Source organism: Myodes glareolus, chromosome 9 (genome assembly GCF_982192425.1).
Source record: "Myodes glareolus chromosome 9, mMyoGla1.1, whole genome shotgun sequence".
NCBI lineage: Eukaryota > Metazoa > Chordata > Mammalia > Rodentia > Cricetidae > Myodes > Myodes glareolus.
Window position 1 is genome coordinate 68,487,783 of NC_142034.1, and position 72,089 is coordinate 68,559,871.

At 44.3% G+C, this 72,089-nt stretch overlaps 1 protein-coding gene and 1 non-coding gene across 2 annotated transcripts; one reads left to right on the top strand and one right to left on the bottom strand.

The window, feature by feature from the left end:
* Window positions 1-15,640: 15,640 nt before the first annotated feature.
* On the top strand, window positions 15,641-32,762 carry Nmur2 (neuromedin U receptor 2). Its single transcript, XM_048437576.3, has 4 exons — window positions 15,641-16,471; window positions 23,731-23,815; window positions 27,745-27,870; window positions 30,013-32,762. The coding sequence occupies exons 1-4, from the start codon at window positions 15,770-15,772 to the stop codon at window positions 30,279-30,281; spliced, it is 1,182 nt and encodes a 393-aa protein (XP_048293533.2). The 5' UTR covers window positions 15,641-15,769; the 3' UTR covers window positions 30,282-32,762.
* Window positions 32,763-33,424: 662 nt separating this feature from the next.
* Trnat-ugu (transfer RNA threonine (anticodon UGU)) lies at window positions 33,425-33,497 on the bottom strand. Its single transcript has one exon. It is a non-coding gene; the product is annotated as a tRNA-Thr (tRNA).
* Window positions 33,498-72,089: the final 38,592 nt, after the last annotated feature.

A 72,089-nucleotide genomic window follows, 5' to 3' on the forward strand; every position in this document is an offset into this window, starting at 1 on the left:
TCATTGTTTCCCCTTCTCACGGCACAAGCTCCATCCTTGGGAAGCATATGCTGCCAGCCTCAGCCACCTGTTATCCTCTTCTGCATCTATCCAAAACCTAAGTAAGTCTCAAGTTCGTGGTCTCATCACCTTCCCTGGTTTTCACCCCCCCCCCCCCCCCCCGCTACTCTGTTTCCTTTGCTTTCTAGCGTGTCAATACACTCGCCTCCATTTGGCTTCGCGGCTTGCCCAACTTAACTAGCTCAACCCTATCACCTGCATTTGCCTTCGATCAGGGCCGTTGGTTGAACCTTGATCTCACCAATAGCTCAACTGTTCTTTCAAATTCCTGGAGTGGTTTTCTGGATATGTTGTTCCTGTTGTTTTGTGATAAGGTCTTGTGTAGACCAAGTTGGCCTTGAACCTGCTGTATATCCAAGGAAGACCTGGGATCATAAGCCAAATAAACCCTTCCTCCTCTAAGTTTCTCTAGGCCAGGTGCCTTATCATAACAACAGAAATGAGACTAGAGCAATACCTTATTCATTTTTTAACCATCCCTGGGTTCATCTTCCTCATCACCACCATACCCAAACCACTGCTTCCAGGGTCATGAGCAAATCTCAGCTTCAAAACAGAGTGTGGGCCCTCTAATGCTGTCTGAATTTTCCCCCTTTCTTCATTCCTGAGTCTCTAAAACCCCAGGAGTCTTCCTGAGTCTTGTCTTCACTGACTTACAACCATTCTTAATGATCCTGAATAAAGTATTTATGTCTATCATTTAGTATGTTCCTTATCCGAGGGAAATGCAAACTTATTAACAGACTCATTAAAAACTACAAAAGCAAGCAATCCAAAGAAAATGAGACTCCCCGGAATGGTATTCTGTATGTCATTACAAAGTGCCTTGTCATTATTAACTGTGAGGATACAGAAAGAATCATAGCCGCTCCCAGCCCCTCTTTGTCTCCAGGAGCAAAAAGAGAAGCCTGGAGCTGAAAAACAAAGACTTCTCACTACTGATCTGAGAGAAACCGCGGAATCCTTGAGAGTGGGGTGTGTTATCAGTCAGTGGTTGAGACCAGAACAGAAATGTGAGGCAAAGAACAGGCTGTACCATGGTTTGGAAAAAGATATTATAATCCTCTGGTCTCCCAAATATGAAGGATACTGGTGGTCATCAATATGGCACATGACTGGAGTCTGGAAACAGATATGTCACGTTATCTTATGTGATGATATGTGATATCTTATATGTGATATTCCATGACCAGTACTCAGCTGTTCTCACACAGCCTAAAGCAGGTGCCTGTGCCTGCCCCACCATGCCCTATTCATCTTGGCCTTTCAGAGGGACAGAATTTTTAAAAAGACAGAACAAACTTCTACTTTGTAGACAAAGGCATGGAAGCTGGCTATGCTGGGTAGAATTAATATAGATTGCGTTGGAAGTCTAGAATTTTCACTCGAGTTACGCAATAGGGAGAAAATCAAGCATCCTTCCTGGTGACCATGAGGGTCTGGAAAGCTCTGCCTGCCTGACTCACTTCTAAGATGTGCTTTGTTTGTCCACATTTCTGGAGCTTGAACCTAGGACCTCAATAATGCTAGACAAAGCAATCCACTCTTTTTTATTTTTTCTTTCTTTAAAAAATTACCAATCCAGCTGGACTGGGAATGAACAAGCATAGGATCAAACTAGTTCCTCTGAATGTGGCTGACAGTTGGGGCAGACTGAGGGGTCACTGACAATGGCACTAGGATTTGTCTCTGCTGCATGTACTGGCTTTTTAGGATCCTATTTTCTTTGGATGTATACCTTGCTCAGCCTAGAAGTAATGGGGAGAGCCTTGGACTTTCCACAAAACAATCTACTCTTGAGCTGTCCCCAAACCCACTGTTAGTTTTTTTTACTAATACTATGCTGGTCTTTTAACAAAGAAAATTATCTGAGAATATTCCTATCATTATCCAAATCACATCTTATTTAAATCCTGGCTGATGAGGCTGGGAAGACGGCGGGGACAGTACATTTCCTGGCACAACCATGAAGACCTGAGTCCCAGCGACCACCAAAAAAAGGCTCACTGGCCAGCAGTCTTAGCTGAATGGATGATCTTCAGGGTCTGTGGGAGACTCTGCTTCAAAAATAATAAGGTGGAGATGGGGATGGAGAGATGGCTCTGTGATTAAGAACACTTGCTGCTCTTGCAGAGCATCTGCATTCAGTTTGCAGTGACTACTTTTTGGTTCACAACAATCCATACTTCCAGTTACAGAGGATCTGATACCCTCTTCTGACCTCCACAGAAATGCATGGTGCACATACTAGACAAAGGTAAAACAATCACACACATAAAATAAATCTTTAAAGAAATGGAGAGTGATTGAGGAAGACACCCAAAGTCAACCCTTTGTTTTCTCCCTTCCTCTCTCCCTCTCTTCCTCCCTTCCTCTCTCCCTCCCCTACACCTCTATCAATCTGTCTGTCTGTCTGTCTATCTATTATCTATCCATCTACACATGTACACATACATACAAACACTCAAACATTTCCACTGTCTCTAAAGATAGCTGTGAATGCAGACCTTCCTGCCAAGGCTCAGCTATATGTCATCTGGAAAAAAAGGAGAAATTTGGAGAAGCCATGCTGGGAAAGTTCTGGCAGGCCCGGGAAGGCTGGCAGATGGCAAACACCATGAAAACATTATACTCTTCCTTTTTGCTTTCCCAGGTATCCGTGGCTCCCAGGCCACTGCAGAATCACACAGCACACAGCAATGGTCTGAGATATTTGTTCACTAGCCAGACACGCAGAAGCTTGCTTCCCCTCAGAGCATGTCAGTTGTCTAACACGAATATAAATTAATGGATAAATACAACCATGAACCCAATGCCATTGCCAAGTGCCAGCAGCTGCCCAGGTTGATGGATAGAGGGCAAACAAACTCTATAGGTTAGAAAATATTCAAAGTGGAAAAGGCTATCCAGTCCAATCTCTTCATTATAAAAATAGAGAAAACGGAGTCAAAAATGGGAATTAAAGGAATGCAGATGCACACTGTGAGCTAGACACACATCTAAGACAAGAACTCAGACCTTCTGATGCCCAACCTATTGTTAACCTTGTATAAGTTTTGACTAATGGGTTCCACATACAAAATTGAATGTGAGGATCAAGAAAATAGAGAAAAACACAATAAAGGGTGGAGAGGGAAGGAAGGAAAGATGGACATCTGGAAGTGATAACTGAGAGGAAAGGTGCTATCCCAGAGGAAGGGTGCACTCCATTTACAGTATCAAGAGTCAGAGGGGCAGACAGTGATGTAGAGCATCTTCATGTCCAAAGAAAGAATAACTCAGAGCCTCATTTGCTTCTTCATTTAGCATATTTTATTGAGTGCTTAGATGCCAGTCATGGTAAAGAGTTCCCAAGGTAGAGCCATACATAAAATAGTTCCAGTGTTAATGAAATTTGCAATCCTAAGAAAAGAGGAATGAAATACACCAGGTGACTAAGAGAATGAGTTACATAAGAGTTGCTGATAAGTGCATGGGTGACCTAGGAGTGACTACCGCTGAACAAAGTGACCTACCCAGCATTGATAAGGGCCTATAGACCCTGAGGGGAGGGTCTTGGGGTCTATCCTCTCCCATCTTGTGCAGGTGTCCTGAAGGTAATCACAGCTGCCAACTGCTCAAGAGAGCAATGTCCACATTATGTCTAGAGGAAAGCATCCAACCCCATTTGCTGTCTGGGGACCAGTTCCATCATTCTATTACCCCTTTGGAGAGCTTTCCTAGGAGGGAAGGAGACAACAAAGGGGGCCCTGGCTCCGGCTACTGACTCTTCCTGTTCAACCACGGACCCTCACCTGGGATGAAAGAGAAACATGAAGATGAGACACAGGGTTGTCTCAGGTGGACCTTGATCATTATTGCCTCTCTGATCCCTTCCTGCCTTCTCCTTGCAGGAAATAGGCCCTCTGCCAGTCACAGATGAAACATGAAATCAAAGCTAAACCAATCTCATTATTTCTGGGGAAAATTTAACTCATAAGCAGAAATCCAAAGAGAGAGAATCTAGTTAGTGTTGAGCTCAGAGGACGGAGACCAAGGTCACTGAGTGTTGTCCCTGGCAGGGTGTCAGCGCCATCCTGGCTCCTCTTCTCTAAAGCTTTCCACCCAATGACCCCCCCGCTCCATGCTCCGGCATGCTATAACTAAATAAGTCATGTTTGCTCACATGCTGGCTTCAGCAGCAGTATGGATGTCTTCCATCATAGAAAATTAACTAATGTAATCTACACAATGAAATTAACAGGCATAGATCAGATTTTTCTAACCAAAATATATCTTCTTCCCAAGTTTTCGTACATTAACAATTATAGTTGAGAGGTCACAAGGGGGATTTGAATAATTTTAAATGATTATAATTATACAATCAATGTCTTGAGACAATAAAAAACTAAAATTGGTGATGTAAAAATGCCTCATCTGTCAAAGCTCTTGCTGTTCCAGGATAGAACACAAACTCAGTTCCCAGCATCCACATCTGGCTGTTCATAATTGCCAATAGGTCTAGTTCCAGAGGACCTGATGTCCTCTTCTGGCCTCTGGGGGCACCTGCACATGTGTGCATGTATATACACGCATATATGCTAACACACACACACACATACACACACCAAATAAATAAATGAATAAAAATAAAGTAAGTCTTAAGAATTGTGGTAGTTAGAATAGGAATGGCCGCCAAGGGTCCATTTATTTGAATGTTTGGTCATTAGGGAGTGGTGATACTTGACAGGGATTAGGAGGTGTGGCCTTGTTGGAGTAGGTGTGGCCTTGTTGGAGTAGGTGTGGCATGTTAAAGGAAGTCTATCACTAGGAGTGGGATTTCGGATTTCAAATGATCAAGCTAGACCCAGTAGCTCTTTTCTTCCTGCTGCCTGGGGATTCTGATGCAGAACTCTCAGCTCCTCCAGTACCATGTCGCCTTGTGTGCCAGCAAGCTCCCTGCCATGATGATATGGACTACATCTCTGAAACTGTAAGCAAGCCCCAACTGAGTACTTTTCTTTCTAATAACTGCTGTGGTCGTGGGGTCTCCTCACAGCAATAGATCACTGGCTGAGACAGAAGTTGGTACCAGGAGTGGGGTATTGCTATGACAGGCCTAACCATGCTTCTTACTGGTGGAATGTGGACTTTGGATTAGAAAAGCAGCTGAACACTTTAGGTGGTACTTTCTGGGCCATACAAGTAGGGACGGGGACGACAGTGGTGCTGAGAGCAATGTAGATTGTGACAGACCAGCTCAAGAGGTTTCAGGGGAGAAAAATATTAGTAAGTGGCCAGAAATCATTCCTATGACATTTTGGTGAAGAGTGTGAATGTTTTTTTAACATTGTTCAAAAGTCTGTCTGAGGCTAGATTAAAGAGCTTTGGCTAATTGCCTTGGGAAAGGCAATTTCAAAATGGCCTAATATTGACTGTGCTGTCTGATTATTAGTGGCCAGTCTTATGCAGTCTGTTATGAAAAGGAGCAAGCTGATGTACACAAAGTGTACAGTCTTAGGAGAAAGGGGAGCACCGTAGAGTATAGTGGAACTAAGTCCAGTGCTCAAGGAAACAAACAGATTAAAGAAAACTCTGATCTTGAATATCATAAAAGGAGTGGTAATCTCTTGGCAAGACCCCACCCAGCTAGGCTTCCAACCTGTGAAAAGCAATTAAAGAAAGGCTTAACCAGTGGAGGAAACCATTGAAAACAGAAAGCTGTACAGATATAATTGAATGAGGGGGGCCATATTCTAGCCCTAGCAAGCAGCAGAACTTGGCTGCTTGGCCACATGATTCTGGCTTTAGAGTCAAAGATACAAGAAAGGGATTATGGAATTTGCCCCCACACACAACTAAGGAAAGTCACTTTTTAAATGTCACATTTATTTGCTTGCTTTTTCGGGGGGAGGGCAATATCCCTGAATGGGGCCCAGAGAGGCTGTTGTATAAAGCTGTGACTATAAAGCCTGGATTGTCTTGAAGATCCCAAGATGCTGGAGATGTTAGAATCTGGGATACCCTCCACGGACAGCTGCAGAATGGGTGTGAAACCAGCCCAAGAAAAGAAGTATGTTTCAGTCAACAAAGCTGAACAGAGTTGAAGATCTGAAGAGCATTTTGACATCAAGCATAGGGATACAGAGTTTAGAATTTGCCCTGATGCTTTTCGGTCTTGCTTTGGTCCAGTATTTCCTTGCTATGATCCCTTTCCTGCCTTTTGGAATGATAATGTATATCCCATTCCGGTATATGTTGGAAGTTTAGGATCCACTAAATCTTATTTTGATTTTACAGGGGGCTACAGTTAAGAGATTACCTTGAGTATCAGAAGAGACTTTGAACTTTAGACTTTTAAACAGTGTTGAGACTATTAAAAACTATGAGGATTTCTGAAGTTGTACTACATGCATTTTTGCATTATGATATGTCTACAAGCCTATGGGGGTCAGGGAGTAGAACATGGCGGTTTGAATAAGAATGGCCCCATAGGGGCATACGTTTGAATGCTTAGGCAATAGGGAATGATGCTATTTGACAAGTATTAGGAAGTGTGGTCTTGTTTGAGTAGGTATGGCCTTGTTGGAAGAAGTATGTCACTGGGGATGGGATTTGAGAGTTTTAGATGCTCAAGCCATGCCCAGTGGTTCTCTTCTTCCTGCTTCCTGGGGATCCTTCTCCAGCACCTGTCTGTCTGTGTGCTGCCATGCTTCTACCATGCTGATGATAATGGATTCAACCTCTGAAACTATAAGCCAGTCCCAATTTAATGTTGTCATTTAAAAGAGCTTGCTGGGGTCATGGGGTCTCTTCATAGCAATAGACTATTGGCTAAAACATCAAATAGTTAGACACATAAATACTATAAATAACTTTCAATTAAAATATTATAAACACAAAAGGCAATATTACATTTATCAGCTACAACAAATTCTTCATTGAATTTCCAGCAGGTACCAGTGAACTGGCCTCAATCAAGCCCTTCCACTAGTGGATAAGCTTCTTTCCACTTTCGGTATGAAAATCCAGGACTTATTAGATTCTTACTGTAGAACAAATGTCACATCAAACGATTCTCTATCTGTCACCATCTGTCCACAACGATCTCAATGAGTTTGGAACTGTTAATCCTGATTATCTTACTGACAAAAAAAAATCTATCAGGATCTCATCAATCTATTGACTTCTGTCTCGATATGGAAGCAGCACATTGCCCCAGGAAGTCCTGAGCACATGGGACATGAGTCTAGACGCCTGGTATGGACAATGAGAGACAACGAAAAAGGCTGGGACTCTGCAGGGGGCAGCCTGTGACTGCCTTTGAAGTGTACAGGTCTATGGGACAGGAGGACAGCTGCGTGGATCTGCTAAGAGAGATACTGCTCTTTTCTGCTAGAGAGACTGTTATGACAGTTAGCTTGGCGCCGTGACTGGCTAGAAATCGCAAGCTGTCTCTAGCAATGCAAAGCAAGGCATTCTGCCGGAAAGGAAGACAGTGAACCAAATAGCGCATGCCCAAGGAAGAAGGATGCATAGTTGTCTGTTTTACAAGAATTTTGGTTTGAGACATGGCTCTTCTGACCCTTGTTAAAGTTACAAATGACTTCTAACTTGACCTGGCCTGGGAAGTGTGAATGAAATCACCATCTGTCATTTCCGAGCACAAAGTATCAGAGTCAGGGTTTCCTCTGAGCGTTTTGCTAAGGAATCGCTGACTGAAACCTACACCCTAGTGTGAAAACAGAGCAGAAAATACCAGTTAATCCTTGGCGGATGTGTAGAGTGAACAAGCGGTATCTCTGTTTATCTTAATTTTCTAACGTTTGGACACTGTTGTTAGTCAGGATTTTCTAGAGGAACAAAACTGATGGAATGAATCTACATACGTACACACACACACACACACACACACACACACACACACGAATGATTTTCAGGCTCTGGTCCAGCTAGTCCAACAATAACTGTCTACCAATAGAAGGTCCAAAAATTCAGTCGTTGTTCAGTCCATGATGCTGGATGTCTCAACTGGTCCTCCAGTATATATAATGGAATCCTGAAGAAGTAGGCTCTAATGCCAGTGAAGGAATGGATGGGTTTTCCAGGAGCAAACAGGCAAAGAGAGCTTCCTTCTTCCATGTCCTCTGTATGGGCTGCCAACAGAAGGCGTGGCCCAAATTAAAGTTAGATATTCCCAAATCAAAAAAAAAAAATCCAGATTAAAAGTGGGCCTTCCTACTTCAAAAGACTTAAGAAAAAATTCCCCAAAGTTGTACCCAGGCAGTTGGGTTTTAGTTAGTTACAGATGTAGTCAGGTTGACAACCAAGAACAAGCATCACAGAGCATAACGTAGCCCGAATGACCGATACACTATGCAAAAAGGGACAGGCCCACCAGGTCTCATTGGTTCTTGTGCTTCTTGTTCCTCCCTTGTACTGACAGGGATAAGAAAAGATAGCCTCCCAGACCCTGTTGCCAAGGGCACAAAGCTGGTACACATGAGACGCTTACAGTGATATAATACACATCATATAAGCTGAGAACAGGTGCCCAACCAATATAGTTGCTGCTATTTCTCTGAGTTTGGTAGATACCACTAAGGCCCTGCATCACCCTGGTGTTCCCCCTGCCTTCAGCGCTAACTGCTGTTGCTCAGGCTGCACCACCAGTCCCCACTTCTCTCCTATTGTTCTGCTACCTAATCTTCTCTGAGCCATCTAGGAAGAATTCGCACATGTTGCAGAATTCCTGCTCCAACAGCATTCCTCCCACCACAGGGGATTAAAACTGTGGAGATGTGGGAAGAGCCCCCAACTTCTCTCAGATGAACACGAATGATCCTTAAGGCTTCCCTGTGTGGTACTAGAAAGTTCTCATAAAACCCACTCTCTGATGTTGTCCTGAGACTCTCCACACATGAGTTTCTCCTCCAGGCCTGGATACCGGCCATGCATATGGTCAGGTCCTCGGAGGTGACTTCAGGATCCACTCTGCTGAGTCTCCTTCAAGCAAGCCATCTCTATATAAAATGAATGGTTCTGTCTCAGTTCCTTTTCCTGTGATAAGGTATACAGACAAAAGCAACTTCAGGTAGAAATGGTTTGTCTTGCTATTCAGTTCCATCGCGGCAGGGAAGTCACAGCGGTATGAGCTTGAGATAGTTGTTGGATTATATCAGCGTTCAGTAAAGAGCACTTACTCTTTAAGTAAGAGGGCAATGGATCCAAAGCCCTCTTCTGGATTCATGGGACTACTGCATGTACATGGTGCACAGAAAAGCACACAGGCACACACACATAAAAATAGTAAATAAACCTTCAAAAAGAAAAATAAAGCAGAGCAATGAATACAGGTTACTCAGTTCAGGTTCTCCTTTTCATTTTTCTAGTCAATCTCACCTCACTCCTGCTCGCTCTTAAAACTATTTTCTCCTTTCTATATCATACAAGATCCTATCCTAGGGAATGATGCCACACAAAGTGGACAGGACTTCCCACCTTTACTAATGTGGTCAAGGTAAATCCCCTTAGGCATACCACAGACACATCTCCCCAGTGATTCGAGAGCTCATCAAGCTGACAGTTGAGATTAGCCACCACAGGTCCTCCCAGGACCTTGAGTCCCTCATTCTTGTCATCATTGTTTAGCTGACTGTAGGTCTAGACTCTGGGCGGGGGCAGGGGGGGCACGTGTTCATATACTTTCCCAGCACTTCTAGCAAAAAGTCCACTGAAATTCAGAAGTCTGCAGGACAAGGCAACTTGCTTGTAACTCCAGGAGTCTTATGTGGAGATGGAGAATAAAGCACCAGAATCTCTGTCCATCCAGCGTCCCTGGGGCACAGAGCAGCAAACAGCAAGCGACCCTGTCTCAGACAAGATGGAAGTCGAGGACTGACGCACATGGTTATTCCATGGCTTCCACATATGCTTTGTGGCATATGCACACTCACAATCACTCAGGTGAACATGCATGAACATCCACATGCATATCATAAACACACACACTCATTTCATCTTCACATCAGTCACTCCAAACACATTCCCCGTGTGAAAAGGTTGTAACTGTCTTGCTAGCTTTTTGAGAAAAAAGTTCACTGTGAAGCTCAGACCTAGAACTCACTGTGTAACCCAGGGTGGCCTCAAATGTAATAGCCCCTTTTGACCTCAGTACAAGTAAACATGCTCAGATTTTTTTATTTCTCATGATTATTATCCTATTACATACCTTATTATTAAATTTTGCTTTAAAACTGCATAACTTTAAATAACTCATGCTGAATATTTTTGTAGTGCTAGCGATCAGACCCAGGACTTTGTCCTTACCAGAAAAGGTCTCTAATGTGGGGTCACGTCTTAGGTTGATATTGAACACTTTTCCCAAGAACTACTCAGCCTCCACGAAAATCCTGCAAGGCATTGCAGCTAGTTTATTTCGCAAATGGCAAAACTGAGACTCATGGAAACTAAATACAGCTCTGTCTTTTGCTATTTGAAAATTTAATAATTTTATGCAGTGCATTTTGAACATATCATCACCCACTCCTCTCTCCCAACTTTATAGTTGCCCTTTTAATCTACTTTTTAAAATCCAGTTAGTTACTCTGAAACACAGGCTACCTCTACACAGACAGGACCAAGAGGTGATTGATTACATACACAGTGGGACACCCCACTCTATAGGCCCTCCACAGTGGGACAAAACCCTGGGCCCCTCCCCCACCTGCCTCAGTTTCTCTAGCCAGTCAGCAGGCGTGCTTCTTGCAGGTAGGCTGCACCAACACCCCATTCCATCAATCGGACCCTGTAAGTTATAAGTCCCACTTTACCCCCAAACCCTCTTATCCCCTGTGACCTCAGAGGAACTCTGAAACACAGGCTGCAGCTACATAGAGAGGTTCAAGAGGTGAGTGACCACCCACCCAGTAGGGCACTCCACTCTGTAGGCCCTCCACAGTGAGGCAAAACCCTGGGCCCCTCCCCCACCTGCCTCAGCTTTTCTAACCAGACAGCAGGCAAGCTTCCTGCAGGTAGTCACATTCAGCACCCAAACCCTCCTATTCCCCATGACCTCAGAGGAACTCTGAAACACAGAGAGACCCAAGAGGTAAGCTGCTCAATACCACCCACATCGATCAGACCCTATAAGCTACAAGTCCCACTCCACCTCCAAACCCTCCTACCTGCCCCTCACCCCCTGCCTCCTTGTGACCCCAAAGGAACTCCAAAGCACAGGCTGCAACTACACAGAGAGGACCAAGAGAGGAACTCTGAAGCACTGTACACAGTGAACCAAGAGAGTGATCACACCAAGAGAGTAGACCAAGAGAATGGACCAAGAGAGCCAGTCAAGAGAGACCTCAGTGGCTCCCTGAGACACAGACAGAGACAATACAGAGCAGACGAAGAACAGTTTCCAAAGACATAGACAGCCACTGCAAGGATTGGGCCAAGGGTTAAAGACACTGCTGGCACCAACTGAAGGAAGAGATGGGCAGGTGTCAATGCAAGAATTCATTCAACAACCTAAAAAGCAACATGGTAGCACTAGAACCCAGTGGTCATACAACAGGAAGACTTGATCATTCTAACCCAGAAGAAAACGATTTTAACATAACTTTATGAGGATGATGGAGACCTTTAAAGAGGAAATGAAAAATTCCCTTAAAGAAATGGAGGAAAAGACAAACAAAAATTGGAAGAAATCAACAAATCTCTTAAAAAAAAAAACAAGAAAACCAAGAAAAAATAATCAAACAGATGAAGCAAAGAGTTCAAAGAGTTCAAGACTTGAAGACTGAAATGGAAGCAATAAAGAAAACACAAACCAAGGGAATTCTGGAAATGGAAAATCTGGGTAAATGAACGGGAATGACAAAGGCAAACATAACCAACAGAATACAAGAGATGGAAAAGAGAATCTAAGGCATTGAAGATACTATAGAGAAAATAAATTCATTGGTCAAAGAAAACATTAAATCCAACAAATCCTTTTCACAAAACATTCAGTAAATCTGGGACACCATGAAAAGACCAAACCTAAGAATAATAGGAATAGAAGAAAGAGAAGAACTCCAGCTCAAAGCCATGGAAATATATTCAGCAAAATCATAGAAGAAAAATTTCCCAACCTAAAAAGGATGCAAAAAGCTTAAAGAACACCAAGTAGACTGTACCAAAAAAAAGTCCCCTTGCCATATAATAATCAAAACACACGACATACAGAATAAAGAAAGAAATTTCCAGCTGGGCTGCCTGGCCAGTGAGCCCCCAGGGATCTGCCTGCCTCTGCCTCCCTAGCTCTAGGAGTATATGCATGGGCCACTATACCCAGATTCTCTAAAAATCATGATGTGTATTTATGTGTGCCTGTGTACCCAGTAAGCACAAGTCATGGTACCCATAGGGAGGTCACAGGACAAGCTTAGATGTTAGTTCTTGCCTTCCACATTGTAGCAGGGTCTCTTTGCTGTAAGCCAGACTCATGCCAGGCTCTCTGGTCCAATAGCTTCAGGGGAGTCTGTTGTTTCCACCTTTTTTAGGAACACTGAAGTCACAAATTCAGGCTATGGTGTAAAGTTTTACATTCATTCAGGAAAGCTTTGTGAGGCATATGCCTTATGCACTGGGCCATCTCCCTAGGCCGTGTTCAGCTTTTGAGTCCTAGTGACTGAACACCCTCACACTTGCAAGGCGAACACCTAACCAGCTCAACTGTTCTCCAGCTCTCAAAGCATGCTCCAGCTCTTGCTCCCCAGTGCTGGGGATGGCTAGGAGCTGTCCTTCCCTCTCCCACACTAATCAGCAAGATTTCAGATGGTGACAACCATTTTACTCTGGGCCGAAGAGTAATCACAGCACAGGGGAGGCCCTCTTCACCAATGCTTGCCAACAGACAGTGTGGGAATAAATCTTTATCATTTTAAACTATGTTGGTGACGGACACTGGACTTTGGTCCTCTGGGAGGGCAGCTAGGACTCTTAGCCATTGGCTCATCTCCTAGCACTTATCTCCTTCAATCTTACAAGCTGAGCCAGGTGTCACTATTGCAAAATCATCTCTAAATCTCAACATAACTCTTACCTCACTGCTGTTGTCATGGCAACCGCTCTAGTCCCTTCCTAGCCTCACTCTCCTGGATTCTGCTGCTCAAAACCCTCCTAAGTATTCTTTCAGCAAGTATGAAATCAGACCCAAAGTCTATTGGGTGTCAGTAAGAGCCAAATTATCACAGCCTCCATGCTCACATGTCCCAATAATCAGATAATTAGAGTCTATTTACAATGTGGTACAGTTCCTAAGGAGACATGAACAAAATTCCGCTTGTACCAGATAGGGAACCAACCACAGAGCAAAGTATGGACACCACCAGAGTTCAACTTGGTGGACCAATAAATTTCATTGGGGTTACTTACAGGAGCAAAAATGACTCAAAGACAGCTGCATCTCCAAAGTCCACCCCAGCATTAGTGATATTCACAAAAACTGAAAATCTGGAGCACACTGTAGACAGCCCAAAGGGTTGGAGTGTGTCCCTTCCAGGTGACTCAAGAGCTGGTCTGAGCCTGTTCCAGGCAGCTCAGCTCATCTAAGAGTGTCTCTCAACAGCCATAACTGCTTATGTACTCTTGGAGTGCATAAATCTGGTCGGTTTTAGGGACTTCCTGAAACTTTCCTGTTGTTTATTTCCTGAGTTTAATGAGCTCCCTTGGAATGCTTTACTTCCCCTTAGAATATCCTGCACCCTGCCAGGTGGTGGTGCATGCCTTTAATCTCAGCACTCGGGAGGCAGAGGCAGGCAGATTTCTGTGGAGTTTGAGGCCAGCCTGGTCTACAAGAGCTAGTTCCAGGACAGGCTCCAAAGCTACAGAGAAACCCTGTCTCAAAAAAAACAATAGAAAAAAGAAAAAGAATATCCTGCATCCTAAGGAGCTTCCATCCATGGGAGGTTTAGTCTTGGAGACAGGAGGCTTCATCTCAGGGAGCTGCTGCAAAGCTCTACTCTAGGGACCCACCCTCTTTTCATCGCTTGCCAGTTGCACATTCTGAAGCTTGTTTCTGCCTCGGGACCTTTGTTTGTCCTTGATATGCCTTTTCCTGGGGATAGCCTTTCTTTAGCCTTTCAGATCTTGGTCACAAAGACATGTGCTAAAATAAGTCTTCTTTGACTTCCTTGGCAAAGTATTTATCAACGTTCATCTGGAAACATGTATTTACTAATTTACGGTTACATTTTCAGAAGCCCTAATAGTAAGAAAAGCTCTAGGGAGCAGAGATACTCACTGACTGTGGGGGTTCATCTTCACTATCAACTTGGTTGAGTTCAGAATTAGCCAGGAGACCCATCTCTGGCCATGTCTGTAAGGGACCCTTTCTGACTGTGGCTACATGTGGTTTCGATGGACTAGCTGCTTCACGTACCTATGGCCATGCCTTCCCCACCATAGCAGACTGTTGTAGACTTTATTAAACTGTGAGTGAAGCTAAGTCCTTCCTTTTTTACTTTTTAAAGGTTACATTTATTTATTTGCTTCTTTGGAGTGTGTGTGTGTGTGTGTGTGTTGGAGGATAACTTGTGAGAATTGGTTCTTTACCTGCCCTGTGAGTCCCAAGGATTGAGCTCTGGTCATCAGACTTGGTGAAAAGCATCTTTAGTCTGGAGCCATCTCCCCATCCCTACAAGTCCTTCCTTTAAGTTGCTTCAGCTGGGCATTCTGTGAAAAACAGTGGAAGAGCACCTAACACACTTGTGTTTCCACAAAACCTGGGAGAGCACAGGGCATGCAGCAAACCAGGAAAGGGTTTGCTAAACAGAACAAAATGAATAGCATAGGAGAGAGAGAGAGGGAGAGAGGGAGGGAGGGAGGGAAGGAGGGAAAGAAGGAGGGAGGGAGAGAGGGAGGGAGGGAGGAAAGGAAAGGAAAGAGAAAGAGAAAGAGAAAGAGAAAGAGGAGAGAGAGAAGAGAGAGGAGAGAGAGAAAGACAGTGAGATGGGGACAGGCAGACGGAGGGAGAGAGAGAAGGAAGGACAGACAGGAAAGAGGAAAGAGGCAGGGTGGCGGGGGAGAGGAGTCTGAAAGTTCAGTTTTCCTAATTTCTGATGACCTGGTCCTGAAACCCACTTGTTTTCTGAACTGTTCGGAGAGATTTTTAGGAAAGGACAAACCCTGAAAGCTGATTTTCAATCATTGTGATCCTCCAAACCACATCTCAGGCTTTTCCCAGATGGTTGTCCGAAGGAGTAATATCTGAGAAATCGATTGAGAGAGAGATGGAGACCCTGGCTTAGCTGTTAGGTTCCCCAGGCCTTCCTGGGTTTCTTCCCTGAGTCCCTCAACTCTGAGACTGGCCCTGCTGGGAGCCTTTGCTCCTCCGGTGGCCCCTGCTCATTCTGTGTGAGCATATTCTCTGGCTGCTTACAAGCCACAGGGAGGTCCCTCCTCTCAGACTCCCCACACACAAAGCCTCACGCCAACCTGCTTGGCTCTCCCACGGTGCAGCTTAACACACTCATTGGCCTGCAGCCTGCCGGGGGCGGGGCTTGGGTGGTCCTCAGAAGGAATTAGCAGTGTGAGAGGAGCGCTCTGGAGGCTGATGCTCTCTCCTCTCACTCTCACCGGGTCTTCTTCAAGAGCCTCTGCTTTCAGGAGTGTCCTCTTTCTGGCTCAGCTTGGGACGGAGCCTCAGATCAGGGGACACCTGTGGCCTTGAGTTTTAACCTCAGCGATGGGAAAACTTGAAAATGCTTCCTGGATCCACGATCCTCTCCTGAAGTACCTGGACAGCACAGAGGAGTACCTGGCTCATGTCTGTGGACCCCGGCGCAGCCACCTCTCCCTCCCGGTGTCTGTGGTCTATGCGCTGATCTTCGTGGTGGGGGTGATGGGCAATCTTCTGGTGTGCCTGGTGATCCTCCGACATCAGACCTTGAAGACACCCACCAACTACTACCTCTTCAGCCTTGCTATCTCAGACCTGCTAGTCCTGCTATTTGGGATGCCTCTGGAGGTCTATGAGATGTGGCACAATTACCCCTTCCTGTTCGGGCCGGTGGGCTGCTACTTCAAGACCGCCCTCTTCGAGACTGTGTGCTTTGCCTCCATTCTTAGCGTCACCACAGTTAGCATAGAACGCTATGTGGCCATCGTCCACCCGTTCCGAGCCAAGCTGGAGTGCACGCGGCGGCGGGCCCTCAGGATCCTCAGCCTCGTCTGGGGCTTCTCGGTGGTCTTTTCTTTGCCCAACACCAGCATCCATGGCATCGAGTTCCAGTACTTTCCCAATGGGTCCTCCGTGCCCGGCTCTGCCACCTGCACAGTCACCAAGCCCATGTGGGTGTACAACTCCATCATCCAAGCCACCTCATTCCTCTTCTACGTCCTCCCGATGACCCTCATCAGCATCCTCTACTACCTCATGGGGCTCAGAGTGAGTATCCAAGGTGACTGGTATGGGGCAGCATCCCTCCTGTTTTCACCCATTTTGAGTTCAAAGAAATACTTAGCATGGAGGAAAGGCATAAAATCAGAAGGGGGCACGGAGGATGACTTTAAGTGGGGAATTAGAATGCAAAAGTTTGTAAGCATGTAAAATAGCTTCATGTGTAACCTGCACACGTGTACTCAGGATGTATCTCACAAGTAAAATCAGTTTGGCCTCCCTTTGGGCAGGGGGAAACTGCCACGAATGAAACAGCAAAACCACAACTCTTTTACTTTCTTTACCTGGTACATCATTCTCTCTAGGCTTGCTCACCCGTGTTTCTAAGAAAGTGCTAAAACTTCCTAGGGATATCAATAGAGTTATCACTCATGGGAGAATCTGCCTCCACGGGGTCTTGAGGAGAAGCCACACTTTGTGCACAGGAAGTGACCTAGGGTCAGAGGGTCACATTGTAGGGGGACCCTTCCGCATCTGCTACCTCATTGCTGCCCCTTTACTTTATTTTGAAGTTTTTCGCTGTACCAGCTTGTGCTGAGGGTACTGTGAGTGCTCCCTGCTTAGCAGTCTGAGACAGACAGACAGCTGTGAAGGTCAGTATTTCCTTGTGGCGCACTGCCCTTTGACTGAAATATGAAGCTAAATATAAATATGACTTATATTTCATATACATTGTACATACACACACATATACACCTTGAAACCAATTTTAAATCAGGTAGGGACTGAAGGATGGAAAAGTAAACAGAACTCATAAGTTAGAGCAGTATAAGGCGTGATTAAGACACATGTGGGTTTCTGGGGAAATCACTTGGTTTTCCCTATATCTTACATTTAGAGGTTCATTTTCCCAGCTTGTGGACATCAACATTTTTTCCCTTTTCTCTGGCTTCAAATTAGATGAGAGAATTTGTTTTTGAAACATGAAGGAGTGAACCTATATTCTTCCTACTGTATTCTGTACCCATATTCCTAGATGTGAATCTTCAGAATGATAGTTTTCTACTCATTAAAGAAAGTGGCTCACGCAGTAAACAGTTATGACACTATTTAGATTCTCAGGTACTAGGCTGATGTGTGCCTTTAGGCAGGCTGCACATAATTCTCCCGGGATTGCTTTCTCATTTGGAGAATGAAAAGGTCACATCACATCATTTTCTAAGACTTCTTCTGCCTCCAACAGTCTGTGGTTCTTTTTTTAAAAAGGCAAAGAGATTATGGGATAGACATGAGCTATAAATGAAAGAATTAAACACAAACCAACATCCTATCCCATCCTCTGGCACCGTGGCTCAGATGCAGGGTCCTACCCCTGCCCATCTCTGGGAAAAATGTTTATCAGCAAAGAAAGGATCTTCTTTTAACACCGACTGTCCCAAAATTAATGGCCATGCTTGAGTAGGAAGAGCTCAATTTCAGTATCATAGACATGTAGGCACAGGAATGAATCTATCCAGAGGGTAGTGGTATATTCCCTCAAGATCTATGTCACGCTAGACCAGCTCAGGCCACAGTTCCAGAATTCTCTGTGTATCTAACACGGGGGAAAAGACTTTCATACATTTCTAAATATTATGCATCCCCTAAGGCCTTCTCGCCTTTTGTAACAATAGCATCTTGTTCAATGCTAAACAATCATTCGTCTCATGTGAGTGTGGGGGACATACCTAAGTTTAACAGCAAACATAGATTTTTGCCCGAGTTTCATTGTGTTCCAGTCTCGTGAATCCACAGTGTCTGTGTCCGAAACTGGGGCAGCTCAGAGAATAGCCACTCTGCTTTGTGTGAGTAATGCAATTGATGACATCCTGTGCCAGAAAAGATGAAGTAATAGTGAGTAGACCAGAGGGTACCAAGAAAGGACAATGTCTGATTTGTCGTTCTGAGAATTTAAACAGCCCTATGTCAGCAGCCAGCAGAAGCAAGCTTGGTTCTGCTGTTGGGACAGTGGTCTGTACCCTGTCAAAAATCTCGGTTAACATTGTTCAGGTGTCACAACTTCTGGAACCCTTTTGTTGGAAGGTTCCTGTCTCCCACCATCACACTTCCTTGGTTTTTTGACTCTTGTCCAACCTTTCAGCCATGATTCAAGTGCCATGCTACAGCTCTCCTAGACCCCTGAACTGTCCTACCTCTGTTGTAGATGTCATTACTTCCCGTAACTTCATTACGATTTACAATCCCACGTGGACCCTTTATGTTTACTCATTTCTCCCAACCCAGACTAAGTTCACTCAGGAGACGAGGCTGAATTTGTTCCCTCATAACTGAACTTTATCTTCTCTACATTTAAGACAAAAGACTTGAAAACGTTGCCTCAAAGATCCTTTGAATTTTCAAAATTTAAAGACATCCAAGTTGTAATGCTATTTGAGTTACTGAGTCTATTGAGAAGTCTAAAGGTGTGACTGAGTCTGGTTACCACTACCTTCAGAAGACAGCCAAGACAATGCCGATGAAAGCACAGGGCAAAAGAAGCCCTGTGTGTGTTCAAGGCTAAGGCTGAACATTCTCTGACGCTACCTCATTCCAGTACATGAACTTCCACAGAGATGCTCTTCAGGCTCAGAACATCATGGAGACGGAAAGTACGTGATCCAAGAGTAGCTTCCCAGTCATCTAAGAGGAAGTACGTCTAGCCTAATCCTTGTCTCTCTCACACATGACTTTTGTGTTGATGAGGGGATATGTGTGAATTTCATAAAAGTCAACTATGCCTGATAGACTGCAAAGAAGCAAGATAGTGATGGATGGGTGGATGGATGGATGGATGGATGGATGGGCAGACAAATGAGCTGATAGAGAAGTTGAAAGACAGACAACTATATATAGATCAGGCCAATGTGTATCGACATCTATACTCACATATACACACATATATACTCAAGTGTACAAGCACATACACTACACACACATCACCCCCCCCACACACACACACACCACAATCACCACGAACAGCTAATCAAGACAATAACCTGAAAGACAATCAGCCCCATGAATCTCACCTTGGCATTCATAGCTGGAGATGTCAGATGGGCAAGTTTCTAAGCTTCTGAGCCTTGGATCATCCCATAGAGTAACGACAGTGTCTCATCCCTCTTTGTCACTCCCTGAATCTGACGGCAGACTTCACAGCATTGATGACTGAGTATCATGCCAAGCACCTGGAGTGAAATGGAAGTATTTAGTATGAAAACATCATTTAACATTAACTAGACAAATATCTTAGACTCTGCATGTCAGACATTGTGAACCCTGATGGACACCTCACTATGCATAAATTCAGCCCATCGCTTCCTTAAGTTGGCTGGTTGTGACATTATAACCTGAAGATACTTCAAGGTGAGAGGTAATTGATAAGTGGTTTTCTTTGGGTACAAACTACAACGACCAGGAGGCTAGTCATAAAAAGAATTCTCTGGAATGATTGCTTGTGTTTGATTTAAAGAAATGTCTTGCGGGAATACAGACTTCCTCTGAGAGCTATGGAATTCAGTCATGAAGTGACCAATCTTTCAATATACTATTTGTTGAAAACAATTATGGAACAACCAACAACTCTCTCTTACAATGGCCACAATTTTAGAACCAGAATTAAAAATCATTTATTATTATTATTATTTTCCCTTTATTGAAAAATAGACTCTTTTCTCATACAATGTATCTTGATAATAATTTCCCCTCCCTTTACTCCCAGCTCCTCTCCACCTCCTCTCCCATCCCAATCCACTCCCTTTCTGTCTCTCATTAGAAAAGAACAGTCTTATAAGAGATAATAACAAAACAAGAAAAAACATAATAAGATAAGCAAAAGCCATCACACTGAAGTTGGACAAGGCAAACCAACAGAAGGAAAAGAGCCCAAGAGAAGGCACAAAATTCAGAGACCATTTGTTCACATACTTGGGAGTCCCATACAAACTAAAAAGAAGCTACACACACACACACACAGAGAGAGAGAGAGAGAGAGAGAGAGAGAGAGAGAGAGAGAGAGAGAGAGAGAGAGAGAGCCAGGTACAACCCCAGGTAGGCGCTATGCTTGTTGCTTCAGGCTCTGAGTTCACATGAGCTTTGCTCAGTCGATCCAGAGGGCCTTTTTCTCCTGGTGTCTTCCACCCCCTCATTTTTGCCTCCTCCTCCACAGTGTTTGCTGAGCTCTGAGGGGAGGGGTTTGATGGGGGCATCCCATTTAGAGCTGCGTGTTCCAAGGTCTCTCTCTTTCTCTCTGAATAATGTCTGGTTGTAGGTCTCTGTATTTATTCCCTCTTCCCATGTGACTCCAGGTTTTTGCCAGGTTGACGGCTGAAGTGAAGGCTAACATCTGTCAAACACAACACAACTGAGTTAGAAGATGGCCATTTTTCCCGGAAGAGACTCAGTAATCCCCGTAAGGAGATTCATAAAGACAAATAGCTGCCCTTGGGTATTTCAGTCCATATCAGGTCTTTTGAGATGTGGAACAATAATGAGACCCAGCAGAAGAGCAATAGTGTACCACTCACTGAGTACTTCATGCCTTGCTCTGGCATTCTTACCATATTAGGGACAATTTAGCATCTTCATGCCACCCCCATTGATTTCTACACCAGTGCAGGATTCCCTCAGTTCTCAGGTTCCAGGTGACCCTAAAAGATCAAATCTCAAACGACTTTTAACACCTCCCTTTCTAAAACCATAAATTTTATGTAGAGAGCACCGTTAAGTCCAAATGACAGGCCACACAGGTAGGTGCCTGGGGCCCGCATGTTCCTGCTGGCTGCTTGATTTTAAGGAGCGTGTATTATTGTAGAGACATAGGATATGGATCTGTGGAGCTATCAAGGTGAACTTAATGGGCCACTCTTCCAAGCTGTCCATCCTTGAGAAGACTTTCTCATGATAACTTGCATCCCAGGAAGCTCACAGTTCATCGTCACACACAATTCCACTCATTTTTCGTTTACCTTGCACTGAAAACGTCTTCATGTAGTTCAGTGGGTTAGTTCTAACGGAGCCTGAGACTGTGTAGAACAGTTCAATTTTTCTTCCACTGGATGATCTCAGTTGATCCATCAGGACCCATGTTACCACCAGTGAAGGAATCTCAGCTTGGCTGTTGGCACGTGAAGGGAGGCTTAGACCTGAAATCCACAAAACAGACATAGCTCTCAGTGAAAGTTTGTTCAGGAAAACACACATGGCTGTCACACACCCAGCCTCTTTTCTGGTTTCTGGGGACCTTAAAGTCTGCACACATCTGCGCTCTGAGTACTTTTCTCACGGTGCCACTCAAGCACCATGACAGAAGCAGTGAAGAAGAGGTTCATTCCGTTCCCAGGAGGACAGAAGCAAATATGTGAAACCCCATTGGCTCCAGTTACCCAACTACTCGGACTAGGGAATGGGACAGTCTGATCTGCTAGGTTGTTTGGTGACAAGACCAGGAACTGGAGTTGGGACTAACTCAGCTTAATCTTCCCTGTCATCTTGATTGGATTTGGAATCACCTAGGAGACACACCTTTGGGCATTTTTCTGAGGACATTTCCAGAGGTGTAACTAAGGGGGTCCCAGACTAAGTGCAAAGGGGATGGATGTAAGAGAAAGGGAATCCAGTACAGTATTGGTCTCCCTCTGTTTCCTGACTGGAATGCAGTGTGACCATCTGCTTCATGCCCCTGCCTCTGTAACCTCTTCTCCCTCTCCCTAATGGACTCCCCTCAAACTGTGTGTCAAACTAACCCTTCCTCCCATAAGCTGTTTATTTTGTTAAGTATTTTGTTATAGCAACGGGGAAAGTGACTAAAACGCCAACCAAACTACTAAGTGAGCGTGGAGAAAGAATAAACAGCCTACGAGAGACGTGGGGTGCTGCTGGTGTGAGAATAAGACGGGAATGCCAGAGAATTAACAGACTCTGGACTTCTAGGTGTCGATTGGTCTCAGGTCATCAGAGTTTCTGTCTTCTGGTACAACATCCCCACAGACAGAACGCAGATCTAATAGAGAAAGGTTCCGCCACCAGATGGATAGCACAGCTCTCTGGTGCTTGTGGACCTTAGAGGAATAAGAGAACAGTAGGCTAGAACGGCTGCATCTTCAGGAGAAGGTGGGCCTGAAATCGGCTAGTAGAGATGGCCTGTCAGGTCATGCTGACATTCCAAACTTACATTACTACAAGGATCACACTATAATCCAATTAGGATAAATATATGTCAGTGTTTAAAATTCTGAAGGATATGCAGTTTTCTCAGTAGAATAGGACAATCAGCATGTCCTAAATTATGCTTGTCAGGACAGTGTCAGGGAATCTGCTGAAAGGGACTGGGAATGTATTATTCAAAGAAATGTGGCTCCCTTTCAACTGAGGGGCGCTTGTGAGATCCCAATGTGGACAGTGGGGAAAGGGATGCATCAACCCCTGGAAGATCCACATTGCTGCTCGTGAGCACATTCAAGATGCTGAGAGTCGCACAACGTAGTGGTTTGAATGAGAATGTCCCCCATATGCCTATATAGTTGTGTGCCTAGTCCCCAGTTAATGAACTGTTTGGAAGATTGGGAGGTGTGTCCTCTGAGGTTTCAAACGCCCACCCCAGGCCCAGTGTCTCTCTTTCTCTTTGCCTTTGGATCAGGACGCAAAGCTCTCAGCTACTACTCCAGCGCTCTGCCTTCCTGCTTGCCGCTATATTTCCTACCATGATGATCATGGACTGGACTTGTAAGCAAGCCCCCAATTGAATGCTTGCTCTTATATAAGTCCTTAATTCTAAGCATTGCCTTAGTCATGGTGTTTCTTTACAGCAATAGAACAGTGACTATGACACACAACAGATAGCAAACCAGTCATGAGATCCTAGTATTTTGGTTTCTGGAATTTCCTATCACGTGGAACAGAGTCTTGACTCTAATGATGTGTCTAACAAAAATGAAAGAAACTAAGTGACAGGAGGGGCCTAGCTAGTGTTTTATTGCTATTGTTCACTTCAGGGATAACCCATCTTGGCCGTGTGTGTGTGTGTGTGTGTGTGTGTGTGTGTGTGTGTGTAATATCTATTAACACACTACAGAACTAGGGCTGCATATAATTACTTATTAAAAACTTGGTTTTTCTGTATCTTGCCCAAAGCCCTGCCCAGTTGAGTCAGAGGACCTAGACTGAATTCTGCCCCCAGTGAAGTATTTAAAAGTTTAAAAGCATTTCTTTAAGTGCTTTTGGTATACCTCCAAAGCTTTCTCTTCCTAACCACCTCTCCATTTCTCTTTCAGCTGAAGAGAGATGAATCCCTTGAGGCAGACAAACTGGCTGTGAGCATTCACAGACCCTCCAGAAAGTCAGTCACCAAGATGCTGTGTAAGCGGCTCGCTTTCTTTCAGTGTTTGTTTATAAGAGCGAAGGACTTGTGTTTGGCGCTGATGTGACGGTGCTGGCCAAGATGTTCTTCTTGGTTCCTATGACTTGCCTGCTTTGTTTCATCTTTGGCTTTGAGCATTCCAAACCTTGTGCTGGGTTACAGTTGCCGAGATGCCTTCCAAGTGCTATGAAATAAATCACGCTGGCACGCTGAGCCTGAGCACGGCTCTCCCTGTAAGATGAGTGGGGGTGGGTTCTGAACCTGGTTGTGTTCCAGCATTCTTCAGACATGTGGTACAGGTCATGGTGGATCCTGCATGCACTCGCTAATGCTAACACACACAATGTTTTACAACTCGCTTCAGGGGATTGTGACCTCCCAATGGCCATGTAGACTCTGTGAATCTTTTTAATTCCAGATAAAGAACAACTAGCCATGAATTCTTCCGAGTAAATCATTCCACCTAGGACATTGTGTAGCCTTGCATCTAAATATCATCCTGTTTAAAAACAAAACAGTAAAAATAGTCTTTTTATTGGAAAATGCACATTCTTGTAAGAGACAAACTATTTTTAAAAATTTAGGCACTGACCAGCCTCTCCCAAAAGGATGCTAGACAAGTCAGTGAACCCATGGGCTGCGGAAATGGGTCAGAAGTTAAACCCTTGCCATTTAAGCATGAACACCGGGGGTCCGATCCCCAGAGCCCACATAAGTGCTGCTGGGAGTGACTACCCCCTTATAATTCCGCTCTTAAGACAGCAGAGACAGGGGTCTGTAGCAAGTTGGCTATGGAGACTGACCGTATCAGTGCGCTCTGGGTTTGACAGTGAGATCCTGTCTCAGTGAATAAGGTAGGTGAGTGACTGAGGAAGATTCCTCACTCAACCTTGGGTCTACACACACACACAGGCATTCAAACACGCATGCACACACAGGCACATACCTATGCATGCACGTATATATACACACACACACACACACACGTGGAAAAATGAAAAATAAAAAAACTAAGCGAAGCAACCCCAGTCTTCCAGGAGAGACACTGATGAGGCTTGTGAAACATAAACTTTCCAAATCACCATCTAAATTCAGAAAGAAAAGAATCAAAGAATCCCTGGGTTAATGTGCACACAGAGCATGGAGGCTGTGCCCTCTGTGAACAAAACCCAGAAGTTGCTGCCCATTGGTCTTTTGACTCTAACAATCAATGTCTTTGAGGTGTTTCAGCCCCAAGTGGGAGTTGGCCCTTGGTGTCAGGAAATAGGGAATCTCCACTTCTCCTTTGATCATGGTCTTATCAATGTTTGCTCAAGTTAGTATCTCAGCAACATGCCTGGGGTCCAAGCTCCCTGCTAGAGCCCATGCCCTGCATGTGCAAGGCCCTGAGTGTTATTATTCATAGTGCTGGTGACCCAGGAGGGGCAGTGGCGGGTGAGAGGAGGCCTTGGCCTCTGTGAGTCCCCTGGTGAGTGGCCTGAGGCCATGCTGGAGACAGACAGATATGCCATGCAGAGAGAGATGGAGTATAGGCTTTATTTAGTGGGTTATGGAGGGGAAGGGAAAGGGGAAAGGGATGGGGGGGAGAGGCAGAAGGAGCCTCTCCAGAAGAAGGGGGAGGGTGAGTTGGGAGTGGGCAGAGCTTGTCTCTTAAAGGGACAGGGTATCCAGGTGACAGACTAGGCCAGCAGCTAACAACAGTCCCATCTTTTTCTTATAATAAAAAGGTGGGGAGATGGCGGATTTTCAAGACTGCTTCCTGTTTATTTGCGGAAGTCAAAGTCTTTCTGGGGGGCGCTGAGAAAGCTGGGTGCTGTGCCTGCCTCTCAGCCTCAGGTGCTCTCAGCTCATGGCTGTTCTCTCCCTCCATCCTCGCCCTCCTCTCTCCTCCTCCAGCCCCTGTTAGATCACTCAGAGACAAACCTCAGGCAGTTCTCACAGGAAAGGAGTTGGCAAGGGAGAAAATGCTTATTGACCTTTGTGGGGATTCGGGATCCTGAGTGGAAACTGTTGTCAGACTCATCCCTGCCCCGGGGCTGGAAATGAGCAGCGGAGGGAATTTTGTCTGCTTCCTCCCAGAGTCAACACTACGTTCACACTTCTGTTTCTATGTCGTGTCTTCCCTGACCCATCACAGAATCAAAAGGATCAAAGGAACTCCTAATTGTTTCTAGAGTACTATATTAGCAAACTGGAGGAGAGAAGGCTGGGGAGATGGCTTGCTTGGTAGGATGGTTGCTACATAAGTTTGAGGACTTGAGTTTGCGCCCCAATCACCTGTGTGATAAAACGCTGGGCATGGTGGCATGTGCTTATAATCCCAGAGCATCCCAGAGCTGTGCAGGTGGACACAGGTGGACCTCTGGGGTTTGGTGGCCAGAGGTCTAGCTGAATCGCTGTGTTCAAGGTAAAAGTGAGAAACTGTCTCAAAACAAAGTGGGCGGGTCTCCTGAGGATTTGACACTTAAAGTTGATGCCCCCCCCCGCACACACACACACACACACACACACACACACACACACACAAAGACAGATGAGGCATACACAGTAAAGGAAAGATTTATCTTGGACCAAGTAGCTTTGGGCCTATTGTGAGGCAGAATATTACTGCAAAATAGAAGAGGAAGGAAGAGAGGGAGGGAGGGAAGGAGGGAGGGAGGGAGAGAGGGAGGGAGGGAGGGAGGGAGCTAACTCATGGGTGGATAGCTGCTATCCTGTCCTTTTGGAATTTTCAGTCACTTGACCCTTCAGCTTTGGTCCTGTGATGAGGCAGAACATCAGAATATGGCCTGTGGTGGATCAAAGCTGTCCACCTCACAGTGTGCAAGCAGAAAGGAAAGGAGTAGTCCCCAGCCTCCCTTCAAGGCACAGCGAATGCCAGCCTCATCCATCCAGAGTCCTCAGGTTTCCACCCCCCCGCCCACAGACAGCATCATCCACTGGGGATCATGCCTTTGAGGCATGAGGTTCTGGGCAGCTGTTGGAATACAAACCCTAAGAGCTTGCTGAAAACCTGTTAATTTAACTGTTGAGTTGTTCCTGAGACAACCTGATCTAATCATGTTTCAGTCTCTAAACGTCTGCTGAGAGTGTGCTTTGCTTTTCATAGTCAAGTGGTTTTGGAACTTTGAAATATACTCAGTTCTATTTGAAATATTCTAAGGAGAAACATACAAGAAATCTTAAGGATTTATCTCAGGGATTAAGAGCCTTTGATATGCTTGCAGAGGACCCATGGTTGGTTCTCAGCACCTACACTGGGCCCTCTTCTGTCCTCCATAAGCACTACAAACATGTGGTACACAAAGAGATAAGCAAGACAACACACTTATGCATGAGTAAAAATAAATATTTTTTAAGAAAAAAAATCAGTCAATCAATCAGTCAATCCTGGGGCCAGTGAGATGGCTCAGAAAACAAAGGTACTTGCTGCCAAACCTGAGATTGATCTCAGGACCCAGCAGAAGGAAAGAACTGATTTCAAGAAGTTGCCCTGTAACTTGCACATGTGTGTTGTGACATGTGTATGCAATAGCTGTACTTAATGGGTTCTCAACAAACCCATCAAGTTGAAATGAGGACATATTGAAAGTCATGGAATGGAAGGAGTTGGAGTGAAAAATAAGGGGTGAAGATGTGATATCTTATTATGTGAATATCTGGAAACTTCAAAAACAAAAAAAAATTCGAGTAAAAAGTATAAACTTTAAAAGAAAATGTAGGCAATTGTATAAAAAACTGATCCCAAAGTCATATGATTAATTCTTGTGTTTGACTGTTCTTTATCTCTGGGAGGTCATCTGCCTGTAGCAGGCAGCACCCAGCCAAGGTGGCAGGGAACCCTGGTTAACGAAGGAAGCAACTAGGAAGAAGAATCCCATCCCTCCCTCACCTACTCCGTCATCTTGTCTCCTACTTCCTTTTCCAGTTGTCTTGGTCCTCGTGTTTGCTATCTGCTGGACCCCCTTCCATGTGGACCGGCTCTTCTTCAGCTTTGTGGAGGAGTGGACTGAGTCCCTGGCTGCTGTGTTCAATCTCATCCATGTGATATCAGGTAAAGGCTTGGTGGGCTCAGGGACATAGGGTTCCATAGCTTTTCCTTCGCTCTGTCACCATACAGGCAGTTCACAGAGACTTCTGTTATGGGAACAGCGGGAGCTGATTGTATTCAGGGATTAAAAATGTTTTCAGGGTACTTTATGGGAAAACCCCAACTCTACATGTGAGTGTGATAACTATGGCAGGAGAGTGACCCACAATCATCAGAATATGAGAGCAATAAAACACATGAGAAGAAATGCTTTTCCCAAAGGTACAAAGCTGTAAGACAAGTGAAAACAGGGCTCAAGTCCAAGCCATTGAAGTTCAAGATTTTTTCCAACCAACTGCACTTAGCTTCAGGGTACTTCTGCCTGCCTGCTTCTGTTGTCACTGGCTCTTTCTGGGGACTGTCAAGGGCATAGTCAGAGGGTAAAGGTTAGATGCATAGGTGCAACAGCTCAGGCTAGAAGGAAGGGTGGAGAGAGGAAGAGGAGGGGAGAGAAAGACCAGACTGGATAAAGCCACCATTTCTGCCTCTGAACATTTGTACCCAAATACACGTTCTCTCCCTTCATCAACTCTCCATGTCAAGTACAGCTGGTGTCATTCACCTCCACGGAGTGGCTCCTGACAACAGTCGTCTGTTAGAATAGAATAACTGCTGTAGCCTGGCTGGTGATGTCATACATGCTCCTAGGAGATGGCATTGTGCATCCCTGTTACTAGCTTTGCCTAGGGTCCTGACTCTGCTACATTCTTCCAAGTACTTAGAGGGGGAAAAAGTCTAAATCCCCTGCCTTTCAATGTGCTTTGACGTTCCCAGAATGCCCTAGTAAGCATTTGACCCATTGTCCAAATGAACAGACATATCTCCTGTTCCCGAGACGGCACCGACCATAGACAAAAAGAAGGGATTCCATCCAAGTACAGTTTGTTAGACCAATGAGTCACTGGGGTTACTGATGGAAATGAGAGCAATTTATGGACAGCTATATCACTGAAAAAAATATATCTCTCAGCAATGCATAACTGTGGATAAACCCTTGGAAGGGGCACAGCCTCATAAACCTCTCCCCAAACAACTGTTAACTGTCTAAATCTTTGAGGGAAGGCAGGCAAGTCCTTCCCCTGTAATGTGAAGTTAGTGGGGACACTCTTGTGTAGTCTCCAATGGGTGATGGCAGTTGACAGTTCTAGAGGGCAATGACCATGACGGTGTCTTGTCTGGAAGATGCTGTTTGACAATGCACAGCTTCCACCAGAATATCCTGCCACTATTTTCCAGAAGGAATTAAAGTGCCAGTGTTTATCTAAGGGCACAGAACAAAGGAGGGCCGGCGTCCTAATCTCCCTTAAGCGCCATTGCTGTCTTAGAGAAACAGACCAAGCTATGATAATAAGAGTGGGCGTACGGGAGCTGGAGAGATGGCTCTGTGGCTAAGAGCTCGCACTGCTCTTACAGAGAACCCCACCTTGGCTGCTAACCCCCATATAGGTTTCTCACATGCCTGTAACTCCAGTGCCAGTGAGTCAGACACCTTCTTTTGACCTCTGTGGGTACTGCTACTCATATGCGCACGTGCACACACACACACATACACAGAAAAGCAAATCTCTAAAGAGAAGAATGCATGTATAACAAGCAGAGAAATGGCAATATACAAGCCACCTGGTGGACAAAATAAATGGTAAAATATAATTAATCAGTGGAAGAGCTATCAAGGGAAGCAGGCGTGGGTAGGGAAGGGACGTGGTTGGGGGGAGGGGTGATCTCTCTATGGGAGGTTTTCAGTCGAGTGAGGAATCTCAACAGGGACCACGTGCTGACTAATTTACCCAGCTTCACCACTGTGGCCTCAAATAATAGCTTTAACTGAAAATCCAATGAAGAAGCAAACCTCCTTTCTCTGATATTTGAGCATCTCTTATTAGGGGCACTATCCAGCTCCCTGGGAAAGACATGGCGCTTTCTTGGCTCTGTGTTCGACTCCCGAGTGCCCAGGTGGATCCACTGTTAGCATTTCATATTCTCAGTGAGTGTCCTGTATACCCCACTGCTTCCAGGAGAGGCCATCCTGGGGTTCCCAGGCCTTTGCTAACTATGTACACTCTGTCCTCCCTTGCTGTCATGTTTTCTTCAATCCGTCATTTGCAGGTGTCTTCTTCTATCTGAGCTCAGCCGTCAACCCCGTTATCTACAACCTCTTGTCAAGACGCTTCCGGGCAGCCTTCCGGAATGTCGTCTCTTCTTCCTGCAAGTGGTGCCGCTCCCAGGATCTCCCACCAGGACCGCCAGCCCAGAAGATCATCTTCTTGACAGAATGCCACCTTGTGGAGTTGACAGAGGATACAGGTCCCCAGTTCCCCCGTCAGTCATCCATCTCACACCTCTCCACAGCTCCCTGTGCTGGACAGGTATCATGAAGGGAGTGGTCAGAAGACCACGTCAGAAGGCCTGGATTCTGTGGATTGACACCCCTCTAAGCCCCAGCACAGCAAGGAGGGACATCCTGTCACCTGTGCCTCCTGTGTGGCCTTAGGAAGACAAGACTCTTAGATCCCACATACTCGTGACTTTTTTGACGTAAAAGTCCTTACTTCGTTCTAGGTCACCGTGCAGGCATTGCTGATTTAGACACTCCCATCTTTCTGTACTGCAAGCTTTCAAAACTGTGATTGCCATGCCCCACGTGAGTCTTACTTAAAGACGCTCTCATAATGGTTGAGTTTAACGGAGCGAAGCATGGCAGAGGAGCTAAGCAGCACAGCACAGTTAGCCCAACCTCCAAAGCCCAGGACTCATAAGGAGCTACTGGAGTGAGCCAGGGACTGGCTCAGAACTGCTCACAAAAACTTCTCCCTCCAATAGTTAGGACTTTCGCAGGCTTGTTGTCGCATGAGCGATGGCTTGAAATCAGTCATAGGAGAAATATTTAGGCTACAGGAATTAACAAGCTCTCCAAATCAGGGCTAAATCATTTTTATCCCCTGGAGAGCTGGCCCGAGAGCAGGTTGAGAGCTATTAATAAGCTGGCACTTTGCCAGCTTGCTGCAATGCGTGTGACTTGTTTTTAGACCCAACGCTGGTAATGCTGTAATTAAGGACTACTTAGAGTCCTGGTTAACTTGGTTAACTAGATTTTTTTTTAAACCTGGAGTTCCCAGATTAAAAATAATAAGCAAAACCCTGTTAATTAAACCAATGGAAGCAGCATCAGCATTTTATAATCAACCTAGAGTCGAAAGACTATTTTTGGATGCCATTCATTAACATTAGCGCAGAAAAGAACAATGGACCGAGTGTTGTTTTCCTTCTCACATCTATGTTTACAGAGTCCACAGGACGTGTTGTCAAAACAGGCGAATTCCCTACATTCTCTAGTTGGCTTGGCTGCAGACTTATTTCCTTCTTAACATGTAGAGATATGGTAAGTGGGTAAAAGCTCTCACCACCAAGTCTTAGGACCTAAGTTCGATATCTGGAATTCACATGGTTAAGAGAGAAAAGTGACTCCTCAACCTGTCTTCTATCTTCCAAACAAGTACCATGACATATTCTCCCCCACATGTTCCTATACATACCACATTAAATAAATTCATATAAAATTTTTAAAAAGTCTGATATAAATCCATAGTGTGGAAGCTAACAACTATACCATCTTCTAGCTGAAAGCTTTTCAAGGAAAGGTCAATGTTTAGAAGTTTTGACTAATTTATGAATGGGATAGAGATGGTAGACTATACCTACAATATACTGGTTTTGCTGCTAGGAAAATACATTCACTGTGCAAAACAGACTGTTAGTTTAGAGAGAGTGATGGACAAGTCTGGCGAAGAAAGCCAAAGCCAAGGACTGCAGGACAGAGGGAAGCAGGGCTGGAGAGATGGCTCAGTGGACGAAGATGTTTGCAGGCAAACCTGATGATCTGATTTCCAGTGGTTGAGAAAGAGATCCAACCCCGGAAGTATTCTCTGACCCGGCATGCTCACTGGGACTTGTGTAGCAGCACCCATTCCACATGATAAGCAGAGAAAGGCGTATGACCACATGAAGGCATGGAATAAAGCGGTCAGTGGGCCCCAAACTCCATCTGTGGGGATTACCCCGGGACATTTAGGTGCAAATTGAGGACCCGAGTTATAATTAACTAAGCAGCACTGTCAAAGTTCAACTTACTCCATCATCACCTGGGCTCCAACCCCCAAGGTCAGAGTTATCAGAACTGTGTGAAAGCTCCCATCCAGGAGACGAGCGCCCCCTCGGGCTGCACCAAACTTCATCATCTTCCTTCTCCCAGAGCGAGATGACTGAGAAAATTCCAGTTTCTTGTGGTCTATCATCTCAACAGTCTGATAAGCCAAGAGTGGAGCAGGAGTGTCTCCTTGAATGGCCTCACCCCTGCCAGGAGAGTTACCTCAGGATAGTACTTAGAAACGCTGTAATAAGCGTCTATAGAAAAAAAACATAATAATAGTAATAATAATTCAGGAATAGGAATGTATTATTCAGAATGATAGGTTTTGATGGCACTTTACAGTGTTTTACTGGTTTTGAGTGAACATTCTGGTGTACAGCAGCTTCTTCTGAGTTGAAACTCCACTCCAGGAAGGAGTCCAGAGGCTCATGGGACTCAGGAAGTAAACAAACCACAAGTCTCAGAAGCTGAAACTCCCAGGTTTTAAGATGCCCCTCAGCAGTGTTCCAGAAGTAGAAAGCAACTGCTGGGGTGGAGGGCTTTGACCATCGCCATGGGAGCTGTAAAGAGAAGCTTCTCAGGCCCCCACCCTCTAGCTGCCTGCAAGCTGCACAGGGCGCACCAGGCTTACAGTTTCCAGCAATCTCATCCATGCAGGAGTGGGTTATCAGCAAGCGCCTGCCCTCAAGTTACCCATGCTCCCGTAAGTAACCCCTCACCAATTCTCCCATAGGAACCTCAATAAACTCAGTGGCTCACCAAGTCAGAGATGCCGGTGTGATGTTTATTTTGATCTATCGTGGGTTCCCTGGAGTGAAGAAGTAAGATGTGTGTTCACAGTGACCCAGGAAACATTCACGCAGCAATACCTCTCTGGGGGAGTACTCATCAAATACACAAACTAAATGAGTCGTGCCGGCACAAAAACACAGCCTTCACCTCTAACGGGAGAAGAGTTTCCTCAGGAGCCAAATGGAGTGACTGTGGCCCAGAAACACAAATTTAGGTCACCCCAAATTCCATGTTCCAACATGAGAAAAATTTAGTGAGATATCTTTAGGGTAAGAGAAAGGGAAAGTCATAAATCCAGGTGTTTCTCAAGCACTTTGGTGGAGATAGGAAGTTGATGGCTAAGCAAAGCAAAGCAAAGCAGGGAGGCTCTGTTGTCGCCTCTGGTGTATCACGTGACAAACTTAGCTTTCTGATTAGTGGAAACTGAGGTCTGATCATACATTCCCAAAGGTTTCACCTGATCATAACAAGGCTATTAAGTCAGACACAGACATAAGAAAAGGGGAGCTCAATTTTAATTAGGTTCTGGATCTGCAACATTCCAATCTCCCCCACAACCTCTGAAGTTTTTGTCAGTGAAGGCCCCAGCGAGATTTGAACTCGCGACCCCTGGTTTACAAGCCCAGTGCTCTAACCCCTGAGCTATAGGGCCACACCACAACCTCTGAAGTTCCAATCAGCTAGTTACTGGACCTGGCAGCAGGTTCAGTGGATTGTGCGGCACCTTTCTAGAAACCTTGGCTCACAGTAACATCCTAGGAAATTTGTCAGGCTTTTTAAAAAATCATTCTTCATTTCCAATCCAAACAAACAAGCTCCCTAAGATTCCACCGCCCACTGCTAGGACGCATGAATAATGAAGGCACAGACATGTGTTACAGATCGCTTCCCCAGTACATGAAAGATTAATCAATACTACGGCAGGACCGTCAGCAAAACGAGGAGCCTGGAATGCTCAGAACAGCGATGCGTATTAATTGAATCTGAGGGTCTTCAGCCTCTGCCAGCTGAGAAATGAAATGTCTGTGATTTGTCTCTCAGAGTCAGAAGACAGAGATGAGGGCAATGACCATGTGCTCATTCCTGCCTGGACATCGAGGTCAGAGATGAACTAAGGATGTGTGTGTGTGTGTGTGTGTGTGTGTGTGTGTGTACTCACATGCAGAAGGCACATGCACACAGCCCAAGTTGATGTTGGGTGAATTCATCACTCTCCTCATGTTACTCTTTGAGACAGCCGTCTCTCACTAAACATGGAGCTCATTGGTTGTTTAGACTGGCTGGGCAGTGAGCTTCAGAGATTTGTCTGTCTCTGCACGTCCCCAATCCTGGGCTTGGGTGACTAGGGCACACTGCTGTGTTTTTATGTGGGTGCTGGGGATCTGAACTTAGGTCCTCAGGCTTGTGTAGCAGGCCCTCTGTGCTCTGATACCCATCTCCCAGCCCATCTCCATGTATTCACGCAGAATTTCTCTCACTGATTGAAAGGGATTTCATTCTTTATTTTCCGTTAATTCTGGCTCTGATGTCTTTCTTTTTATTTTTCCTTTCCTTTCCTTTCCTTTCCTTTCCCTTTCTTTCTTTCTTTCTTTCTTTCTTTCTTTCTTTCTTTCTTTTTGTTGTTGTTGTTTTCGAGACTGGACAGGATTTTTGTAGCTTTGGAGCCTGTCCTAGAACTTACTCTGTAGACCAGGCTGGTCTCAAACTCACAGAGATCCACCTGCCTCTGCCTCCCAAGTGCTGGGATTAAAGATGTGTGCCACCACTGCCTAACCGTGCAGCCCTTTTCAATGCTTACATAACAGAAGTTCTAAGAATTTAGAAGATTAAGGTGCCTTTGGTATAATCTAACCAAACAGAACTTTAATTTATTCATATGTTGTAGGAGGCTAATTTTTCATTTCTCTGCTGCCCAGATTCCCTAAATAACCACACAGAAACTATATTATTTAAAACACTGCTTAGCCAATGACTCTAGTGTACTCCTAGTGAGCTCTTACATATTAAATTAACCCATTTCTATTATTTCTATATTTTACCATGAGGGTCATGGCCTACCAGCCAATCACCTTGCATCCTTCTCCTCTGGCGGCTCCATGACATCTCACTGACTCCACCTCCTTTCTCCCAGCATTCAGTTTAGTTTTCCCTGCCTACCTCTATTCTGCCCTGCGCAGTCCTTTATTAACCAATGGTATTCACAGCATACAGAGGGAAATCCTACATCACCTTCCCTTTTCTGTTTAAATAAAAAGGAAGGTTTTAACTTTAACATAGTAAAATTACATTTAAAAAAGGTATCAAGCAAGAATTACAGTTACAATATTTATATCTACTTTATCTTTTATCATAACTAAGGAAAACTATAATTATAACTATCTATTCTTCAATGCCGTCAAAGATTCCAGAAGGATATAATATTACCCAAGTAAATAGGAAGTGCATTGTAAGCAACTTCCAAAACTCTAGAATCAACAGAGACATCTCGCTGCCTGGACAGTCACCCAAAGGTCTTCTGTACCGTTGGGGCATCCATCTTCAGCTTACAGGCCCATAGTATCTGGCAGACTTTTCCATGAAGCAGGAAATTTCAAAGACAGTTTTGCCCATATTGGCAGTTTGTCAGTCACCAGTCTTCCTACTACATTTGTATAATAGAAATGTTGGACTTTTTCCAATGACCATGCTAAAGACTTTCAACATATTAGCTGATTTAACCTTCCCAACAACTATAAGTGATGGGTACAGATTTGATTCCATTCTCTAGTAGAAAATACCCTGAAGCAGAGAGGTTTAATGATTTTCATGTGGTCAAGAGCCAGGACTATTGAAAAAGTGATGAGATACAGGAACCTTTCGGTGTCTAAGGGAGACACGGAGGCAGGCTGTCCTTTAAGGTAAAACGTTTATTAGAAGAGACATCAATGCCAGGACAATAGCAGCATCTCTGAGCAGAGTTCAGACCCTAATAACAAAGATAGACTGACTACACAGATGGGGCTCCAGCGAGAGTTCAGGCCCAGGAGCCAGAGCAGGGGTCCATTCTTATGAAGCTCTGCTGCACGAGCTCTAATTGGTCTTAATAATAAAAACCCAGAGCCAGATATCAGGGCAAACGCTGAAAGATCTGAGAGAGAAAGGAGCAAGTCACAGTCAGTGCTTACTTTGCTAACTCCTCAGTCGGAAAGGGTCAGAACTACTGTCTTGTCCTACCTTGTATTCCTCTCTCCGCCCAGCCATATCACTTCCCATCTGTCTGTACAGACCTCCAGACCTCTATGGTTAACTAGTGGCTAGCTCCACTCTCTGATCTTCAGGCAAGTCTTATTTGTTAAGAGTAAAAACAAGATATCACCACAGGACCCATGCCGCACTGTTGGGGCATGCATGATTCATCTATAGCACAGGACTACAACCCAGCTGTCCTTGATTCCTAGGCAGCAGGGGCAGAGTTGCGCTTCTGAAGACAGAGTAGGGTGCAGAGGAAGATGTGGGAGTCACGAGGAGGAGGAACACATCTAGTTGGGGGATATCCATTATAATTGCACATCCTCTCTTGCCCTAGATGCTAGAGCACTGTTTCTCAATCTGTGGGTCACAACCCCTAAGGGGTCACTTGTCAGGTCCCCTGCATATCAGATATTTCCATTATGATTCATAACAGTAGCAAAATTATAGTTATGAAGTAGCAATGGAATAACTTTATAGTTGGGGGGCGGGGCTGGGTCACCATAACATGAGGAACTGCATTAAAAGGTCCCGGCATTAAGAAGTTTGAGAACCACTGGTCTAGAGCTTGGTGGTCCAAGTGTATAAAACTCCTTGGGGCAGTATGAGTGGCATTTGCCTTTATCCTGGAATCTTGGCACCTGAGAAGTCTGAGAGCATGAGATAGGCAGACCGGCTCTGGGTAGGAACTTGGATTTCTTTCATAGCAGCTGTAAGAAAAGTCAGCTGCAGGTGGGTGTGGCCTGACTAGCTTATAGCTTGAAACCTAACATGTTATGAGTCAAGACCTCGGGACTCTAGTTTCAAACCTACCCTGCCCATCTCAAGCACAAAGTGGTAAGCTGGCTGATACCGAGTAAAAGGACGAGCAGCAAGTGGATGCTAGGGCTGGCTCCTCCTTTGATAGCTCATTGCATTTGAGTGAAGGAAGAGTATCTATTGCGTGGTGATTAGGGGATAGAAGAACACAATACAATTAGCATAATTCTTTTCATTAACCATAATCTCATTAATAAGCCTCCTTTCTAATTTGAGTAGTTTCAAAACCTGTTTGTTTTCCCTGCACACAGGCCAATTCTTCACAGCAAAAAGATTCAGCCTTAAAGCAGGCCTGAAATTTCAGTTCACACTGAAATTCAAAGATACCCACCCTCGTGTTACAATTTGATCCCAATGGAAAGAAAGTCTAAGAATTTATTCTCAATGCAGCCCATAAAAGTCTTGCCTACTTAAGCCATATATAACTGCATCGATTGTATAAAGATTGTATAAAAGAAAAGATTCGCTTTGGGGACACTTGTTAAAGATGGCACCAAGGAAGAATTCCCTGCCTGTGGCTGAGATAAGGAGGGTGTGAGCTGATGCCCAAGTAGGTTCTAGCCAGGCAAGAGTTACAGCCAGCATCAGGGTGAGGGAAGGGATGGGAAACTTGGTGGTGTTTCAGAGCAGAGACCTGATTACATAGAGGCTGAAGGAAAGGCATTTGGAGGGTGTCAGCGCAGAAGGGACTCTGTAAGCACCTCAGCAGGATTCTCTGCTGTAACTAGACTTAGCAGGTTGAAGAAACCAAGGAGAGTCCTCTGATACAAAAAACTCCAACTCACTTGAGTGAAATCTGATGAAGAGGCCATTTCTTGTTTGTGGCCAGTCCAGGAGTCAAGGAGGGTCCAGGAGGGCCCTGTGGCAGACAAGTACATGGCCAAGATAGGAAGTGCCAGGCCCTAGAAAAAAGTTTTTTCAGGCACTGAAAAAAGTTGGGGTTTCTCTGAAATTCTCTCCATCATTCTTACTTCTTCTAGAGGCTTCCCATGTCCAAATTTCTTTTTCTTCTTACACACCTCAGGATTCCTACCAGGCAGAGATCCTTGGAGAAACACAATAGGCATGATGGACAGGTGAATGGATGGTCCACAGAAAAATGGACGGGTGTGTGGATAGATGGTAGGTAAGTAGATGATTGATTAATACATAGGTAGATGACAAGTGATTAGATAGATAGATAGATAGATAGATAGATAGATAGATAGATAGATAGATAGATAGATAGACAGACAGACAGATAGATGACTCACAGACAAAAGTTTTGGAAGAGGCTCATGTGACTGAGCCAATTGGAAGTAGAGAAGTCTCAAACTTTGTTATCTACAAGTTGAAAACCCAGAAAGTTGAATAAAAACACTAGTCTGACGCTGAAGGCTGGAGAATCAGTAAAGCTGATGCTCGAGGCTTGAAAACTTCTTGACGTGAGTTCTAGTTGCAAGGAGAAGAAAAATGTGTGTCTCATTCAAGCTGCTATGTGGGAATTCCCCCTCCTCCTCAGCCTTTGTGCACTATTCTTGTTCTCTACTACCTAGATGAGGCCCTATTAGCTAGCCAAGGTGATATGTTTTACTCATTCCAGAGTCAGTGATAATCTGATCCACACCTTCTCAGATACACCCAGAGAGAAGGCTGACCAGATGTCTATAATCCTTTTCTTCTAGCAGTTTCTTTCTTTCTCTATGGAATTATTATAATTTATTCTTGGTCCAAATAATATGCTTTTTCCATTCTTAACCTCTGACATGTCATCATAATCACCCTCCCACACTGAGACCTTCAATATCTGTCTCAAAAATCACTTTGGAAAGATTAAACAGATGTGGTCCTTGTCTTACAATGGGTTAGGTCTCAATAAACCCATCCAAAGATGAAAATGCCTTAATGTAGCTAGGCTGTCACAAATCCTACCTGTAATGGTTAATCTTGATTGTTAATTCAATTAGACCTGGAATCAGCTAAAAGACAAGTCTCCTCTGGGCCCATGAGGACATTTCTAGAAAGGATTGACAGAGGGAGAAAACCTCACAAAGGGCTGGCCCTTTCCGACTAAAACAAAAAAAAATGTCCAAAGGAAAATCAACATTGCTTGGTATAAGAACATAACTTTAGGACCCAGCTTCTTCTCACGCCTCCCTTCACAGACACCCACAGCTGCCCTTCTGAGACATTGAGGATTCTCTTGCTGGTGCCACTGACATCTCACTGGGAAGTGAGTTTACACCAAAGGGGTGTCCCCCACTTGCCCCACACTTTCTTTCCTGCCTCCTCCCCCTGCCTGAGAATCAGAAAGCCTAGGTGCAGGATCCTTCCATGAACCCTATCCTCATCGACAAAAGCATTTAAAAATCTCCTTACCCTGCCATATGGGCTTTGCTGTCCTTGCTGTGCCTCCTGCCTCTGGTGTTGGAGCCCCTCCTCGAAGCCCGCTCTGTGCTGTTGTTTCTGTGTCTGTCTGCCTACGGTGCTAAGAACTCTTCTAATTAATGCCTTATTAGAATTAATCCTAATTCTAATTCCTCAGTTTACAATGAATTCAATCCCAATAAGCCCATCAGAAATTGAAAATGCCTTATACATCTAACCTGTCTTGAACTGTACTTGTAATGGTTAATCTTGATTGTTAATTTGATTAATCAAACAAATTAAATCATCTCAGTGTCCTCTTGAACTACCTAACATTTGTTCTGCCTGTTCCTCAGTGGTAAGTGCATCTATCCTATTACTGTCGCTGCTGTCACCATCACCCAGTTTCTTCGGCCTTCCAACCCGGGTTGAAGACAAGCAGCATTTCTCCAGGAATCTCTTAGGTCTCCTCCAGCATCAGATAAGGACCACTGAGCTGTCAAGCTTTGTAGACTAATATACTTCCCGATTCTCAGCTTTTGCTAATGAGGACAGTTTACTAAAGGCCTTTGAAGAGTATCTATTCATTCTCTGGGCTCTGCTCCTCTAGAGAACCCTGGCTAATAAAATAATCTGGGAACATAGAACACTGTAGCCCATTGGTAGTTTTGTGGTCACATGACAGACAGGAGCTATAGTTCACCACTGAAGAAGGACCTTAGCAAATATCACTACCCCCAAATTGCTTCAGAATCAAACCTCATTTCTGTGGAACTGGATCAAGTTTGGACCACTGGAAAGAAGAACATTTGGACTGTCGACATATGTAAGTTATGAGCACTTATGGATTAAGTTATAAAAAAAATTTCCTGCACTCACAAAACATGTTTCCTTCACTCAGGATTGTGTATTGAATGACTCTGGGTTTATCGCCCGCTCCCAACAATGAAGAGTTATCCAACCCCAAACAACTTAAGTAAAGAGAGATGGACCTATTAAAATAGAATTTTATTGCTTGCAGAAGAGGATAGAAGGTAGAAGGGATCATACAGAATGGGATGCATGACTTCTGATTGTAGCATGAGGGCCAGCTTGTTGGGGTTTCCGTCCTGCCCGGTACCCCAACAGCCGGCAAATCCAAAGAGAAATTACACACAGGACTCCATAAGGTTATAAACTGATTGGCCCATTAGGTCAGGCTTCTTGTTAACTCTTATAACTTATGTTACCCCATTATCCTTATCTATGTTAGCACATGGCTCCATACCTTTCTCAGCTGGGCAGGTTACATGCTGCCTCTTCAGTGGTCTGCACAGGAATGGCAGAGGAACCTCTCTGCTTCCCAGAATTCTCCTGTTCTCATTGCATCACCTCTACTTCCTGTCTTGTTTTCCCACCTATACTGCCTGCCTGGCCAATCAGCGTTTTATTAAAATATGATTGACAGAATACAGATAATTCTCCTGCACCATCTGATGGCCGATGCAAGGTGCCAGTTACTTGACCATAAAATAGAAATCTGATGAGCCAGCGAGCACTGCCTTAGTGGTGTTTCCCAAAGAGAAATCATTTAGAATCTTCTCTCTGTAAAGTACGTGCCATGTTAACTAGTGGAAATATCTAATATAGTATAGGAATTCCACTTGTTGGCAATCAGGTTCCCACAGGGCGTCTTTCCAGTGAGCGTGGCTTCCACACCAGCTTGCTTCTAACAAACAGAATATAGCAGAAATAATAGGAGACCACTTTCTGGTTAAGTTAACAAAAGACCGGTTGGTTGGTTGGTTCTCTCCTCTCCTGAGCATGCTGTCCATCCTTCCCTCCCTCCCTCCTTCCCTCCCTCCCTCCTTCCCTTCCTTTTCTCTCATCCTCTCTCCTTCCCTCTCTTTTTCTTTTCAGAAGTTCATACACTATATTTTGATTATATTCTTTCCTCTTCCCCAAGTCTTTCCAGATCCTCCTTACTCCCACCTAACTTCAAGTTCTTTCTCTCTCAGAAAACAAAAACAAAATAAAACCAACAAGTAAATAAAGTCCACCAACCCCCATGCATGAATGCACTGTACAAACACACTCACACACATAAACACAACCATGGAGTCAGGTTTGTATTGTCTAACTACTCCTGAGTGTGTGGGAGGAGGACAAGATGGAGGACAAAACCAAACGGATTTTCCTTCTCCCACCATGTATCAATTGCAAATGCTTTCTTGGTTAGGGGTAGGACTTTGCACCTACTCCTTCTCTGTGTTGGGATTTTGTCTGACTTGAACCTGTGCAGGCCCTATGCATGCTGTTACAGTCTCTGTGAGTTCATATGCGTATCTGCCCTGCTGTGTCTGGAAAACTCTATTTCCTTGGAATCGTCCATCACCCCTGGCTCTTACAGTCTGCATAGACCCTAAACCTAGAGGGTAAGAGTGTGATAGAGACAGCCCATTTAGGGCTATCTCTCTCTTTTCCTCTTCCCCTCCCAGACATTTTGTTCCAGTCAAACAGCTATGGGGAGCTTGTCAGTAGATCCCTGCCGACCCTGCCCCAGCCGCATCCTACAAAGACTGCAATCTTTGAACGTCTTCAGTGCAGACATACAAGAGACCCTGAGTCAGGCCAGTTGTCCTACTATGCCATATGTAATCCTTGGGCTACAGAAACTGTGGGATAATACTGAAGTGTTGCTGTTATTCTGGGATGAGTGTGTGGTTAGTGTATGCACACATGTGAGCATGGAATGGTTCACAGTCACACATGTACCCACAGAGAGCATTGGAGAACATCAGATGTCCTGCTCTGAAATCCCCCACCTGAATCCTTTGAAAAAGGGTTTCTTACTGAACCTGGAGCTAGGCCAGTGATGGACAAACACCAGTCTCAGCCCCATTTCCTATAGTGCCAAGATTACCAGCATGTGTCTGGCCACCTATGTTTTTCCATGGGTGCTAGGACTCAGACTCAGGTCCTCCAATATTACAGGGTAAGTATTGTGACCCTCTGAGCAATGTCCTCTGCCTGATGTGTTTACAGCCACTGTGTTGGTATAATTCATTAACTTACTATTGTTAATATAAAGATGTTGTAATCTTGAAGCAGTTTGAGGAAAATAATTCAAGCATTAGCATAATTCAATCATTAGCATACCGTCATCATCTAGAACCTTGCACACCACCTTGAGCCCCTCTTATTGAATATAGTTTATTATAATTGGACCATGATTATTCATTGAACTCAAATATTGTTCAGCCTGGACCAGTGTGACTGTATTTTCTACAGATGAATACACTTCCCAGCATTTTTGCTCTCTGAGCCCTGCAGTCAGACAAAAACTAGAAAATGAAGTCTGTATGGTTCTTATTGAGTTTATTTATACTCTAGGAGAGGTATTGTTTGCAAAGTGAAAAATCCTGCACATCCAGTGGCTTCTGCTTTCCTCTCCTCTGAGGGACGCACAGAGAAACTAGACTCCCTAGAGACTCTGAAAAAATGCTTTACTACCCCCAAGTGGACACACAAGTTACATTTTTTAGAGACACGAAATGTAAAAGCAGTAATGTCATCCAAACAAAACAGATGGAATGTGCTATCATGCTAATAGATCAGACTGGGGATCTCAGAGCGGGAGGGACCTAAGGACTAGGGAGCCTTACATTTCTGGCCCTTAGAAGCAGTGCAGTCTGCTCCACAGCACACCTTTGCGGTCAAGCAAGGCAGCTGCTTTTCAAATTGCTGCGTCTGAGTTGTCCTTGTTTCATTCGACACTGTCTACAAATGATGGGAGATCACTTCTGTCCTACGTACCAGTTATTTATTAATTCATTTATTCATTTAGTATTTTGGAAGCAGAGTCTTACTGTGTAGCCAAAGTTGACTTAAAAATTGTTATCCTTCTGCCTCAGGTTTCAAGTTACAGGTACATGCGACCATGCCTAGATGGTCTCATCTATACTATTATTAATCTTGTTAGCTACTTTCCAAAATAAATGGTATGCATGCACAAAACTCAAGTCCAAATGGATCAAAGACCTCAACATAAAGCCAGCCACACTGAACCTCGTAGAAGAGAAAGTGGGAAGTACACTTGAACACATTGGCACAGGAGATCACTTCCTAAATACAACCCCAGTAGCACAGACACTGAGAGAAACAATTAATAAATGGGACCTACTGAAACTGAAAAGCTTCTGTAAAGCAAAGGACACGGTCAATAAGACAAAACGACAGCCTACAGAATGGGAAAAGATCTTCACCAACCCCATATCAAACAGAGTTCTGATCTCCAAAATAAACAAAGAACTCAAGAAATTGGTCATCAAAAGAACAAATAATCCGATAAAAAAAAATGGAGTACAGACCTAAACAGAGAACTTTCAACAGAGGAATCTAAAATGGCTGAAAGACACTTAAGGAAGTGTTCAACATCCTTAGTCATCAGAGAAATGCAAATCAAAACAACTCTGAGATTCCATCTTACACCTGTAAGAATAGCCAAGATCAAAAACACTGATGACAGCTTATGCTGGAAAGGATGTGGGGTAAGGGGAATGCTCCTCCATTGCTGGTGGGAGTGCAAGCTGGTATAGCCCCTTTGGATATCAGTGTGGTGATTTCTCAGAAAATTCGGAAACAATCTTCCTCAAGACCCAGTAATACTACTTTTGGGTCTATATCCAAAGGATGCTCAATTGTGCCACAAGGACATGTGCTCAGCTATGTTCATAGCAGCATCGTTTGTCATAGCCAGAACCTGGAAGCAACCTAAATGCCCCTCGACTGAAGAATGGATAAGGAAAATGTGGTACATTTACACAATGGAGTACTACATAGCTGAAAAAAATAACGATATCTTGAATTTTGCACGCAAATGGATGGATCTAGAAAACATTATTTTGAGTGAGGTAACCTAGACCCAAAAAGACAATTATCACATGTATTCACTCATAAGTGGTTTTTAAACATAAAGCAAAGAAAACCAGCCTACAAATCACAATCCTGGAGAACATAGACAACAATAAGGACTCTAAGAGAGATACACATGGATTTAATCTACATTGGAAGTAGAAAAAGACAAGATCTCCTGAGTAAATTTGGAATATGGGGACCATGGGAGAGGGTTGAAGGGGAGAGAAGAGGCAGTGAGGGAAGCAGAGAAAAAAATACACACACACACACACACACACACACACATACATATGGTGTGGCTTTCTAGACATCACATTCAGATAATACGTTGGAGCTGAATCCTCTATATTCACACAACTAGTCATTTCATTCACGGATGCTGAAGCACCAAGAGTTCCCTGGCCCCCAAGCCTCTCAGAGCATCCCAGCCACACCTCTGAACTCAGTTTGCCATGGTTTCAGACTCAGGTCTAGGAACCAGACGTGCCCAGCCTTCACATCAACAGATGTGTTGCTCCCATTTCTACCTATCATCTTACGCTGTTTTACCCTACCTATGATTAGCAGAGAACGAAGAGTCAAGCGTCAGATGGATGGTTCGGGACTCTTGAGTCTTAAATGGACTATCATGACTTCATGCAATCATTGTCCATTAGAAGCATAACCATGGTCCCAGCAGGCAAAGGTGCTTAGAGCACAATCCTCGAGATCTGACTTCAATCCACCACACACATGAAAATGGATAGGTATAAATGGCTCCAAAAAATTTGTTCTCCGGCCTCCATATACATGCCATGGTTTATGTATCCCAATAACAACAGCAACAGCAGCAGCAACAACAGTACATTTAAAACATAAGCACAGCTCCAACCCTCTTGCAGATGCCCACTGCGAGCTACTGCTTCTCTGCAGATATGGCTGTGACCGCTCCCTCCTCTCTCTACCTCCTCTAGAAACACAAGCTATACCAGCTTAGGCCTGTTCTACTAACCTGACATACTGACCTCCAACTATTCCCTTTAATTTCCTTTATCCATAGCTGGCGTAAGACATACCAAGATTGGAATCAGGAGCAGCATAGGACCCTCTTCTGGCTCTTAGATTACAAATTGGGTTTCAGCATGATCGTTCACAGAGAGGACTACCTTAGGGTGCTAGGGGTTTTCAATGTCGTTTCTAGGCATGCTGGAGGAATCTGATCCCTAATCACCATGCTGTGCCTGTATGATATCATCCTTAAATCTAGAAAGCACACCAAACCGCCCTTTCAGAGACTCACGGCTCACACTGGTGTATTAATGCTTCCAGTCTCTGCAAGCTTTACACTGAGCAGAGATGATGAATGTCATTTACTAAGAAGTTTTCCACCTCTGCGTCCCATGGCTCCACTGAGGAAATATTGTGGAAAACATCAGTGTACATTTAAAGTCAGGAAACATGCTCTGTAAGAGACAGGGAACAGATGTCTCAGACTTTTAAAAACAAAACACTATCATGATGATTCAATACTGTCACCATAGCAGGAAAGCAGATATCAAAAACACATGTGATTGAAATGGTCAAGATGATGGGGCAGAGGAGAGCATCACTCTCCAGCCTCTCTGGGACCTTGGAAGTCAAATGGTCAGAGCAGCTCCTCAGAGACGTGAGGGAAGAGGGTGCACTGAAGGTCCAAGATTGGGCAGAAGGATTTAGAGATAGACCCAGAGGTTCTGAGTATTGGATGGGGAGAGGGGATCAGAAAGTATAAGTTAGCCATGAGTCACAGTGTTACCAAAGAGTGGGCCGACAGAACGGCCAGAGGTGAAGTTGGCACAGAAGCTTCTGCTACGGCAGAGGACCCAGGATAGATTCCCAGTACCCACAACGTGGCTCACAACCATCTGTCACTCCAGTACCAAGGAATTTTACTCTCTTTTAGCCTCTGCAGGCAGTAGGCATGCACACTGTGGACATGCATGCAGCTGAATAATCTCACTAACACACGCAAACCCACTACAACAGAAGAGTGAATAAACCCTCCTTAATTCTAGTCTCTGCACCCTCCTTTTTTTGGGCCCTCGTCAATCAAGCTGTTCTTTCCTTTGCTTCAAGTAAACCAAGGCTTCCAGGATCAATTGTCAGCCCTCTTAAGCATTATCACTTTATTTAACCCCCTCTACCACGGAAGCACTTTCTCACTGGGTCCCGAGCCATTGCTCTCACCTTCTGGCTGCTGCCCAAACACCTCTGACTCCTCTCTCCCTCTCTGTCCTATCAAAGAGATTTTTTAAAATGGACTTACTGATTCTACTTTAAAAAAAAAATCTCAACCTAAATTCTTCTACACAGAGAAGACAGTCAAGGTTGACTTGGTGCTTCAAAACTCCTTAATCTGATTTCCTTTCTCATGTTCTTTCTCCCTCTGCTCCTCATTTGGACCTTTGGGGACTCAGTCTGGTGCTCCAATGTGGATCTCCGTCTGTATCGCCATCCATCGTCGGATGAAGGTTCCCTCTGATCTTGCCTTCCTTGTTCACGTTCTCTTTCCTTCTGCTTCTCGTTTGGACCTAGGGAGTTAAGTTCAGTGTTCCAATGTGGGTCTCCGTCTCCATCTCCATCCATCATCAGATGAAGGATCTATGGTGATAAGCAAAATATTCATCAGTATGGTTATGGGCCAAGGTCAGTTCAGGCACCCTTTCCTCTGTCCAGAGAACAATCTGGGGATCTCTCCTTGGACCTGGGATCCCATTTATAATCAAGTCTCTAGTAAACCCTAAATTGACTCCCTTAGTTGAGATATATTCTTCCCTGATCCCATATCTATCCTTCCTCCCTCCCCCCTCCCAGTCCCCCGAGCATTCCCCATTCCTCCCCTGCTCCCTTCTCTCTAACCCTCTTCCCTTTCAACAACCCTCCCACCCCCCCCATGCACCCAAGGTTATCTGGGACTCTTGTCTATTTCCAATCTCCAGGAGGAAAACTACCTGAATTTTCTTCAGGTTCACCCTCCTATCCAGCTTCTCTAGGATCACGAATAATAGACTCAAAGACCTTTAATTATGGCTAGAATCCACTTATGAGTGAATACATACCATATTCCTCTTTTTGGGTCTGGCTTACCTGACTCAGTAAAGTATTTTCTTTTTTATTATTATTTTTTTTAATTTTTTTAATTTTTTTTTAATTTTTTTTATTTAATTTTTACTGGGAACCCCTCCAGAATCAAGTCTCTTGCAAACCCTAAAATGGCTCCCTTAGCTGAGATATAAACCTCCCTGCTCCCACAACCATCCTTCCTCCCTCCCCCCTCCCATTCCCCCAAGCCATCCCCAATCCTCCCCCTCTCCCCTCTCCCTGACCATCTTCCCTTAATTCCACCCCCCTCCCCCCATGCACCCGAGTTTGCCTGGCAATCTTGCCTAGTCCCACTATCCAGGAGGATAACTATATGATTTTCTTCAGGTTCACCTTCTTATTTAGCTCCTCTAGGATCACAAATTATAGATTCAATGACCTTTAACTATGGCTAGAATCCACTTATGAGTGAGTACATACCATATTCCTCTTTTTGGGTCTGGGTTACCTCACTCAGTAAAGTGTTTTCTATTTCCATCCATTTGCATGCAAAATTCAAGATGTTATTGTTTTTTACCGCTGAGTAAAACTCTAATGTATATATGTTCCACACCTTCTTTAACCATTCTTCTATTGAGGGGCACCTAGGTTGTTTCCATGTTCTGGCTATTACAAATAGTGCAGCTATGAACATCACCCACTGATACAAGGAGACTGATCTAATGAGAGTTCACCAAGGCCAGTTGTCTGGGACTGAGCGAGCACGGGATCCAGCCAGATTCTCTGAATGAGGCTGGATTCTCTGAATGTGGCTGGCCCGGAGTCTTTCTGAAAAGACATTGACAATGACACTGGGACTTGTTTCCTCTGCATATACTGGATTTTTGGGATCCAGTCTGTTTGGATGCTCACCTTTCTGGACCTGGAGGGAGGGGGGAGGAGCTTGAACTACCCACCACAGGGCTGGAGACCCTGACTGCTCTTGGGGATGGAGAGGGAGGAGGGGAGGGAGTGGAAGAAGTGGGAGGGTGTTGGGAGGAGGGGCGGAAATGGAGACTTTTGTATTTTAATAAACTTTGAGAGAAAAAAAAATAAGTTTATTAAGAAAAAAAAAGCTCCTTAATCTGTATCAATCCTACTAATACTACCTCAACATATTTAGAGCCAAACCAAGCTCACCACTTAGCTTCCGTCAGCCCCAGTCCCATGTAAAAGGAATCCCAACTTCCTAACCTCTACTCCCCCCCCCCATTGTCTACAGATCCCACCCACCTCCTGTAGTTCATCCACTTTCAGGGCCTGTGTGCTTATCACACAGACTGCCTGGCATGAGATGCCTGGACTGGTAGTGTCTTCAAGCCCTACAGATGCCCACGCAAACATCGCAATTCAGTGATGCTTCTCGCATACTTCCAAGAGCTAAACCATTTCTGTGCAGAGCCCTCTCCTGCTTTCCTTCCCTGGCAAGTGTCAATAACTCCTTAAATATGCACTCGTGTGCTTATTGCTTTCTCTTCCCCTGTGCAAAGCACACCCCACTCCCCAGAGCATCCATTGGACAAATATGTCCAGTCAATGCTCAGTACACAGTCCGGATGATGTTCCCAAAACACGATATGTGATGTTCAGATTCCAAAAGCCTAATCTGAGCCACAGGAGGAAACACTGCACACATACCATACACACAGCTACAAAGGTAGACAGCAGACCACCTAGCACGAAGAGGGCCAGGTAAAGTTTGCTGAGAGGGTGGCTGGATTTGAGATTTCCTTGAAGGGGAAGGACTTGCAGAGCAGAGGACATCACAGATTGCACCATATTTTGTCAGAAGGAAGAATGGGCAGCAGGAGAAATGCCAGAGAGTTAAAAAGCATGCTCAACAATTTGTTTGATGAATATTTATTGATCTTTTATTATAAGCCTGCTAGGTATTATTCTAAATGCTTATTCCTGAATAAGACAGGAATGAATAAGACAGACAAGACTACCAATCCTCCTTTCAAAAATTTTCCCTCTTTGGGGAGGAGTTACACTGTGGGAAAATAAGCAGAGGAAGACTGGGGAGATGGGTGGGGGGAGGGCTCAATGGGAAAAGGGGCTTGCTGCACAAGCTCAAGGACCTGAGTTCAAACCCCCATAACTCACATGACAGCTGGGCATGGTTGGGTGTTCTTTTTATCAAAGTCATCTCACAGACCTGCTGGCCAAATGGTAAGCTCCAGCTTCAGTGAGAAACTCTGTCTCACGGTTAAATTAAAAATAAGGTGGAGAGACAATCGAGGGAAAACGCTGATGGCATTCCACTGGCCTCCATGTGTATCCACAGAGGCAGGCACACCTGTACACATAGGTACACACATGCTTGCACTGTACACAAATGCACTCCTACCGCAGAGAGATGAAATAAGCAAAAAGCTGTGGTAGTTTCAGTTGATAAACTTTGAGGGTTACAATGGCACACTGTGGGGTGGGTTGGAGAAGGGTGAGAGGCACCGCCTGGACACAGGGGTACAGATGTCCTCACAGGGAAGATCTGAGAAGACGAGAAGCATCAGACCTACAGACAGATGAGGAGAAACTGCATTAAGCGAAGGGCACATGAAGGGCAACCCTTCATTCTGGTACAGGGATGCAAACAGTCATTACTGACCATCGCTTGCTGATGGTTCCTGGCTGGCCTCCTGCAAGGCGTGGGCAGGCAGGCACGCCATTGCTCTTGCATCTTTGTACTTAATTCAGGCCTCTGAAGCAATGTGTGCGGCCTAATTGCTGACAAGAAATCTGGCAGAGTCTGGCTTCCTTCTAAAATAACAAGCAACAATTATTAGCAGGAATCTTGGCTGCTTTGTGGTTCTCGGTCCCAAGTGAATTAAAAAAAACAGAGCTTCTATGATCCATAATGGGAAAAAACAATACCTGGGTCCATTTGCTTATGTATTTACTTATTGATTTATTGCATGGTTTGCATCTAATGGGAAAAAATAACATCTGGAATCATTCATTTATCGACATATCTATCTATTTGTTTACTTATTGCATTATTGTCATCTACAGGAGAAAAACTAACACCTGGATTTATTCATTTGCCTATCTATCTATCTATCTATCTATCTATCTATCTATCTATCTATCTATCATCTATCTATTGTGTGACTTTCAACTAGGAATGGAACTATTAGCCATTACCCCATGGTTAACATTTTAAGTACCCTCCAGTCTATCTCCCAAGGGGTGATCTAATCTGCATTCTCAGAAGCACCACATGGATGCTCTGATTGCAGACACATGTGGTTCTCTTTAAGAGTGTGCTGTCCAATAGGTCAACTGTGTTTCATGAGATGGTCCCAATACCTGAGTATATGGACAGCACAAATAGACTTGAGGGATTAAAAAAAAAAAGTCACAAAGTTGCAAGAGTTAGGGTGAAATGGAATGGATCTGGGAGCAGTCAAGGATACAAATACGATCAAAATACATTATATAAATTATTTTAAAATTAATAAGAATAAAGATAATCACCATCAATAAAAGGCTACTTGGGGGCAACCTGTCTCTTCCCATTACCAGGCAGACAGCTAACCTCACAATGTGGAGTTAGTGGTAAGTCCTTCAGTGGGCCAGTCCCTCAGCAGGTGACCTCCCATGTGCAATTTGTTGTAAGTCCTTCTGGTGCACCAGTCCCTCACCTCCTCTTTTCTAACTGCATTTCTGATGTGACTTGCTTTCATTTCAGGATAAAAATTAGGAAAGCATCTATAAACAGCAAGTCATTTTACTAATTACCCAATGCATAAAACCTAGGTCATGAGAAAGGAAGAGTTAGGTCCGTCCTTCTCATCTGGCTACACTACCATTACCCATAAGTCAGCTGTGGTTCGACTGAGGAACCTCCATAGGTTCTGAGAAACACCCAGAGAACAGCTTGTTTATCGTGACGTGTGAAGTTTGCTAAGGACTTTGCATTCCAAGTTCTTCTTTGAGTGTCTCATGCCTCAGAGGCAAGCTCTCAACGGTGTTCTCCTGGTCCTGAGACCCATCCTTGAGTCAGCGCCTCTGTATATATCTCTTTCTAAGACCCATTCCGGACACTGACCTATGGAGGTTACTATCCATTCCTGGATTCCATCCAAACCTAAAGTCTTCAGAAGGAGTTCCTGGAATGTTTAAATTTTCAAACTTGGTTGGAAACTTTAGGAGGGAAGGTATATTAGTTTCTCATGACTGAACAGCAGAAATCACTCATTCCCAGTTCCAGCAGCAGAAGTTCAAAATCCAGGTGCTTTGGGGACCATGCTTCCCCCAAAGGCTTTCCGGAGGAGCCTTCCTCACTTCCTCTGCACCCCTTGCCCCACATATCCTTCAGTTTGTAGCACAGAACTACTTTCTGCTGAAGTCCTCACCATGCCTTCTCTGCTCCTGAATCTCCCATTTTCCTGCTAGAAGGATGTTTGACCTGGAACCCTCCAGATAGTTCAATATGAGTTCATCTCAAGATCCTTAATTAAATTCACAAAGAACCTTTTCCCTAAATAGCATCAAATTCAAAGTTACTGAGTGCTAACTTGGATTTACTTTGGTGAAAGCCACTGTCAGGTTGCCTCCCAAAAGTTCCTTCACAAAACTGTTCACAATGCTAACCTAGAGCTATGTAAACAGAGGAATGAATTTATCCACAGGACCAACCATTGATCATAACCAAACGATTGTACAGAAACCAAACGATGACCTAGAGAAGAGAAAGGCATACAAATAGCTTGCCCTATCTATGGACCACTGAATCCAGGGCATCATGGAGGTTGCTAATGGTCTTTCAGAGAAGGCTGAATAAACTGATGGGCTATGTAAATGTAGGGATGAGTCTATCAATAGGACCACCCATTGATCATCACCAAACAATTGAACAGAAACCAAGCAATACTTAGAGATGAGAGAGGCAAATCTATGGACCCACTGAGTCCAGGGCATCAGGGAGGTTGCCAATGGTCTTCCAGAGAAGTCTGAATAAACTGATGGGCCTTCAGAAGAGAAAGCAGTGTTTAATTAGGGGTGAATTGTATTAAGTTCTTAGAGAAAGTCAGAGTTTCTTATTACCACAGCACTAATCAAATGAATTGAAACAAAACAGTGCTTTTACCCTCTGGTGTGCAAAAGGAGGCCTGGAAATGAGTCTTAAGGGAAACAGAAGCCGGGGAGGGTGTTGAGCATCAATTTTCAGCGCCTCGCTACATAGAATCGCAACAAGTGCCCCCCATGCCAGCATTTATTGGATGAGGGTTGACAAACATCAGAAGCATGGGCTATCAAGACTTATGACATTATCCCTTCACTAAACTGTGTAATGTTACATTATCTGAATGCAAAGAAAATTACATTACATATTATATAGAATCACTGTTAATCATGGACTATAAACTGGATGGAAAGCTACTCATTCGCCATGAAGCACTGAGATCTTTGCAGCCAGACAGTGTCTGTTTTGTGCATCTGTGAGCTTCTACACCAACTGTCAGAGCATCTGAGATACACTTGGAGATGTGGCCAAATTTCACGCACAGCCACTAAATAAAGACATGAATTTTCAGCCAGAACCTGAGTCTAATTAAATCACTAACATGGCAAGGCACCTGAGCCTGTGACTGCCAATGTTTCATTTGGTCAAACACGGGACATCATCTCTAGGGGTCACTTTATACAGATTTGGGAAACATTAGAATATTAAAGTCAACTAAATTTGGAAATGGTAGAATATATCCCCTTCTTAGCTGTTTTCAAGCCATATTAGTGCACAAATGGCTTTGAGAATCCCCCAATGAAAGCATGGTCACGGCAACCATTTTAGATTAGAACAAACTGATTCTAAACATTATACGGAAAGGCAGGAGATTACAGTTGCTGGTAGAGGGTAGAAGAAGGATTGCTTATCTTTGAGGTCGAGTCCTTGCCTGGCATGTACAAAGACTTGGGTTTGAAACCCTCAACTAACTAGCTAACTAACTACAGTGATCTGTGATGTAGGAGAGTCTTCTATCTATCTGTTGCTTTCATTGGTTGATTAATAAAGAAAACTGCCTGGCCTGATAGGTCAGAACATAGGTAGGTGGGGAAGACAGAACTGAATTCTCGGAGAAAGAAGCAGAGTCAGAGAGAGGTAGAGAGCTGCCCACCATGAAGCTGCCAGGTCAGACATGCTGAATCTTTCCCGGTAAACCACAACCTCATGGTGAGATACAGATTATTAAAAATGGGTTGAATCAATGTGTGAGAGTTAGCCAATAAGAGGCTGGAGGTAATGGACCAGGCAGTGTTTAAAAGAATACAGTTTCCGTGTAATTATTTTGGGTGTAAACTAGCTGGGAGCTGGGCGGCAGGAATGCAGGCCGCTGCTCCTTTTGCAACAGATTATTTTTGGGGTAAGCTAGCCAGGATCTGGGCGGGAACACAGCCTGCTCTTCCTTCTACAGATCTTGATGAGAATGGCCCCCATTGGCTCGTATATTTGAATGCTCAGACCTTAGTTGGTTGGTGGAACTAGTTTAGGAAGGAGTAGGAGGTATGGCCGTGTTGGAGAAAGTGTGTCACCATAGGGGTGTGCACTTTAAGATTTCATTAGTCCATGCCAGGCCCAGTCTCTGTCTCTGTCTCTGTCTCTGTCTCTCTCTCTCTCCCTCATGTCTACTTATGTGCCACCATAAACCCAAGATGACAATGGACTAACCATCTGAAACTGTAAGCCTCCGGTTAAATGTTTTCTTTTTACGAGAGTTGCCTTAGTCATGGTGTCTCCTCACAACAGTAGAATAGTAACTAAAACACTAAATAAATAAAATTAGCTAGCAAATAAAAACATAAATCAGATGTAAAGATTTAAAGAAAGGTTCATATTAACAATAGGAAAATTTTCTATGAAGGTGTAATAATTATGTTGGGATGGAATTAATGAAATAATGAGACACAGTCATTGGAATGGAAGTCATAAGCACACACACACACATACACATATACACAGCTGATTTTTTAAAACAAGAACAAAAACTCAATTCAGTGGACAAAGGATAATAATTTCAACTAATGGTGCCAAAAGAACTGAACACAAATGAAAGATAGAAAGTCTCCCTCAAAAGCTAAGCCACCTAATTACAATTATTCATACTTCATGAATAGAATCCTCATCAATGAAGACATAAAATTACAAGAAAATGCTCAATACCACACATCCTTGATGATATGAAAACTCAATCAGATGCTATGACATATCTACTGGAAAGGTTAAACTTTAAAAGATAGAAATAGCCACAGTTAAAAGACACTTTACCAAACCAACTGCTGGCAATTATAAGAAGCGATGGAGCCCTCATCTGTCATTGGCTGTTGTAGCCCCTATGTAGTCCCACATTAGGGCAACATCTGTCAGAGTCCAGCCTTGATGGGTCATGAGGACTAGAAATGTCAGGCAGGATAAACAGAGATACAAAAGTAATACAGAGACATAGAATAGTACCAGAAGGGCAAGTCAGTGAATACTGAATCCTGAATATGTCCACATTTATTTTCCATATGCTTATATATCCCAACCCACAAAGGGGGAAGAAGGCAAAAGACTGCTTTAACAAGACACAAAGGACAAACAGAACAATTATTTGTTCAATACTTGAAATATCAAGCAATTGTATCCTTTAGTTAAGTATTCTGTTTAGGCAGAACATGAAATGACTACACCTTAGACCAAGTATCCTGTGGGCAGCTACTCCCTGTGTCAAACCTCCTGTCTTTAAAACGAAGGCATAGGAATAGGCTTGAATTCTCTGGCCTTTGGTCAAGGTGGAGCAGATCCACCTCTACATGCCGTCTTACTGTCCAAAACACCAAGTAACCACACCCTAGGTCAGGATATCTTGTTTGTAGCCACTCCTTAAGTCTGACTTCTTGTCAATAACCTTGAAAAAACAAGAGTAGGCTTAAGCTTTCTGATCTCCAGTCAAGGTGGAGTGGACTCAGTTCTGTGAAACCAGAAGTGTTGGTGGGGTTGTAAAGAGGCATAGACACTTTGGAAGATAGTTTGGAAGCTTCTTAGAAAGCTAATCACACAATCAAGCAATTTCACTTCTGATTAGAAATTTCATATCCACACAAAACTTGTGCACAAAATTTTGAAGCATTTTATTGACAATCTCAAAACCAAAACAATCAAGATCCCCTTTAGCAGAGAAATAAACTGTTTTGTGCCCAAACTGTGAAATACTATCTAGCTCTAAAAAGGAATATGTTGCCGGGTGGTGGTTGTGTGCACCTTTAATCCCAGCACTCAGAAGCAGAGGCTGACAGATCTATGTGTGTTCAAAGCCAGCCTAGTCGACAGAGCGAGTTCCAGGAAGGGTTCTAAAGTTACTAAGACAGAGAAACCCTGTCTCTAAAAACCAAAAAAAAAAAAAAAAAGGAATGTTTTTCAACTTTTCAAACTTGTCAACACCTAGATGAATCATATGTTGCAAAGTGAAAGAAGCCATTCTTGAAAGAACAGAGGGCTAAGAAGATGGCTTCTGGGTAAGTCCCTGCCATATAAACAAATATGAGGACCTGAGTTAGGGTCACCAGAACTCATATAAATCTGGAGGCAGCAGCATGAATCTGTAACCCCAATTCTCACACAGCAATGTGGGAGGCAGGGTCAAGAGATTCCTCAGAATCAGTGGTCAACAAAAACCCTGGCCTTAACCAATGTGAAAGGCACAGACTGACAACCTGTGTTGTCCTCAGATGGCGCACACTCCATGGCACGCACATGCCCTGCTCTCACACGAACACTACACAAGTATGCATTCACATACATAAATGCCATGCATTTATTATAAAGACTAAAAAGATTATAGGCTGTGATTAATCTTAAGTGATGTGCAGAAGAATTAACATAGCAGATATGAGACTGCTATTCCCAGAAAGACCTGCTAGCAATGCTAGTCTTTGGTTAGTGTCTAGGATCTTGGACTACATGCATGTTTTCCTCACTTAAGTGCTGGTAAGCTTGGTCCACTGTGCCCAAACTCTATAAACACTTTGGGGTTTGTTCATCACTGTTCCCCTTCTGGGAGTCTGGCAACCTAATGCACCCCAGGCAGTGTACGTCCACGTCGTCAGCCTTCAATAGAAATGCTGGGTGTGAATGCCCAATGACTGTTCCCCAAGACATAGCTCATACCTGTCCTCATAACTCAGAGTTGAGGTAAGCTTGCCATGTGTGGAGGCCCTGGGGGAGACCTTTGAAGTCTAGGCCTGGTTCCATTTGGACTGCCCCACATCCCCTTTCATCTGGATGACATTGGCTCATACATCCTCACTGGGATGATTTGTAAAAACAACAGGATGCTGAATCTCAAGAGCTCATCATCCAGCATTGCATGAAAACCGGAGATTTTCTCGAAGACCCCAATACAGACTATGTTACAGAATGGTGAAGCATAGGGTGGTCATCATGCTAGTTATTTCAAAGAATTTGGGCAGAGGGGTCCAACCACAGTAAATCTGGAACAAAAATCACATTATATAAAACTGTCATTGTGGATGTACAACACGTGTTTGTCAAAATCAGCTGCATTCACAATTAGTAGAAGTGAAGAACCAAATTACTCAAAACATAGTAATTTACAAAGTGAAGAGAATCTAAACCACAGCGTTCATGCAAGATAGCAGCCAGTTTCAACAATGAAACCCAGCTCCCACTGTCCATCGTCCTAACTGAGTGAGGTCAGGAGCTTCAGAGTTGACTTCGACAGAGCGGAAGAAAGACTATCAACTGGTGCATGCCGTTCATGCAGCTCCTTTGGCTTCTTACCTTATGGGCTCTGCTAGATTGTGTGATGATACCCTCCACTGAGTCACAATCCTCACCCATGGCTCAGCTAAAGCCCCGCAGGCTCCTTGATTTTTACTGTTAACTTCACACACACTAGAGAGACCTGGGAAGAGGGAACCTCAATTGAAGAATTGCCCAGACTCGACTATTTTGTGGCCATGTTTGGGAGAGATTGCCTGATAATTGATTAAGAAGGACCCAGTCCACTGTGGGCAGCACCATCTCTAGGCAGGAGGGTCTGGACTGTATCAGAAAGCCAGCTGAGTAGGCCAGAAAACAGTACCCCTCCACTGTCTCTGCTTCAGTTCCTGCCTTCAGATGTCTGCTCGAGTTCCTGTTCTGTCTTGCCTCAAAGATAGATTGTGACCTGGAAATATAGGACAAATTAACCCTTTCCTCCCACAAGTTGCTTTTGGTTGTGTTGTTTGTCATAGCAAGAGAAAGAAAACTAGAACAGCACATTTCTTCCTCCTTTACATGACTTGTCCTGCTTTCTTTTCTCTATTTCTAGACTATGATCTTTGACCTGATTGCTATCCCTGCATCTTCCTTGGCTTTCGAGAGCTTCCTAAAAAGAAATATTCATGCCAAGAGGATGTGGGGTAAAGGGAACACTCCCCTATTGCTAGTGGGAGTGCAAGCTGGTATAGCCACTTTGGAAATCAGTATGGCAATTTCTCAGAAAATTAGGAAACAGCCTACCACAAGAACCAGCAATACCATTTTGGGGTATATATCCAAAGGATGTTCGATCATACCACAAGGACTTGTGCTCAACTATGTTCAGAGCAGCTTTGTTTGTCATAGTCAGAACATGGAAAGAATCTAAATGTCCTTGACTGAAGAACGGATAAAGAAGATGTGGTACATTTACACAATGGAGTACTACACAATAGAAAAAAAATAATGACATCTTGAAATTTATGGGCAAACGATGGATCTAGAAAACATCATATTGCGTGAGGTAACCCAGACCCAGAAATACAAATATGATATGTATTCACTCATAAGTGGCTTTTAGATATAAAACAAAAAACGGCCCACAATTTACAATCCCAGAGAACCTAGACAACAAAGAGGACCCTAAAAGAGACATACATGGATCTAATCTACATGGGAAGTAGGAAAAGACAAGATCTCATGAGTAAATTGCAGTGTGTGGTTCATGGAAGAGAGTAGAAGGGGAGAGGGGAAGAAGGTAGAAGAGCAGAGAAAAATATCTAACTCAATAAAAACAATTTTAAAAATCCATGCTAAAGTCATTCCATTCTGTCCTTATTGGACATATTTGATAGTTCTGAATATGATTAGTGATAATGTACTGTTGAGGGATATTTGATCACACTGTGAAATTCCAAGACTACATTAATAAAATTAACCTTGGATCAGGGCATGGAGCCAGCAACTAGTTGACAGGAATTAGTCATAGAGAGGACAGAGGAACCAGGAATTGGATAGAGAGACACACAGGAAGGAGTAGGGAGGGACTCAGAGATTCACAGTCTTTTTGGTGTGGGATGAGTGGAGAGTTGCTTCTCTTGCTGGGTCTCCAGCCAGAAAGGAAGGTAAGTTGGTTGCTTCTCATATTCTCTTATCTAGCAGGTTTTCACCCCAACATCTGATTCCCGAGTCTTTATTGGTAAATAAGATGATAGAATCTTAGTTAAAACCTACATTTGGCAATGGCCCTTGCCGGTGGGACCAAGTCGGGTCTGAGCAGCTGGGTGCTGACTGCAGAGCTGCCGGACACAGACAGTAGTTAAAATGTCAGTAGATTCAGGTGTGGCCACTAAGCCGACAGAGGAGCAATGTGGCTTTAAAACTAAACAAATGAATGAATTAATGAGGCAGCTCTCTCTCCTGAGAAGCCTGCTCCCAGGCCTTGGATGATACAACTGTCATTTTCTTAAGAGGGCACTCTCCTCTCCTGCCTAGTCTTCCCACTTCCCTCCTAAGACCCTGGCTCTGATTTTCCCTTCTCTCTCTTTCTCCACCTGCCCTCTTTCCCTTTCTCTCTCCTCTCTCTGCCCCCCTCTCTCCCTTCTTCCCTCTCCCCTCCCTCTTCTCTCTGTGCCTCTTCCGTCTCCCTACTCTCACTCCTGTTTCCCACCCCCCTCTATCCTCAAACACAAAGAAGAAAAGAAGACAGTAATGAGGCTAACATTTACTGACACCCTTCACTATGCAATCCTGTGCTAAGCCATATCCAACTCCTTCATTCAAACAACAAATCTGTTCTCAGAAGTTATCACTGTTATCCCCCTTTCTACTTTCTCCCACACCTACCCTCCTCCACAATTCCCACCTACCCTGCTCCTCCTCCTCCCTTCCACACCTAACCAACTCCTCCTTCCCCCACCTACGCTGCCCCTCCTCCTGCCCATATCTACCCTGCTCTTCTTCCTCCCTCCCACACCTACCCTGCTCCTCCTCCACCACAATCTCCTCCTCTTGACTGCTGCTTTTTCACGAGGAGAACACTTCTGTAATGAGCTTCCTTGAAACCAAGACTGGTGATAACTAGTCTCATTAGCAGCACATCTTTAGTTTATTTGTCTGGATGTGAGAAATAAATCTGTTTCCTAGCAACCTGTCCTCTGCTTCCACCATCTTCCTTCCTCATTCTCCTCCCCATGATCAGCTACAAATGAACCAAATTATGGGTAGAGTTTAGGCCTCCCGGAAATTGAAGGGACACTTAAACACATTTGTTTGTTCTCTTCTCTCGGCAGGAAGTGGCTCTTTGGGCTGGTACTTACTAGGAACAAAGCACAGTGATAAAAGTGGCCGTCAGCCTCAGTGTGTCCACAGGTACGGAAGCCAGCTAATTCAGCGTGGGCACTTAAGTGGCATCTTTTAGCCATTTCTTGCTAGCTTCAAAGGGAGCTGTCATTTTGACTAATGTTCCCTAGACACTTGTCTACAAAGCAGGTGGTCATTTATGGTCGTTTTACACTTAGTTCTTTTGAGTCTTACGTCAAAGCCCTTACCTTTTAACACTCTAACAATCACATAACTGTTCAAACTGACCTGCCAAAGCTCTTTTCGGAGAGACATGGGAAAATATTCTGTGCGCCAATGCAGAATGCAAGGAGGGACTTACCCAGTCGATTCTCCACTGGGCTCTCCCAGCCCAAGGCTTTCTAAACATGAATAATCTGAACTGGGTCTCAGTTGGCATCACTATGGATAAAGTGCTTTCCACACAGGCATGAGGGCCCGTGTTCGACTCTAACATCCACCTAAAAACCAGGTGTGGTGGCTGCGCTTGTAATCCCAGTGCTGGGGAGACAGGGACGAGGGATACCTAGTTCTCACCGCCAGCCTAGCCTAATCCACTAACCCCACATCCCAGGGGGAGACCTGTCTCAAAAATCCAAGTGTACAGCTCCTGAGGAATTACACCCAAGGTTGACCTCTGGCTCCATGAGCACGTTTATGTGTGTACCCACACACAGGCAAACAGGCACATGCTCATGAAGTAAAGGAATCATCTCCATTAATGACAATTTTCAAAGCATAGTCCTTTCATGGACATTCTAATCGAAATGCTTTCAGAACTGCGTGCAGCTACCAAGGGGAACTCTGGATGACACAAAGTCTTACTTCATTCCTGTGCCTTTGTTCATTCCTTTGTTTATCTGACACACACCCTCAAGCACCTGTCATGTGCCAGGCACCCTGTAGACACTGGTGCCATCGTTATTCAAGGCTGCATGAACGGACAGCCTCTTCCAGCTCTGTAGTAGATTATATGTCCCTGCTAATTAAGGGGATTTGGCTTTGCCAGTGGCATATGAACTGTACTTGTTTGTCACTTTGGGGTAGAGACTTAAGAGCTAGGGTTTTGCCACAGTCTGCCACCATCCTGTCTTAGCCGTCATTCTGTTCCTTGGTGCTCAAGAAGTCCAAAGTGGAGTCCCCCAGTGATAGCACCGTTGCTATGGACACATGGACTCAAAATTCAGTCTCTTGCTATTTCCACTCAGTGAGGCCACGCTAATAACCATCTAGTCTGAGCACCAGTGTTCACATGAAGACAATCCTCATTTCTCTAATGTAGGGAAGTGCTGTAATGACCTTCATCACCAGAAGAGGAAGCAGGAGGTCAAAGAGCTCCTCACTGGAGATCAGGAGGCCAAGGTCCTCTGAAGAAGGACGCTTAAAAGAAATCCCACACTAGTTCAGAACCGAGAAATAGATGTTTATTTATTTAGGGGTAGACTCATAAATCAGAATCTTCTGCTTGAACAGAGATCAGAAACCAAATCCCACAGTTGGAAAAGAGGCCGGACGCAGGCTCTACATTAGCATAAATAGTATTAAGAGACCATGGCCCAGTGGGCAGGTAACCACTGACTGAAAGACTTCCTATAGCAATGGAGGATTATTTATTTAGGGGTAGACTCACAAATCACAATTCTCTGCTGGAACGGAGAACAGCAACTGAATCCCGCAGCCGGAAAGGAGACTGGCTGCATGCTTTACATTGGCCTCAAAAGTATAAGAGGCCACGCCCAAGTGGGCGGGTAACTTAAAGGTTGCTGGCGGTAGGATTTCTTACAGCAATCCTTATTGCTACAGGTTGGCTAAATGGGTGGTGCTTGCATAGAGATCACCCCTGGTCACGGAAGTCAGACATTTCAGAAACTGATACTATATCACATTCATCCCATGATCCTTGTAGAGAATTGTCCATGTGGGTCACTGGGTTTGTATGGATGCTGAGAACAGCACCCATACGGTTGTTATTCATTTCACAGAATTCCCATCTCCGAGCCTAGTCGTTCCTGTTCTCATTATGAAGTTGAAATCCTGTTTTGAACTAAAGTTAGTTGGACTGAAACCTTGACGCATACCCATCACTGTGTGCCAAGGATGGACACATGACCTCTGTGACTTGTGCTACTGCTCACAGAGGCCCTTCTATGACACACCATTTTCAGACACTGGCAAGCCCCAGCTCCTTCTCAGAGCAATTTCAGAGCCCCACCCTCATACCTGTTGGCCCCTATTGGAGGGTTAATCAGGCAGCATGGTACTCAGCATGGGACACCTGCAGGCCATAGCCCGCTGCCCAAACTAACACTGAAAGTTCTACCAATGGAAGGAAAGCTATTCCAAAAGTGACTGGGAAATCATTGATACGCCACCTTTAGAGTGTGAACAGAGAAAAGGAAGGGGGCAGGGGAGTCTGGGATGGACACTAGTGAGGATGGAACCCAAAAGTTCACGTCGGCTTCAGAGGGAATCCGGCCGGTCATTTTCTGCCCCTGTTCTCACTTGGGTGTCACCTTGGTACTGTAGAGAAACACCAATCTGCATTTCTAATGCAGCCAGAAAGAGACAAAACCAGACAGATGTGGAAATTCACTTCTGGGACCCTCTGAGCCAAGCACATTCGTCCCCAAAGTAAAGACCACAGGGGAGTTTTGTTCTCACAAAATGCGCTTGTTCTGTTTCCAAAGTCTCCTTTTCCCGGACCAGCTGGAGTGAGTTTGGTTCCAGATCCGCCTTCACTGAACTCCTCTATATAGTGAATGCTGGTCTCATTTGAGCCTGAAGCTGCCCTTTGGTTGTGACCAGCTGGAGCTCACACCAGCACGGGCTGTCTTTCTCCACCAGCCTGTACCAGGAAAACACCACCACACTCAGGTCTGGAGAGATGACTCAGTGCAAAGAACACTCGCTGCTCTTACAGAGGACCTCTGTTCAGTTCCCAGCTCCCACACAGCAGCTCACCCATGTCTGTAACTCCAGTCCTACAGGATTCCATCCTTTCTTATGACCTCCACAAACGCTGGGCACACGCATGCCTCAGACAGCAGGCAAAACAGTCATACATATGAAATATAGTAATTAACAGACGAGAAAGAGAACACTAGCATTGCTTGCTGTCCAGTCAATTTTAACAATGACAATATTTCAGTGAGACTCTGCTCATTTTTTAATTTCCCCTGCATTATGTAGATTTCAGTTGAAAATAAAGAGCTAATTTGAATTAGCTTCATTGTTCTCCTGGTGCTCTGGAAAAAGAACTAAAACAATCAGCCTGTATCTATTTGACAAAGCATTGAATAGTTAGGGAGATGGAATATTAAAATTTATCCCATTGTAAGGGAGAAGTTTCTCCCACATTTTCTTATAAATTCAGCTGTGCCCCAATTTAAGGAAATTTATACTGAAAAATACGTCAACTTGTAACAAACCGTGAAGGTAAATTTGTGCTTCCAAAGCAATACTTCAAATTCAGAGCCCTCTTCTTCTTCCAGGCAGTAATCTATTTAAAGATGGAAGCAACTCATAACGAGCTTACTAGGGGGGAGAGACCGCCGAAGGTATTTCAGAGTTACAAGACTCAGGAGAAACTGTCAGCACCCAGGATCCGAGATGCCTCAGACTGCAGTGAGTTTAACTGGTGTTCATCTCATTCAAACCCTCTAGACAGACGCTCGGGAGGTGACCACAGCAATCTTCCTTCTGAGATTCATCTTCCTGGGAGCTGGCGACGTAGGTGGCCGGTTCCTGTGACACAGCATCTCAACTGTGAGTCCTCGTGGTCTCTATGCCGTAACACACCAACTACTATTTTCCAAAAATGCAACTTGTCTGACTTGGGACAGTCCTGCCGAAAGGGAAACCTAACCGTCCAAAGGATCCTAGAGTTCTGAGTTCTCCTTCTTTCTCGAGCCACAGTTGTGAAGCACGGCCCTGGAAGCCTGATGCGGGTGCTAGGTACAGTTTTTACACAGCCTGTGGTATTAAAGGGTGACTAAAGCCAGTCATCTGGGCTAGGTGGTGGTGGCGCAGGCCTTTAATCCCAGCACTTGGGAGGCAGAGGCAGGCAGATCTCTGTGAGTTTGAGGCCACCCTGGTCTACAAGAGCGAGTTCCAGGACAGGCTCCAAAGCAACAAAGAGAAACCCTGTCTCGAAAAACAAACCAACAATAACCACAACAACAAAGCCAGCCATCTGTCACTGTTGCTTATATTTTTGTTAATTTTCTATGGCAGAGAACTACAGCTAGTCTATAATAAATTATCTTAGGATAGGTGTGGCCCTCCAGTCACTTTTCTAAGTTCAAATCCCAGACTCCTTACTCACTAGATTTTGTTGTTTGTGTACAACATAAACATTTTAAGGTTTCATGTCTCATCTTTAACCAAGGCTGTGATCCCAGCACTCAGGAGGCAGAGGTTGGAGAAGCAGTTCACCCTTAGCTACAATGAGAGTTTAGATTAGCCTGGGTTATGTTATATTCCATCTAAAAAATAACAACAAAAGCAAAGCTAGGTGTGGCAGCTGTGCCTATAATGCCAATGTTGACTGTGGTAAAGGTGAGGATGGGGCACACAGGCAGATCCCCAGAACTTACTGATCAGCTACTCTAGCCAATTGATGAGCAACAGGCTTATTGACAGATTCTGTCTCTAGGGGAAAAAGGAAGGATGGAGAATAAGAGAGGAGGATGCCCATCTTCAACCTCTAACTACACCCCCACATTCACACACAAGCATACAAACCTCCTCCAGACGAAGAACTTAAAACCCAGCTAACCTCACAAAATCCTGTGGGTTACACAATCCATGCACAGTGGTGATCTTGGGTTGATTTGACAAGGTCGTAAGAATAAATCTCTTGTCTGCACAGGTCTGTGGGAAACACTTGTGTCCGTGGAATAAGTTAAGAACATTGCTGTCTCTGGTGCAGACGGGTCTCCTCCATACAGGTGAAAGCACAGAGGAAAGAGGCTAGCCCTCTAGAGATGCTGTGGACCACTTCCTCCTTGACCAGGAGCCGGAATATTGCTCTTTTTCCAGCCTTCCCTGTGGGGCTAAGACACTGCCTCATGTTGGTTCTCAGGACCAGAACTGACATCCTTGCTCCTGGATCTCTGGCCTTGCCACTCAGGCCAGAGCTCTGTGTTCAGGCTCCTGGGTCTGCAGTGAACCACACACAGATCTCAGGACGTCTGTGCCTCTATAATCATGGGAGCTGTATTTTAGAATAAATCTCAACTTCTCATCTGTTTTTCTTTCCCTGCTTCTGTCTCTATGGTAGATGAATTCTGAATTCAAGTACACAGCTATCTGCAGATGAAGAATATGGGTGGTTGTGGTAAGGGGTTCCACAAAGACTGCCATTGCCCCTTGTCTGGCACTACAGAATTTATACAGATACAATGACATGCAAGCATGGCATTCCAAAGCCACTGTGCAGTCTCCCAATCTCTCCCCATTTCTCTATTAGGCAGGTATACAGTGATTTTGTGTGTGTGTGTGTGTGTGTGTATATATATATATATATATATATATATATATATATATATATATTCCTTGTCACTACTTCCTGTGAAGATTTGCTTAAATTGTCAGCTTGACACAACCTAGACTCAACTAGGAAGCATCTCAATAAGGGATTGTCTACATTGCCTTAATCTGTGAGCTGATTATGGGCTATTTTCTTATTAATTTATGTTGGCTAGGCATGGCCCATTGTGGGCGGCACCATTCCTTAGGCAGGGGACCCCGAACTGTGTTAGAGTAGAAAACCAGGCCGAGCACAAGGAAACAAATGTGCGTGTGTGCTTTGCTTTCTCTCTGCTCTTGACTGAGGATGTGCTGTGCCTAGCTGTGCCTAGCTGTTTAAAGGTCTTTCCTTGAGTTTTTCACCAAAGTAGACTGTAATCTGGAGCTGTGAACAGAAATGAACCCTTTCTCACAAAAGTCATTTTTGCCATCTATTTTTATCACCACAGCAGAAATGAAATTAGAGCCCCTCTCAATAACACAGTATAATTACTACCCAGTAGCACTGACATTTAATTGGTCTCATAGAGATGGCTCAAAACTTAGGGGAAGATGAATGTGACTTATGTGTCAATACTGCATTATTTTATACATGAGCTTTGGGCATTTATGGATATTTGTATTCAAGAAAACCAAGAACCAACTCCCAGTGGAGACTGAAGGATAGCTTTGTGCAAACACTTGTGTGGGAATGCACACATGCACGCACGCACACACACACACATGCATGTGGTCTCTCCATAGCACACCACTGCTGTTGGTTTGCATGTTTATAGAGAAGCCAGCATGGATGTAACTTACACTCTCTCTCATATGCTGACATACCTGGCAATCCTTGGAGGAACATCCAGGAGTCATGCACTGGTCTAAAAATCCCAAGATCCTCTCTGGAGAAAGAGGCAGATAAAGTGAGGCAGTCTCACTTGGCCCAGGAACAAAGCCTTGGGCCCAGAGCAGGAGGATCTTCAATCAGTTAGCTAATGAGATAAGAAAGACAGCTCTTGAGATGTGTCTCCATGTTTCCCTTTCAACAGTAATACTTTTGTGCATTCACAGCCGGGACTCTTTCTTTTTCTCTTAATTTCCCAGAACACAGGACAGAATTAATTTGCATGGTCAGTTCATTCCATGCAAAGTTTAAATGTATTTGGGTGAAACTAGCCTGTGGCTGATTTGCTGAGGAGCAAGGGAGCTGTAATCTGCACCCTGTCTCCATATGAACCAAAGCTACTACAGCCTGGGGCAAAACTGCTACTCTGGAAACAAAGGCAAGGCAGGATACAGGGTCAGCAGGCTTAGAGAACATCCGCCCAGCTGATGAAACAAGAGCCTGCTGTCCTTCTGGGGTGCTGCAGGAACCTTGCCTGGTGCCTGTGTCCCCAGCGCTCTCTGGGGCTTTCTCATCCCCTTAGCTGATACTGTTGAGGACTAGACAGACCCTAAGGGTCTAGGAAACAAACCATCACCAGAGCAGAGAAAATCCTTCATCACGCTTAGCATTGTTTTATTTCATTATGTGCTAAATGTAAAAACACTAGGAAACACTTAAAAATATAAAAAGTTAAAATTGTATGGATTTTTAAAGATCTACTTTATGTGTATATGTGTCTTAGTTAGGGTTAGTATGGCTATGATGAAACACTACAGCCCAAAGCAACTTGAGGAAGAAAGGGTTTATCTCATCGTATAACTCTTAGGTCACACTCCATCACTGAGTGAAGTCAGGGCAGGAACTGAAGGCAGGAACCTGAGGGCGAAAGTGAGTAGAGACTGCAGAGGAATGCTGCACACTGACTTGCTCCCTAGGATTTTACTGCTTGGCCTACTTACCTGGCACTGAAAATTGAGACTCCTTGTTCCCTTTCACTAGGGGTTATGGCTTGCTCTGGTGCTTCCTCTAAGAAATGTTATGAAGTCCAGGAACATCTGTCTGCCCTGCTGAAAGTGTTTCTCCCTGTCTATTTAACCTACCCACTAGATAGTTGCGCATTGTTCCTTCCCTAGAAAAAGAGCTAAAATCCAGGGCTGTTTTCATCTGTGCTCCACTCTCCTAGTGCCAGGCCCTTTAGCAAGTGTGTAATATATACGACTTCATTTCCCCCGAACAGCAGTGCTTGGAAAGTAACACAACTGGACACTATTTATGAATGAGAAAACAGGACGAGAGTTGAAGCAGCTCCCCGCACAGCCTACAGGCCTGGGTGGCAACTCTAAATCTCCCTTACCCTGCCTGACTTGGACACACTCTCCTGGCTCCCCCTCTAAAAGCCAAGCACATTCAATACACTTTAGAAGCTGATCCTGCAGGGCATCCACCTTGCTGGGGGCAATGCCATTGTCCGTGGTTCCTAAATCTGAAATCAAAGACCACTAGCTGAAGTGGCAAGTGATGTCCTTGTTCAAAGGAATACAGTGTAGCATATGTAGAACAACTAAATATTGTACATAAGCAAGATTTAGGGAGTCAGATACCCAGTGGCATGGCTGAGCCTTGGAATATAAAAAACAAATTTATCTAAATGCAAGGAGTAAAGAGTATAGGTTCCACCTCAGTGGACTGTCCAGAATTGAGAGAGCCACAAGGGAAAATGTAGATTAACAAATGCCAGAGTCCAGACAGGGGAGAAATGGGGAGGCATGTTCCATCTTCTAAAGGTTCTACAGCCTCCCCAGATGGTGCCATCAACTGGGGACCCAGTATCCAAACAACTAAAACTGGAGGACATTACTCATTCCAGCTACTCTGCAGGTAACGCTGGGACACACTGAAGCTTGAAATAGATTGTCTTCCATGCCTTAGCATGGCTACTAAGAAGCATTCATCCCGAAGAACCTCCAAAATTAAGTCCTTTCCATGGTCAACTAGACAAAACAACAGCCTACAGAATGGGAAAAGATCTTCACCAACCCCACATCAGACAGAGGGCTGATCTCCAAAATACACAAAGAACTCAAGAAATTGGTTATCAAAAGAGCAAATAGTACAATAAAAAAAGTGGAGTACAGACCTAAACAGAGAACTCTTAAGAGAGAAATCTAAATTGGCTGAAAGACACTTAAGAAAATGTTCAGCATTCTTAGCCATCAGAGAAATGCAAATCAAAACAACTCTGAGATTCCATCTTACACCTGTAAGAATGGCCAGGATCAAAAACACTGATGACAACTTATACTGGAGAGGTTGTGGGGTAAAGAGAACACTTCTGCATTGCTGATGGGAGTGCAAGCTGGTCTAGCCCCTTTGGCTATCAGTGTGGTGATTTCTCAGAAAATTAGGAAACAAACTTTCTCAAGACCCATCTATACCACTTTTGGGTATATATCCAAAGGATGCTCAATCATACCACAAGGACATGTGCTCAACTATGTTCATAGCAGCTTTGTTTGTCATAGCCAGAACCTGGAAACAACCTAAATGCCCCTCGATCGAAGAACGTATAAGAAAAATATGGTACATTTACACATTAGAGTACTATACAGCAGTAAAAATAATGACATCTTGAAATTTGCAGACAAATGGATGGATCTAGAGAACATCGTTTTAAGTGAGGTAACACAGACCCAGAAAGGCAATTATCACATGTGCTCACTCATAAGTAGTTTTTAAACATAAAGCAAAGAAAATCAGCCTACAAATCACAATCCCAGGGAACCTAGGAAACAATGAGGACCCTAAGAGAGACATATATGGATCTAATCTACATTGGAAGTAGAAAAAGACAAGATCTCCTGAGTAAATTGTGAGTATGGGGACCATGGGAGAGGGTAGAAGGGGAGGGGAGAGGCAAGGAGGGGAGCAGAGAAAAATGTATATCTCAACAAAATCAATAAAATATTAAACCCTTTCTTTTTAAAGTCTGTTGTAAGAAAACAAAACCCCAATCAGAATGCATGGCTAAACCCGTACCTACAACCTGGAGATGGCGTCTGTCACGCAGCACCAACAACCTCGAGATGACACCTGTCACTCAACTGCAGCTGAGATCTTCAGTCACTGAGACATGCAGGAGGTTCATCTGGCCATCGCACATCTACCCAAATTAGTCATCAAGTCAGAGAAATGAGGCCAGTAAAGAGAGGGCCAGGAGGTGTGTGTGGTTTGAAGACTGAACAGAGACTAAATAAAAAAAAAGGGAGGGGGCAGGGTCGACCAATAGACTGGTGACCCAGCACCAGTGGCTCTGATTTCCAGTAAATGCGAATCAGAGGGATTTAAAAGCTCAGGGTTCAATACAGCCATGTGTTCATGACCATTCCTTCTGAGGAAAATTAATTCATTTGTGGCTCTGACTCATTGCTCCCAAGAGTCAATATGTTCTTGGCAAGCGGTCTGGGGGCTGTGGCTTACAGTGAAGGCTTGCTAACCACGTCTTCCCCATATTGTAATCCTTAGATGGGCATTCTTGGCCCATGGCCTTCAGTATGTTGGCTTTGCTTCAATAAATCAATTGCTGCATGAGGCAGGGAGATAGAACTCAAGCCTGACTGTGGCACCCGAGCTGGGGGTAGGGTCTCTCTATGGTTAGTGTTGTGTGTCAAATCACTGGATGCTCAAATCACTGGATTAGCTTTTACCGAGTGCTATGTAAAAAAATACATTTAACTGTTATATCTACTTTCACAGGCAAGAACTATTTTGCCTCCTGAATGGTGAAGGAAAAATTACTGGGTTTCTATATCTCCTGACTTCACATGCTGTTTTGTGCACCCTATTTTAACAACTCCACAATGTCCAGAATTTTGAACTCCATTACTTTGTTTTTCTGTACCAATCACACAAGCAAAATATTGGCTGGGCATCTGGTCCCATAGCATAATTTTTACGACAGCCTGGAAAAAAAAAAAAAAAAAAAAAAAAAAAACCAGGGTGAATGGCCCAATTGCATTTGCAGGCCTGAACCACTAGAGGCTGCTGGTGAGCCGCAGGAAGCTGGAAGGATGCCCACAGGTCTGATTTTTAAAATTACATTTTTACTTAAAGGGCTTCCTAGATGCTTCAAAATGCTGCTCAGGGCCTTTTGCAAGGAAGGCTGGTTCACTTCCTGTAAAGGTGTTAGCTTCATTCTCTCTTGAGATAGGAATGTTAACCAGCTCATAGTGAGTCAATGAGCCACCATATGGGGGATGAGTCGGGGAGGGTAAGAGGTCTTTGACTGCCAATACTTGGGGTTTTGTTTGTTTTTTGTTTGTTTGTCTGTTTGTCTGGTTTTGGGGGGGTTGTTTGTTTGTTTGTTTGTTTTGGTTTTTTGAGACAGGGTTTCTCTGTAGCTTTGGAGCCTGTCCTGGAACTAGCTCTTGTAGATCAGGCTGGCCTCAAACTCACAGAGATCCACCTGCCTCTGACTCTCGAGTGCTTGGATTAAAGGCGTGTGCCTGGCTCTTTTTTTTTTTTTTTTTGTGCCAGTAGTTTTAAAACCTGAGAGATAGCCCAAATGGGAGAATTTCCAAAACACACAGTGACAAGAATCTCTATGAATGTCAGAAAAACTGTAATTTCTAAAGACCACTGCTAAGTGCAGACATCCAGGAAGGCACCATATCAGGCCTCCATTACTTAGGAAAAGATACCAGTTAGCAAAGACAAGAGTGTAATCCTGGAACTCCCTGACATGGGCTTGACTTTCAACTTACTGTTTATTAGTTGTGAAACTGTGAAATTACCTGAGCCAATTACTACCCTTTGCTGAGCCGGTTTCTTTTATACAATAGGTCATTGTGTGTGAGAGACAATTTATGTGAACTTTTACATACAGAGAAGTGTACCTGTGGTGGTTTGAATAGGGATGGCCCCCATAGGCTCAGATATTTGAATGCTTGGTCCTTAGGGAGGAGCACCACTTGAGGGGAAATAGGAGGTGTGTTCTTATTGGAGTAGGTGTAGCCTTGTTGGAGGAAGTGTGTCACTGCAGGTAGGCTTTGGGGTTTCAGAAGCCCAAAACAAATCCAGCGACTTTCTCTCCTTCCTTCCCGCCGCCTGTGGATCCAGATGTAGAACTCTCAGCTTCTCCAGCACCATGTCTTCCTGTGGGCTTCCATGCTCCCCATCGTGAAGAAAATGGGCTATACCTCTGAAACTATAAACTAGTCCCAATTAAATGTTTTCCTCTATAAGAATTGCCATGGTCATGGTGTCCCCTCACAACAATAGGACAATGACTAAAATGATACTGGGAATTTGGTCATTTGTATTAAATGACTTTCTTCTTTTGCTGGTTAGAAGTCAAAGCTGTAACCTGGATGGTGTAGCCCACCCCGGTAAGCTCTGGACTAAGGAGGCAGAGGAAGAAGGACCGTAAGTTCTAAGTCATTCTAAGCTGCAAAGTGAGATCTGGGCTAGCCTAGGCTAAGCAGCAAGATTATGCCTCAACCATAGCCACAGCCCGAAGATATAGAAGCTGAAGTTGAGATTTGATAAGGAGACATGCTTTCTGCAGATTTTAGAATGATAGAAACAAAATGAAGAGGCTTAAAATGTAAGGAAAGCAAAAACAGATGTTTCATATGCGTGCTGTGGACTGGTAAAGTCTTCCTATTAAAGGAAGTATACTCAGAACTATATGAATTCAATGATAGTACAAAACACAGCTTAATTTTATAATCCAGATGCCAGAAATCTTGTCCACAGAGGAAGGACACAGAAAGCAAAGTGGGGATACAACAATTTTACTGAGTAGGCGATCAGGAGAAAGACTGCCCAACTGTGGATCTCACAGGCAGATTCAGACTTAGGAAGTGGAC

Coding starts and splice junctions, on each gene's coding strand:
- Nmur2 (XM_048437576.3), top strand. CDS start 15,770: ATGGGAAAACTTGAAAATGCTTCCTGGATCCACGATCCTCTCCTGAAG. Junction 16,472..23,730: donor ACTACCTCATGGGGCTCAGA/GTGAGTATCCAA, acceptor TTTCTCTTTCAG/CTGAAGAGAGATGAATCCCT. Junction 27,871..30,012: donor TCTCATCCATGTGATATCAG/GTAAAGGCTTGG, acceptor CGTCATTTGCAG/GTGTCTTCTTCTATCTGAGC.